Source organism: Arachis hypogaea, chromosome 2, assembly GCF_003086295.3.
Source record: "Arachis hypogaea cultivar Tifrunner chromosome 2, arahy.Tifrunner.gnm2.J5K5, whole genome shotgun sequence".
Lineage (NCBI taxonomy): Eukaryota > Viridiplantae > Streptophyta > Magnoliopsida > Fabales > Fabaceae > Arachis > Arachis hypogaea.
The window spans coordinates 35718608-35790696 of record NC_092037.1 but is presented as its reverse complement, the minus strand read 5'-3'; the positions used below and the strand labels follow the sequence as shown (position 1 = coordinate 35790696).

The window sequence follows — 72089 nt, the reverse complement described above, 5'->3', positions numbered from 1 at the left end:
AAGTTGAAGATTTTGTGCAATGGCTGAATCATTAGAGTAATTTGTGTAGAGTAATTTTCTGTAATAATAATGTCATATACATAACAAGGTATATATAAAAGAAAATTGGCTGGATAATACATTGCTTTATTTTTTATTTTAATTTTTTTCCTGGATGAAAAATAGAGACATTCATTGAATACATTGCTTGTGAAATAATAACTTGCCTTTTACTTGTTAGAATATGTTGTTTTTAAATCCAATGATACCTATTTTGGTGGACTGTTAGAGCTGTTAATGAATTTAAATTCTGTTGATTATGTGGCAGTTAGTGAGTATTAAATGATGCAAATAAACTAGCTAGTTATGGAATGTTATGAGCTGCTGTGGTTTTGTTCTGCATATATATGGCTGCATATAATTAAAAATGCTAATTTTTCATAAGATGCTTATGAGCTGTTGTGGTTTTGTTGCTGGAAACAACACTTTTGGTGCTGTTCATGAATTAAAAATGCTAATTTTTCATTGTTCTGTTTATATATATGCAGCCAACAAGCAATGAGGTCCTAGTGAGCGGACGCCTGAAGTTAGGGGTGAAATTGTTGAGTCTACGGTACGTTTTTCAACGGACAGCGGCGTGCTTACCAAACCCCCGCCCCATCTTAGATCAAAGAAGAGGAAGGTTCATTCAACTAATGTGGGTGCAACTCCGGAAGCAACTCCAAAAAATCCATCTCTAAGCACTGTGGAAACAAATGAAGAGGATAGCAAGGATGAAGCTAATGAAGGTAACAGAAAACCTTCTAAACCTAGATCTTGGACTTGGGAACACTTTACAAAGGATCCTAAGTCCAAGCCATCACATTCTAGGGCTAAATGTAATTGGTGTGGTGCATCATATCCATGTGACTCTCATAGAAATGGTACAGCTGATATGCGTTATCATTTGTTGAACCAATGTAAAAAATTTCCTAGGGAGTCGGGTGACCCTATTCAAACAATCCTTACCTTCCAACAAAAAAAGAGGGTGAAGGGGTATTTACTGCAGTTACTTTTGATGCTGAAATGTGTAGAAAAGCCCTTGCTAGGATAATAATTGTTGATGAGCTACCATTCAAGTTTGTTGAGGGGGATGGATTTAGATTCTATATGAGTATTGTGCAACTTAGATTTCCACTTCCGGGAAGGACTACTGTTGCTAAGGACTATTGGAATCTTTATATTAGTGAAAAGAATAGGTTGAAAACTGTGTTCAAGCAACCGAATCAATCTGTTTGTTTAACTACTGATTGTTGGACTTCTGTGCAAAATCTGAATTATATGTGTCTCACTACTCATTACATTGATCATGATTGGAAATTGCAAAAGAAGATTATCAATTTTTGTCTTATTAAAAACCACAAGGGAGAAACAATTGGTAGAAAAATTGGGAGATGTCTTTTGCGGTGGGGGATATCTAGAGTGTTCACAATTACTGTTGATAATGCTAGTTCTAATGATACTGCAATATCTTACCTAAGAACTAGAATGGAGGATTGGAATTTACATCCTTTGAAAGTAGAGCATTTGCATGTTAGGTGTTGTACACATATTCTTAATCTTGTTGTTAATGATGGGTTGAAAGAGATGCATGAATCTATTAGCAAGATAAGAAATGCTATTAGATATGTGCGTGATTCCCCTAGTCGTATGAATAGGTTCAAAAATTTCATTAAGGAAGCTGGGATACAAGACAAGTGTACTGTTCAACTCGATGTTCCCACTAGATGCAACTCTACATACACCATGCTTGAAAGTGGTTTGAAGTTTCAAAAGGCGTTCAAGAGGCTAGGGGAGAGAGATACAGAATATGCTCTAATGCAAGGTGGTATTCTGAGGAATATTGATTGGGACAATGCAAAACACTTTATGAAATTCTTGAAAATTTTTCATGATGTTACAAAGAGTGTGTCCGGTAGTTTGCTTGTGACTTCTTCTCAATATTTTCATGAGTTTTGTAAGATTTTGCGTGTGTTCAAGGCTTCTTGTGGTAGTCGAGATCCATTACTTGGGAGTATGGCTGAGAGGATGAAGCTTAAGTATGACAAGTACTGGGGTAACATTAAAAATATCAATATAATGATTTTTGTTGGTGTGATTCTTGATCCTAGATACAAGTTGAAGTTTGTGAACTTTAGCTTTGAAAAGCTATATGATAAGGATGATGCTGATTTTTTGGGTGCAAAAGTGAAAGAAACCTTCTCCAAGATGTTTGAATTCTATATGAATGCAAATAATGGGGGAAGATCTTTTACTTCAACAACAACAGATGGTGCATCAGATGTGGGAGTACCTGATGGCGACATGGCTGGTGATTTTTTTAAGGAGGTGCATTTTCATGAGATCATCAACAAGAATGAGGTGGATTTGTATTTGATGGATGGTTTAGAGAAGTCTCGTGATCAAAATACTTTTTACATATTGAATTGGTGGAAGGTAAATTCTAGCAAGTATCCTATCTTATCCCAAATAGCTAGAGATGTCTTAGCAATGCCGGTCTCAACTGTTGCTTCAGAATCAGCTTTTAGCACTGCTGGAAGAGTGCTTAACAACTATAGGAGTTCTTTAACTCCAAAGACAGTTGAGGCATTAATATGCACACAAAATTGGCTTCGTGCTTCTCCAATGACAACTGATTTTGAGAAACTTATTGAAGAGTTTGAGAAACTTGAATTAGGTATGCAAAAAAGAAATTTGTAGTTCCTTTCATGGTTTATGTTTATAATCTATAATCTATATTATATTTATAATCTATATTGATTTTCTTGTTTTATTTTTGTAAAAATTGCACCAACCGGAGAAGATGAGGTTGAGTCTGGTGTGGATTCAGATTAAGCATGGTGGTTGACTGGCTATTTGGTTTTTATTTGTTTTAAAGTGACTGTTGCGGTTTAAAGTGTGTTTATTTTTGTTGTTTTGCTAGACATTTTTAATTGCCTTTGTTTTATATTTAATTAAGTTGAATTTGTATTGGATTTGGATGTGATATACTCTTGTTATTCTAGTTTATTGAAGGCTTTAAACTTCATTTTATGATATTTTAAATTCTGTTTATTAGGTATAAAAAAAACCGAAAAAACTGACTGAACCAAACCGCTGTTGGTTCGGTTCGGTTCGGTTCGGTTGTCCAAAAAGTAGCCAACCGAATGGTTGGTATCAACGTACAACCGATCAGGTCGGTTTGGTTAGTTTTCGGTCCAAAACTGAACCAAACCGAACCGATTACACCCCTAGTGATGAGTGATAAGAGTTTCTCATCTGAGAATCGGTGCGTTTTGGGGGGAAGCTACGTGGGACATGGGGTTTTGAAAATTGGTTTTGGTCGTTTTAGCGCTAAATGGCAAACCAAAAACTAGTTAAGCAGTTACCGGTTCAAATCTCCTGAACTTTAATGACGTGATTTAAAAAGCGTAATAAAAATAATAAAAAAATCATATTTTTTATAAGTGATAAACAATTTTTTCTATGGTGAATAATTTTTTTATTGAATTATTTTTTAAAAATTAGATAAATATTTAAAATTTATATATAAAACATTGAACAAAATTCAATTTTAAAATTGTTTTATGTTTTCAAAAAAAATTCAATCATTCACGATAAAAAAAAATTAAAAGAAACTATTTGGTGTAAAAATTTAAAATGAAATTCTAAAGGTAAAGCTGTCCTTTTTTTTAAATAATGCTTTTAAAAAATTGTATTAAAATTTCTAGTGTAAAAGGAGAAATTTGGAAAATTCTTTTACATTCTTTTACGAATTTACATTTTACTAAAGTATTAAAAATAAAAATTTAAATAATATAATAAAATTTAAAATTTAAAAATATTAAATGTAATAAAAATTTATATACAGATATTTTTATATAAAATTAATAACTAAAATTATAATTTAATTAAATTTATTAAATTATTTAATAATTTTAATTATTAATTTTACATGAATATTCAAAATATAACAAATTTAAAAATTTTGTAGAACCAACAAATCCTCCAAAATTCTGATACTCTAACAATAAAACTAGTAAACAAAATGTAACTAATTGAAAGTAATGAGTAAAAAATTAATCAATTTTAAATATATACTAAAATTACTTATTAATATAAAATATATATTAAAATATAAAATTATATGGTTTACAGATACATATTTGTTTTTTTTTTTTAATAAGAAGCAGCAAAATGGATAACAGATAATGTAGAGTAGCCAGCATCGTTACTGGTAAGAAAGATGAGAGGTCTCTAGGGGTGTAATTTACCGAACCGGACCGAAAATTATCGCAGAACCGAACCGAATTTTACAACAACCGATTAGAAAATCAAAAAAATTGGTTTTTTTGTTTTTTTCGAAGTAAACCGATCGGTTCGGTTTGGTTTTCGGTTGGCTCGGCAGAAATCGAACCGAACTGGACCAAACCGAAGAATGAGGGTTCAATGGTGTGTTTTTACTAAGTTGCCCTTTAACCTAGGTATAAAAGGGCCACTTCACACACAACCCTAACTTTCTTCTTCTCTTTTACGAGAACGGAGAATCCAGAACCCTAGCTCACTTCTTCTCTTCCACGGTTCCACCTCCAATTCCTCCATGCTCAAGAGAAGGAGACCCTGAAGGAGCCAGAGAGTGTTGTCCAGTGTCCACCGTCAAGGAAGTCGCCAGTCGTTGCTCGAAGACGTTCAGTCATCGCCGTCGCAGGGTCGCCGTCGCCGAGTAGCAATCCATTCACCGAGCAGCAGTCCTGTCACCGAGCAGTAGTCCAGTCGCCAAGCAAGACTCCAGTGGCTGTCGCAGTCCAACTCGAGCGACGAGCAGCACTCCTGTCACCAAGCCATCTCCTGCAAAAAGCAACTCCACAATGTCTTCTTCGGAGGTTAGAAATTCTAAACAATTATTTTTAGAGATTCTGTTTAGTGATATTGTGCTTGATTTAACCTGAACAATTGTTTTTACAAATTCTTTTTGTGGTTATATTTTTTAGAAATTCTGTTTGTGCCTTTGTGCCATTGTGGTTATGTTTTTTAGAAATTCTGTTTTTAGAAATTCTATTTGTATTGGCTGCATCAAGAACTCACAGGATCATACATCGCTTTCTTTTTTTATTTTCATTTTTCTCCTGGATGAAAAATAAAGACATTCATTGAATACATTGCTTGTGAAATAATATGAAGTTTGATGTTTAATTCTTGAAGTAGATTCTAAACCCATGTGATCTCTGCTTCACAAGTTGTCAAGCTTTAGAATTCAGCTTTAGTAGTCGATATGGAGATTGGGTTTGCTTTCTATACGACCAAGAGATTAAATTAGTACCAAGATAAACACAATAATCTGAACACTTGTGTATAATTAAACCACGATCCTTGGTGCCCTGCAAATATCTTACAATACATTTTACAACTTTCCAATGAGCTAAAAGTGGACTATGCATGAACTGGCTAACTTTCGTTACTATTAAACTTCTCTGATCCAGTTGATAGTAATTTTAGGGATGAAATCATTAAGATAGGCATTGGACTAGCTTCACTCATTCCCGATTTTGATAGAAGGTCTATTATATATTTTGTTTGGGACAAACTGCACAGAATCTGTTCTATGAACTTCAATTCCAGAAAATATGATAAGGAACCAAGATCCTTTAATGTGAAGATTTTGTGCAATGGCTAAATCATTAGAGTAATTTTCTGTAATAATAATGTCATATACATAACAAGGTATATATAAAATAGAATTGGCTGGATAATGCATCGCTTTATTTTTTTATTTTAATTTTTTTCCTGGATGAAAAATAGAGACACTCATTGAATACATTGCTTGTGAAATAAAAAACTTGCCTTCTACTTGTTAGAATATGTTATTTTTAAATCCAATGATGCTTGTTTTGTTGGACTGTTAGAGCTGTTAATGAATTTAAATTATGTTGATTATATGGCAGTTAGTGAGTATTATATGATGCAAATAAACTAGCTAGTTGTGGAATGTTATGAGCTGCTGTGGTTTTGTTCTGCATATATATGGCTGCAATAATTAAAAATGCTAATTTTTCATAAGTTGCTTATGAGCTGTTGTGGTTTTGTTGCTGGAAACAACACTTTTGGTGCTGTTCATGAATTAAAAATGCTAATTTTTCATTGTTCTATTTATATATATGCAGCCAACAAGCAATGAGGTGCCCAGTGAGCGGACGCCTGAAGTTGGGGGTGAAATTATTGAGTCTGCGGTATATTTTTCAACGGACAGCGGCGTGCTTACCAAACCCCCGCCCATCCTAGATAAAAGAAGAGGAAGGTTCATTCAACTAATGTGGGTGCAACTCCGGGAGCAACTCCAACAAATCCGTCTCCAAGCACTGTGGAAACTGATGAAGAGGATAGCAAGGATAAAGCTAATGAAGGTAATAGAAAACCTTCTAGACCTAGACCTAGATCTTGGACTTGGGAACACTTTACAAAGGATCCTAAGTCCAAGCCATCACATCCTAGGGCTAAAGGTAATTGGTGTGGTGCATCATATGCATGTGACTCTCATAAAAATGGTATAACTAATATGCGTTATCATTTGTTGAACCAATGTAAAAAATTTTCTAGGGAGTTGGGTGACCCTAGTCAAACAATCCTTTCCTTCCAACAAAGAAAAGAGGGTGAAGGGGTATTTATTGTAGTTACTTTTGATGCTGAAATGTGTAGAAAAGCCCTTGCTAGGATGATAATTGTTGATGAGCTAACATTCAAGTTTGTTGAGTGGGAGGGATTTAGATTCTATATGAGTATTGTGCAACCTAGATTTCCACTTCCGGGAAGGATTACTGTTGCTAAGGACTGTTGGAATCTTTATATTAGTGAAAAGAATAGGTTGAAAACTGTGTTCAAGCAACCGAATCACTCTGTTTGTTTAACTACTGATTGTTGGACTTCTGTGCAAAATCTGAATTATATGTGTCTCACTGCTCATTACATTGATCATGATTGGAAATTGAAAAAGAGGATTATCAGTTTCTGTCTTATTAAAAACCACAAGGGAGAAACAATTGGTAGAAAAATTGAGAGATGTCTTTTGGGGTGGGGGATATCTAGAGTGTTCACAATTACTATTGATAACGCTAGTTCTAATGATACTGCTCTTACCTAAGAACTAGAATGGAGGATTGGAATTTACATCCTTTAAAAGGAGAGCATTTACATGTTAGGTGTTATGCACATATTCTTAATCTTGTTGTTAATGATGGATTGAAAGAGATGCATGAATCTATTAGCAAGATAAGAAATGCTATTAGATATGTGCGTGCTTCCCCTAGTCGTATGAATAGGTTCAAAAATTTTATTAAGGAAGCTAGGATACAAGACAAGTGTACTGTTCAACTCGATGTTCCCACTAGATGAAACTCTACATACACCATGCTTGAAAGTGGTTTAAAGTTTCAAAAGGCGTTCAAGAGGCTAGGGGAGAGAGATACAGAATATGCTCTAATGCAAGGTGGTATTCCAAGGAATATTGATTGGGACAATGCAAAACACTTTATGGAATTCTTGAAAATTTTTCATGATGCTACAAAGAGTGTGTCTGGTAGTTTGCTTGTGACTTCTTCTCAATATTTTCATGAGTTTTGTAAGATTTTGCGTGTGTTCTAAGCTTCTTGTGGTAGTCAAGATCCATTACTTGGGAGTATGGCTGAGAGGATGAAGCTTAAGTATGACAAGCTTCTTGAGCAGCTGGTAAGGTTTGTTCTGAACTTGTTACCTCAGCAAACTTTAATGTTGCTGTCACTCCAGCATCTACCACCGCCTCTTCCAGAATTTCAAGCTGTGAAATAGTTGGTTGAGAGGGCTGACTTGGTTGAGATGTTAGTGGACTTATCCCAAGGTTAAAGGAAGGCCTTTCATCTTCCCTTTCCCTAGGTTGAGCAGCACTGCAAATGATAGATGTTTAACAAAGGTATAAAACAAAAATTATATTTAATCATTATAGTGAACCAAAATCCAAACAAATAGTGAACCTAAATCCAAAGTTACAGTGAACCGAAATGATATTAAAGAAAAGCAAGTAACATACCTATCAAATGATGACAAGATTAGAGTTTCTTGTTCTGATTGCCGTGCCACCGGAGGTTCTTGGGATTGTTGCTGTTGTTCTTCATCAGAAACTTCATAAACATAGTCATCTTCGAAAAACTCTTCAATAATAGAACTTGTAAGAGACACCGTAACATCCTGCTTTTTGGGTTCTGAGGGCAGCTATAAGAAACAAAAGACAGTCCAAAGACAACAACACATTGAATTAATTTCTGGTTTCAACTGAACCATAATTAAACCATGTATAAGCATTAAACATTATCGGTATTTATATAAGCAGTAAAACTTACACATTAACAGGTGCTTCTTGTTCGGATTGCTGTGCTGTTGGTTCTTCGCAGGGCTATTATTGTTGTTCCAGAGGTCTACTGCATTGAACAGTAAACATTTCTATAATTATCCCAAACCATTATCATATTTAACAATGATATTAAAGAAAAATGATATTAATCATTATAGTGAACCAAAATCCAAACTAATGGTGAACCTAAATTCAAACATATAGTGAACCAAAATCATATTAAACAAAAGTGATATTAAAGAATTTTATGCTTACACATTAACAGGTGCTTCTTGTTCTGGTTGCTATGTCACTGGAGTTTCTTGGGATAGTTGCTGTTGTTCTTTGGCATGGCTGTTGCATTAAACAGAAAATAGTTCAATAACAATCCAAAATTATTATCCTATAACATTAAAATTAATAAAAAGAATTTTTATGTGAAACTTACTCTTCATCAGAAACTTCATAGACATAGTCATGTTTGATTAATTCTTCAATTACAGAACTCGTAAGAGACACTGTAACACCCTGTTTTTCGGGTTCTGAAGGGCAGCTGTAATAAACAGAAGAGAGTCCAAAGACAAGAACACATTGAATTCATTTTTGGTTTCAACTGAACCATAATTAAACCATGTATAAGCAATAAACATTGAACAATATTCATGTGGTGAATAAATATTTATTAACTTACTCATTATTAGAAGTTTGTTGTGTTTCATTTTGTGGAGGGACATAGATGAAGTCATCTCTGATCAACTCTTCTTGAACAAAACTTGGAAGAGACAATGCAAGAGGATGTTTAAGAAATGTAAACAAGGATAAAGTTAATGTTGAATAATTAGAATTTGTTTTGATAAATAGGAATTTACAAATTGAAAAACTCACACTTCCAAAGGTTGAGAAGGAGTTTCTTGTCGAAACTCAACAATTTGTAGCTCAGAATCAGATGTAGCTCTAATGACATTTAAACATATTTTCCTTGTGATTAATTAAACAAAAATTATTACCTAAATCTATAAGAGTAACATAAATATTTTTAACTTACACTGGTGGAGTTTTAAAAGTCTTTCTAGGGAAGATTTTTCTTTTTCTAAAATATTTTACCGTGCTTTCCGGGATTTTTTCCTAAAGAAAGATAACAAATTAAAATTAGAAACCAAGATTAAAAGTAGAGGTCGAAAAACACACTAAATTCATTTTTGGACAACCACCGAACCGAAAGTACAATATGCAGTGAACCAATTTACCTGGTATTGCTCGCTATCCAGATTTACAGTTGGCGCTCTAAGCAAGATAAATAAATATTAGTAATTGAATCTAGAGGAATTAGAAAAGGTTGTAGCAAAAGTAAGGAAAGAGAGAAAAAGAACTCGGGAATAATAAACTGAATCTTACGTCTGAGAGAATTCATTTTGTTCCTGAGAGTCATACTGATCCGGAGCAATGTTTGCTGACTGAGCTCCATCATTTCTTTTCTTTGATCTCTTTTCTCTTATCATCTCCAATGCTCGTTTTCTTCTTTCCGCAGCATTGTCTTTTGCTTGTTCAGTTTTGAAAGTTCATAAAATAAGTATCAAGGAATCTAGAGCGTAAGTATCAATAAAGAAAATATGATTCGAGAAACTTACTCCTTGTCAGGTTGGGTTTGTGTTTTTGCCACCCTTTCCGGTTGTTTTCTTTTTATTACGGGTGTTTTCTCGATTTCATTTTCTCTAGAAAACATATAAAGACATCAAATTTATACCAGAGACAAGACACTAACAATGAAGTCAACCAAACTGACAGACACCACCGAACCGAACTAAATTAAAGTGCTAAAACAAAAATTAGAAGCTCACCCAACCGAAAATAAATCATTTGCTGAACAAAACATGATACATATGCAATCAACAAAACGTCTCACAAAAATTACGCAATACTTACTGGCTCTCAGATTCGCTTGTGCTCTCTGAATCTATCGGCACAGGCTTTGTTTTTTTGGTTTGTTTTTTAACCACCGATTCTTTGTTCCGGATTTTTTTTATTTCTTCTTCTTTGCAGTACATAAGAACAAGCGCATAATAACAAATTTAAGCAAATACAAGTTAAATGAAATCAGTATAAAAATTAAACTTACTGGCTTTCGGATTCAGATTCGGAAAATTGTTTTTCTTCCGAAGAAGAATCCATCTTGACATTTTTCTTTTTTATTTTCTTTTCTTTTTCTTTCTTGTCCAAGATACTTGTTTTTGTTTTTTCTTTCTTTGTTTCTTTCTGTAGAGAAGTCCCTACAACAGAAACAAGGACTCAATTATTTAATCATCAAGAAAACACATTAACAATCCGATGAACCAAGTGAAGCATTCCCACTGAACCAAAAAAAATTCATATGGTGAATAGTACATGACAACTATTTAATCATCAAGAAAAATGTTTCTTAATGCAGAAACATTCAAATGAACAAACTAACAATTTCAAATAGGACAAATAAATAAATTATAGCCTAAAACAGAAGTTTAATTAGTTAGTAGAGTATTTTAAAAGCATTTAAAAGCAAATTATTGGGGGAATTTTAGTAGAGTATTTACCAATGGTTCTGTTGCTTTAGATGAAATCTGTTCAAGCATCATTTTCCTTGTCCAATGGGCCACCCACGGTGCAGGGGGAGAATCAGGTGCAAACGGCGGGGGAACTTGGTTTCGTGGAAGTATATCAACATTAATACAAAAACACAGCCATCAACAGACTATTTCTTCCCCCTTTCTTTTGTTTTCAACTCCTTTCATCAAGAAGTTGAGCACATGTTTTGCCCAATCCCATTCCTTAATGTTGTCCACGTGAAAGATCGATGGCTTATGGATTGAGGAGGCCACACTTACTTTTGTAGGGAGCAAGAAGCACTTTTGTATGAAGACAACAAAATTCTTCTTGAATTTTTTCCAGTTCTCCTCCCCTTCTACACTCATATCCAGCCCATTCCTTGTCTGCTGGATTCAGGTTGTTATAATCAACCTTATCAGGAAAATGATTTTCTTCAATATTTTAATAGCAAAAATTAGTCAAAAACGGTCAGTTTAACTTTTTGGACACCAATAAACTGAAAATAAGCAGTAACTGCAAAGTGTATTACCTACATTGGTTATGCCCAGGGCAGCTGCTACTTTCCAAGGAGTTATGTATATTTTTCCCTAGAGAGTTTTCAGGCATCCTCTCTCTTCATCAAAGCGATCAAGCAATTCTTTCAACAGTGTTGAGAAACCACTATTTTATGGTTTATCTTGTGTTTAATTGAGTGGTTTTTATCAAGTCCTTGCATACTTACTCATATGATTTGCATGGTTTTACAATTCCTTCTTAGTCTTGATCTATGGTTGAAAACTTGCTTCCTAGAGTCTTTAATTTATGTATTTTAATTCTCCTTTTTACCATTCGATACCGTGATCCGTGTGTTAAGTGTTTCAGGCTTTATAGGGCAGGAATGGCTTAGAGAATGGAGAGGAAGCTTACAAAAATGGAAGGAACACAAGAATCTAAGGAGATAACAAGCGAGAATCGACGCGCACGCATGGCTCATGCATGCATGCGAGATGGAGAAATTTGCAACGACGCGTGCGGGTGCCTGACGCGTACGCGTGGATTGAAGTTTGCACGAAGACGCGTGCACGTGCCTGACGCGTACGCGTGATATGCCAAAGCGACCAGCGACGCATACGCGTGACATGCGTGATATGTAGAATTAACAAAAAAATGCTGGGGGCAATTTCGGGCCGAGTTTTGACCCAGTATTCGGCCCAGAAACACAGACTAGAGCCAGGGAACATGCAGAGACTCAACAGACATTCTCATTCTACATAGTTTTAGTTTAGTTTTTGAATCTGGAGAAAGATTTCCACTTCTTCCTATAGGTTTTCTTCACATTCATAGTTCTTAGAACATTATTGTTTTTTGCTATTGATTGGGATATTGAGAAGAGTTGCTACCTCCGTTGAAGTTTCATTTATTCCAGTTTGTTTCTTTGGTCCCTTACTCTTCCATATTCTTAATCCTTATTCAGAGTTACAATTGGATTGTTTTTGGAATTTATTAATGCAAGGAACTATTTTTACTTTTAATTGATTTTCAGTTATTGTTCATCATGTCTCACTTTTATTCCTCTCTTAATTCTGTGAAAGTTATATTCATGTCAATGGAGTAGAACTCCCATTTGACTTTGGGGGTGATTAAGAGGAGACCCTTGAGTTGGAATGCTCAAGCGATTAGTTAATTTTGGAAGTTATTGGATAATTCTCTATTTAGTAACGCTAATTCTTTCCAAGGGAGAGGATTAGGACTTGCAAATAAGAACAAGAATTAGCTCAATCACTTGACTTTCCTTTATTTAGTAAAGGTTAACTAATTGAAAAAAACAACCCCTTGAAGCTACACTCGAGAAATTCCAACAAGGATAGAACTTCCAATTAATCTACCCCCGGTCACGGCTTTTTATTTAATTATATAAATTCTCAACCATTTATCTCTCTGTTCTTCAACTCTTAAAAATCCTTGGAAAACCTCTTATCAATAAAATAGCACTCTTTTTTCAGCTCGTTGGGAGACGACCTGGGATTCATATTCCCAGTATTTTATTTCTAAAATCATGTGACAACCCTTCTAAATTGATACGCGGAATCAACATTAGTTAAGAGCTATACTTGCAACGTTGTTTTCTCTATAAACTTCTGATCGGGGATTTTTCCGCGAGTCAAGTGTATTAGAGACATTCATTTCTGAGACATTTGCCAAGGCACCAAATCCCATTTCTTCTACTATGTATTTCTTTTCTTGACTCATTTTCCTGTACACTGTTGCTATTGCCTTTGTTTGGCATCTGCAATAACGAGTTTTCTACAAGTTTTGAAACAAAATGTGAGGATATATTTATAATACAAAATAGATATTATTCGAATGAAAACGGATAAATATATTTAATCTACTTAAGTTATAGTGCGGCTTATCCTTCATTGTTGCCATTGTCTTGTTTTGTTTTGCTATAATGAAAAAATTTGGTCAATACTTCACTGAATACATCAACAAGCACAAGCATGTTGACAAAGACCAAATTGCATAGGTTTGAATTTTCACACTAAAAATAGAATTGACGTTGCAAGTATAGTCTAAACCTAACAATTGATCATCAATCAAATGTTATCACAATTCAAACCATATATAAACCAAGAGTAATTAAACCTCGGGTCGTCTTCCCTAGGAGTTGCAATGAAATGTGATCATCATTGGCTATGGAGGGAGCATGGGGAATTGGGAATGCAAGAGTTCAAGAATTGTAAATAGCAAGAAATTAAATGAACATGCAAGAAGACTCTTGGTGAGAATTGGGGAATTAAGGATTCCTATCCTAGTTGTGGACCACAAACATGGAAATTGTGTGGAATTAATCCCAGTTAGTAAATCTTACTTGAGAATTAGTCAAAAGGGCATAATTGATTCCAATCCATAAGTCCTAAGTCAACAATAGTGGGTCACTTAGAGTCAAGGGAAACCAAATCAATTAACAATCCTCACACAATGCGGAATGGACATCCACAACTCAATTCCATCCAAACACCCAATTTCTCAACCAAGAGTGTGAAAACTAAACATGCAAGGAATTAAAAATCAAAACAATGAAAGTAAAAGCAATTAAATGCTAGAAAAGGAAACTTTAAATGCAAGAAAACCTCTTGGCAAGTAATTGAGAGCTAAGGTTACCTATCCTAGACATTGACTACAAACACATGATGATTACGAAGAGTTAATCCTATTTAGTCAACCTTACATCAAAGATAAGTCAAGTAAGCATAGTTGATTTCAATCCATAAGTCCTATGTCAACACTTAGGGTCACATAAAGTCAATGGAGACCAAATCAACTAACTACTCTAATATATCAAACAAAAATGGACATCAATGACTCAAGGATCACCAAAGTCATCAATTTCAAGCCAAGAGTGGAGAAAAACTAAGTAAAAGCTAAGCCAAGCATTTTATCAAACACTTGGTGTGCATGAAAATAAAATAATAATAAATTGCATTAAAAATAAAATCTAAAATAACAAAAGCGAGAAAATCATAACAACGACTAAAGAAAGCAATAAATGAACATAAAACATAAATTTCATTAATTGAAAATTAAAATAGCAAAGTGTCGTAAACATAAAAGAATAAAAGAAATGAAATAACAAAATAGAAGGAAAGAACAAAGATTCAATAACAATAAATGACAAGGAAAAGTAAATAAAAACAAGAATTAAAAGTAGAAATTATAAGAAATTAAACTAAGAAACCCTAATTCTAGAGAGAGAAATGAGCGTCTCTCTCTAGAAACTAAGAGAAAACATCATAAAAGCTAAACCTAATTGCCCCCCTCCCCCCTTGTTTCCACTTGAATTGGGGTTGAAATAGCTTCAGAAATGAGTTGGACTGGATTTTGGAGGCCCAGAATTCGCCCCCAGCGATTTGCATTAATGAGGTCACGTGATTCTGGTCACGCGTACGTGTCACCTGAAAAAAATCCATCCACGCGTATGCGTGGGTCACACGTACGCGTCGCTCGCAAATCTTCCTTGTGCGTATGCACGCATACTTGTGCATGCGCACACATGCTAGAATTTCCAAACTCCATTTCTTCATGGTTTCTTCCCTTTTCCATGCTCTTTTTCTCACTTCTTCAACCCATATTTGCCTTGGAAACCTGAAATAACTTAACAAATACATCAAGGCACCAAATGGGATTAAAGTAAGTAAAATTGACTAAAATTAAGAACAAAAGAGCATGTTTTCACTTTTAAGCACAATTTAGGAAGAAATCATGAAACTATGCTATTTCATTGAATAAGTGTAGGAAAAGTTGATAAAATATACCTAATTAGAGCAAATAAATACCATGAAACGTGGATTTATCACATGTATATCTTAATCAAGTCAATTAAAATGCAACAAGCCACCGAACCGAAACTAATTCATGCACAGAAATCTATCCAAGGTTTTCCAAAAGAAAAGTTTTTCAAATTTCATGAATTAGGTTTTCTTTCAAAATGACATTTGCAAATTGGCTTCTTTAAAAACTTACTGAAATTTGATATCTTTCTTTAAGTATCAAGGTCAACTACCATTCATGCTGAAATCTATCTAATATAATGAGACAATTTTACAGTACTATGGTTTATCAAAGTGAAAGAGTTGTCTCTAATGTCAATTGTCCTAAACAAAACTCATTCAATACATCAACAAGCACAAGCATGTATATCTTAATCAAGTTAATTAAAATGGCACAACCCACCGAACCAAAAATCATTCATGCACAGAACCAAAATTACAAAGGCCACTGAACCGAAAAATATTCATGTGGTTAATAAATGATGATCAATTTTCAATCAACAAGAATAGTATTCTTCCATGCAAAAGAAGTACTGAAGATAGTAACAAAGCTCTAGTTAAACTATCCACACCAATAAGAACAAGCACGTATATCTTAAAACCCTAGTTACATTGAATTGAATGAAAATAACAACAAATTTCATTCCAAGGCCTAGTTATACTGTAAAAATCATTCACAATAGTTCAATCTACTAAACGAAGCAAAATTTTAAATGAGACGTTGCAAGATTTTAAATGAACAGTAGTTTTCTCATACCTTTGGTAGTCTTTGTTGCTGTTTTCGTTTGTTTCTGGTTGTTGCTTGCGAAATTTTCTTCTGATTCCTTTCCAGTGGTGGTTTCCACAGAGAATGTGATTGAAGTTTGAGTGATATTCAGAGAGATTCGAAGCAAATGAATGTTTTTGTGTATTGGTTTCGTGTTGAAAATATAACTTTTTTTCATAATGAACCGTGAATGAAAAATGAGGAGTTTCTTTCGTCTCCGGCACGTGTTTTTCACTCTCTATTTAATGCGCTTAATTCAATTTAAACTTGGACCAACTTAATTATATAGTTATATGAATGTGTAGCAATCCTATTATACACATTGTAAGGGAGTTTTGAAGGGCCACGTCTAGCATATCTACAACTATAAACAATGACAACTATTATATCACAATTACAGGTTTGAGTTGCCCGACTTTTTGAAAATTTATCCAAAAAGAAAAAGAACACAATTATATAATAAACAAAAATACATGATCAATATATATTATTATTTTTTAATTTATATTTAACTAATAATAATTTACACATTTTATATATAAAAAAATATAATATATATATATTTATTAAAATTTTACACAAATCAATACAATTTACATTGATACTTTTTAAAATTTACATATATAAATTAATAAAATTTATTTGTTAAAAATAATTTAAAATTTGTATTAGTTAAATAATAACTAAAAATATTAAAAATTAGTAACTCCCAAAAATCTTGTATAGTTGATAAAATATTTTACACTATTAACGAATAAATATTAAACTCAAATTTTGCACAAATATTAAACTCAAATTTTGCACGGCTGCCTAAAACGGTTAAGCTTTTTGCTTTCGAAATGCACTTCGCATGCCCCCGTCCCCGATATAGCTCCATACGCGTCTCATGATTTCAACACCGTGTGATGTCAGATACATAGATCGTGTAGCTACACCAGGAAATAATAATACATCTTACACTAATAAATGTAGAGAGGTTAATAATCTACATTGAAGATTCATCATTGTCTGTCAAAATTTGACGAAATAAATACTGCCTCGTCGTACGCAAACACCAAGATACCATCCTATGAACAACAATACGACTAGCATGCTAATGCAAAATACCCCCGGCTGACCTTTATCACTACAGAATCCAAAACCTCATTTGCTATTTAATAATCTAATACAGCTTATCAATGGCAATGATTTATCTCGGCAAAGGAATTCCCCACAACCGAAGGATTTGCACTGATCAGAAAAAGATGCTAAGTCTAGTGCTCTTTCAAATACCATGTGGCACCTCTAAAACCTGGATCCTCATCTTTATGGCTCCAATGGTGCTGAGCTCCCATTTTGAACACTAGCACTGCCATCAACCATTGTAATATCATCCGTGTTGCTTTTGGGTGACATGCTTTGGGCCGCATGTCCATCAGCCATTGTAGCATCCTCAACAACACAAGATTCGGGGATGCTCATGTTGCTTTCAGGTGGCACTTCTTGGGCCACATGGCCATCGACCATTGTTTCTTCCTCACTTTGGCATGGTTCAGGTGCATCCATATTGCTTTCAGGCTGCACATCTTCAGCCACATGCCCATCAACCATCGTGACCTCGTCACTTTCATTCTGTTCATGCATATCAGTGGGAGATGTCTGCTGGCTGCTTGGCACTTGATTTGTGCCTACTGTTGGTTCTATGTGACCAAAGTAAGGTCTGTTTTGCTCAAACTGATGTCTCAACCGTTCCTGGAGATGAAGAAAATGTGAATTCAGCAATTTCAGAAATTGTCTTTAAGTTGAGGGAAAACAGCAGAGAGCAGAATCTGTTAATAAAACAAAAGATTATATGGGAAGAACAATATGCACAGAGAACAAAAAGGAAAATGCGCTAGCCCAAATGAAACTTCCAAATAGGGCAAACACAGACAAATACGCTACGGATAAAGCTCCATTTAAGAGTTCGCCACTAGCCAATAGGTTGCTGCATACACTAGGTGGGATTTGAATCCCAACACTTGCTTAGGCAGACGAATGAGTTAATTACTCGACCAACTCAAGTTGGTTAAACACAAGTCTTTAATGCAGATTATTTAAACATCACTTCCATCAAATTTGGCAATAAATATAGAGGAAGGGTATATCACATTAATCGTGTAAGTTTGTAACACAACTACAAGAATGAACTTTAGACTTAGCACGCATGGTTCTATACTCCTAGCCACAACTACAAGAATGGGACGGGAAAAGAAAAAATAAACCCTGCATTGGGACAACACTTGATTACTAATAGATAAAAGAGCATTGAAAATGTAACAAGGACAACATACAATAAGAAAATAGAGAGTATGTTTCACACGTAGGCAATGTCTAAAGCACCAGGACCAACAGAGGAACAGTCAATTTTTCAGTGGTAAGGAAGGGAGGAAGGTATTGAAATATAAAGCTTCCTCCATTTTACATTTCAAACCCTTCCCCTTCCCTTTCCTGCCTTTCTGTCCAAAAATCAAAACACAAAATCATACACTAGCCATTTGTCTCTATCTAGTGTAAACCATGCCTTCAATGAGGTTTACCTAAATGTTGAGGGCATGGGTAGCTTTGTGTTCTGTTTTTATGTTAACGAAGGAATATTCTAAATCCCTTATCTCTTGAACTTTCAAATTGGCTTGACAAATTTATTTTATCAGAAATAAATGACGGAATAAGGTCAGAGTAACTTAAATAACCATATTGTGGTGTTCAGCAATCGGTCTTTTCATTTGAAGAGAATGGTTGTCTTGTTAGATGGCCCAATCTCTTGTAATCTTTTTTTGTGAAATTACCTTATCCTCTCTCTCTCTTTCAAATCTTTTCTACCGAACTAAGAATTTTGTTTCCTATCTAAAAGAAATAATAATGTGTTACATACCCTGAGGAAAATGCTGAGTCAGCAGTGCAGGCAGCTAAAAAGGGGAAGATAATAATCTCTTTACCTTATCATTATTCTAGACGAAATAATAAAGGAAAGGGAGGAGTAACTGATTTAAATAACTGATTTATTTTAGGAAGCAATAACTGATTGAATCAGTTAGAGGAGAATCAGGGACTGCATGATTTTAGGAGGCAATAACTGATTGAATCAATCAGAGGAGAATCAGGGAACTGCATGATTGTGAAGATTTCAATTAGAGAGAGAGTGAGGCAATAAAAGAAGGAACCGAATAGGTATTGAGGCAGGAAAAGACTTGGAAAGGCCTAGGCTAGGAGAGAAGAGGACTCTCAATATTCCTCTGCTATCATTTTTCTATTCTATTGTAATTTCTGCATTTCCATTCAATAAATTCCAGCTGAGAGTATTTTGCCTAAAGGGTAACCTGTTCAATTTGTTTTTGTTTTATCGAGTGCTGTGGGAGCATTCTGTTGGTACCAGTTTTAACATAATGATAATAAAATCACTGACATATATACATATAAACAACTTTCTTATATAGTGAGATGTTGGACATACCTGATAAAGCCTTTCTATGATACTACCCATCTCCTCAATGCTATTTACAAGATGAATATGATGTTTAGGCCCGGGATCTTCAACATTTCGTTCGGTATATGATGTAATTTCACTCAAATTAAGGGCAAGGTGGTCTGGTCTCTGGAGAAGCAGCTGAAACGTAGGCTGCAGCTCATAACACTGCTCAAAAAGGGAACGACGGCAGAACACATATAACCCAAGACGAGCACGTGACATGGCAACCACCAATCTTCTTACATCACGAAGATGACCAACGAATCGAGTTCGCACAAGGGATAGCAATATAAAATCATTTTGCTGACCTTGAAATTTATCGACTGTAGTAACCTGAAAGTAGTCAAGAATAGAACAATGAAACCTGGTTGATGCCAAAACTTTCAAAAATTACAATATCACAGACTCCTTGTTTACTTAAATGTTATAGAAAATTAAATTTGTCTACGTGACTTGTTAGAAAAGTCATCTTATTTTGTGTCCTCCATACAATATTTTTTTTTTAAACCTATTTTTATAAAATTATTTGTAAACATTATATTTTGCAAGGAAGATTTCTTCTTGTTGTGAATCTTTGTGAGTGCATCTTTATAAAAAAATTTTCAACCAGAGTGAAAAGGAAGAATCTTCACAAATCAGATCAAATAAATCCCTGGGAAATTCTGTCCACTATATGATATGAAATTAATGAGCAACCACTGAGCAGCATACCTTGCTTGGTGGACCAATGAAGTCATATGGAACGCATCTTCTATTTATCACATCACGGATGAGAAGTTTCTGGCCATTATAAGTAGTCAAAATTGATATCTTATTTGCAGGGTACCCTAAGAGACGCATGTATATATAGACACTGACCACATATTCTGCTTCTCCCTCATTTTGGTAAAACCAAGGGGACGGAGTTGTCTCTCCCTTACCAAGGTAATCTGGAACATCCACTAACTGATAATCATAAGCAAATCCTGCATTTGCCCTATGGAATATGTCTGCCTCCTTTACATAAGGAAGGTCTCCCAAATCTCTGTATCTCCAGTTGTAAAGTTGAGCTATACTTGGCCTGGCTCTTCCCTGGGCATTTAGCTCTATGTAAGGAATACCCAAACGAACAAACCTAGTAAATAGACTCTGATCCATGTGGCTGTACTTTTGGAAGGCCATATTCTTCACAACAGGAGGCAACTGGTGATGATCACCAATTAAGATGCAGCGTTTAAGCCGTGCATGACCATCTTCCTGCCTCTGAAGTAACATTGGAATGAAAGTCTCAATTTCCAAAATTTGGGCACTTTCTTCCATTAACAAGTTGTCATACTTAAAACCTAACTGAAGGAAATCCTTCCTCTTTAGTGCTGCATGAGTACAAGTCATGGCCACAATTTTAGCTTGTTTGGTCATTAAGTAATTAGCTCTATCAGCTGTTGACTTCAGTAATTCAAATGCTCGACACTCTTCAAGTTCTTGAAACATCGTCTTCAGATGACGAAAGCACCCCATAGCAGCCCTCATATCTTTCTCAAAAGATTCCCCAGTAAATACTGGATGTGGTGCATCAGAGAAGAACTCCTTGAAGGGAAAACGATCTCTAACAAAGCTTTGCTTATCTTTATTCTCAGCACAAGCAGCAAGAAATTGCTCCCAGCGTGAATAGACATGAAGCAACCAAAAGTATCCAGCAGTTTCACATGTGTAACCCACATCCTCCGGAAGTTGAAGAGACCTTGCTAGCCTCTCGACTTCACTCAGCAATTCTAACCGTCTAACAAGCATTGCATTAACACGTCCTTGACGACTAAAATCAAGATCAGTTGCCAGCTCTTGTTCTCCTTGACCAAGTCGAAGGAGATACCGTGCAGGAACATCTCTCTAAATCAAAAATAAGTAAAATGGAATACATCAAACTTCTATACAGAAGGCAAGAATATATAGAAAACTTGATGGCATTAAGCTAGAGTAACCACAAAGACCATCGTAAACATCAATCAGCCTTGCCCCAGTGGGTATGATCGACTACATGAATCAAACGATCTAAAAATAAAAAAAATGTGTTCACTCTCCAAAATTTTTAAAATTGGTTGAAACATTATATTGCTTGTGATTTATGGAATTATGTCAGGTTTCTAATACCACAAAATAATGCTATAACATGCATCATGACATGACAAGTGGAGCAAAACAAAATTCAATTATAAACCAAAAGTTATGCCACACAAGTATGACCAAATGTTGTACAAAGACAATGTTCTTCAGAAAATTCTAGCAGTCTTTTTCAGCCAAAGACTAATAAATAGCAAATAACTATGGATTTTACTAAGACATATCGCACTAATAAAATATTTAACATAAATAAGGGAATAGACATGTGACATCCTACCAGCATTATCTTCTCAAACAGATCATTTAGAGCCTGATTTGAATGAGTAATTATTAAGGTTCTCTGAGAAGGACAATTATGATATAAAACATTCAGAATTTGCACAGCTGTATCAGTTTTTCCTGTACCAGGCGGCCCTACAACCATAGTCAGGCCAGGTTGAATGCCAGAGATAATTGCTTCAACCTGTTTAAGAATATTCCACATCATTATCATCAGTATCTACAAATTCCAATAATAATAATAATAATAATAATAATAATAATAATAATAACAACAACAACAACAACAATTACATCTAAGGAATGGCCCAAGAGTACAACAAAGCTATCCTGTAGGAAACTCCTTACAATGATCAACAGATCATCAACAAGAAATTACAAGCATAATGTCATCCCATAACAAATTTAGTATAAAGGCCTAGTAAACATGTCATAGGAAATTGTGTGTGTGGGGGTGGGTGGGTGGGTGTAAATCTCTTATGCTATTTGCTTGCTTACTCCATTAACATGGGCATTCCTCTACAACCAACTACATCAAAATATTGGAAGAGCTGAGAGCACCTGTGTGGGTGTAAATCTAACTGAATTCTGTTTTGGCTGATCTTGAGGATAAGGACCAGGGTCCGGGGGTGTATAAGTCTCAACAATAAGTCTTTCTTTCAGATGATTATCATCATCCACATTGATACTGTTTGGTCCACCAACAGATGTTGCACTCCTGTGAAGAGAACTGGCAGTTGCTTTGAGTGTTCGGGGAAGCATGATCTTAAAAGGAGGCCTTGGATTCGTGCTTTCTGTCCCATTGGGATTAGTGAATGAAACCTGAAAGACCCAAGAAAAAGTTAAGACAAAAGTCACATCAACATCTTAATCCCATACTATCACTCCTAATGACAGATATCAGTCATATCCATACACAATAATCTCTACAAATCTAAAAATGAAATAATACCAACCTCATAATCCACAAAACATTCTTTCAAGTGATCAGCATCTAAAAAAGTATCTTTGAAATCTACTGTTTCCAGCAGATCAGGCATCTTAGTCCACTGTGCAGCCGAAGGATCACCGTAACCAAGAAATATATTCTCCAACCACTTAGGAACAATGCAGTATTCATTCATTAAATCCCTTATTGATTCTAAGATGGCTTTAAAATTGTTTTCTTTTGGCTTTCTTCTCATTAACACATTAAATGTACCATAAACATCTTCTGCCCCTTTCTCTGCAATATTACTGACATCCATGTGGTATTGAGCAGTATCCAAAGCCACAGTAACTGTTCTGAGCTCCCCCTTTGGTGGCTTCCATTCATCCCTTTTAATCCTTCCAGAAAAATCATTCATAAGGGTTCCTTCTTCATCACGAATCTCGATAATTTCACATCCTCGAACACATTGTAGACCAAGTTTTTGGGGCACACTAGCTTTGGCTGCTTCTTCTGTACTAAGCGGTTCAAACGAGGGGCGAATACATAGTAAAAACAATACATCATGTTCTTTCAATGAATCCCATTCTGATCTAACCTGTGATCTGTAGCTTGAAATGCTATACGTAACTTCCGCTGTCACAGACGAAGGCTTGACCTCACCTATGTTTGGTTGTTTCACTTCAGTTATCTTGAATTCCTTAATTGGCACCCCCATTCTTGACCAACCACGAAAAGCAGTTTCTCCTTCACTGTTAATATATGCAAGAAGGTGTGGAATGGCTTCCTGAATATCCTCACGTATCTCATATGTTGATTCAAGTCGGAAGAGATTAAAATTTCGAAGAAGATAATCATGAAGTGTTAAGAACTGTAAGTTAAGTTTTGGCAATGCCAAACAACCTTCTCCAGAATAATTTATGCTTGGTACAACACTTTCATCCCACATAATCTGCTCATTTGGGTATAGAGGAAGAGCATTGATGGCTTCCTTTTGAGATTGTTGCTTCTCAAAAAAGGACACCATTACTTCTATAAGAAAATCAACCCGCTCTGACCAGGGATCTTCCTTAGAAACCAGTTTGAGCTGCATAAGGAAATAATGCCACAAGTTGAAGGTTGTGGTGTTAATCCATGGTTTGGTTCACAGTTACATGAATTATTACAGAGGATATTTCAGAAACTAATTAACAGAAGGAATAAGCCACTATTATATCGTATAAGACTTAAAAGCTACAGAGTAACACCTCATTGACAAAGCATCACTTCTCCCTCATATTATAGTGCAGAGAACAATTTAAATTCTAAGACTAGAGAAATGAGTAGAAAAATCTTGTGTATTAATCATACCTTGCAGCAAACCAAATCCCTTAATTCCTCAGGAAGAAGGACAGACAATTTCTTGGATAGATCTGCACGCTTGTGGATTGAACCGATGTTACTCAAAGCAAGTTCCCGCAGCTACAACCACGTAAGAGAAAGAAATTAGGTGTTAAATCTGCTAATGCCAACAAACAAGTATTAGGTGGAGAGGAAGAATGAAGAGTCATATCATATCACAAAAAATGCAACAAGGAAAATTTTAATTAGATTTTGTTCATATAGACAAAGTTACATTTAAACATACCTTCTCAATCTTTTTAAATGCGAGTAACTGGAATGATTGCATACAACTATAATGAGATTCAAGAACTTCATGATCTGTTAACTGTGTGCCAGTGTGATCGTTGATTTCGAACCCTTCATAGAATTGTAATAAATCGACTAACTGTGCAAAAAGTTTCCCCTTCTCATGCCTATAGAGTGCACTCAAATGGCATTTGGCAACTACGGCTACATCAGCCACAAGCGGCCTCAGGTACCTACAATTTAAATGAGAAGAGGGTAATTGATTTATTGGCCTATTGAGAACGCAGAAGACGTTCTGCAAGGGTACATATGAAAATGACGCTGCTGTGAAGCATTTCCTCACTTCATGTCTATCAAAATCAAATCCTTTCAGAATTCAACCAAACTCGCCAGACAAAATTTAAGTTGTACACGTAATATAATGACCCCGCTATAGCAAGTAAAACAAAAATCTAAGTTTGGAAAATGAAAAGTTGAAATAAATAACTGATGCTTGAATGAGAGAGCATCCAGATAATCATAGCCACACACCTCCGTGTAGGCAATTGACTCAAGAGGTCAATAAGAAATTCCATAAACCTCTCACAATACAGTACACAAGCATCATTAGCAAGCCCCAAACCACCATCATCAATAAGCTCATCTTCACCAGATAAATGTCTCTGGGAAAAGACCTGTGAATCCAATATCTGAAGAAAAAAAAACGGGGGCGGGGGGAGTTAGCTTAACAATTTTGGCTAAAAAATTACTCTTTTTGTAAGGGAGAACATTATAAATGTAGTTGGGACTTGATGTGGCTCAAAAATTTTGCAAACCTCCAGAAATTCTTCTATTAGGTTTCTCAAGAACATCACTTCAACTGTAGATGATGGATCTCCCTTCACAGGTTCCCTCCTTATCATCCTTTTCCATTTCTTGATCAAACCCGGATTAAGACAAAGCTCCATCTACATGGGTAAAGACCAAGGCCCAAAATGCATTTAGCATGTAAAAAATATTATTTAACATTAACCAAAGGGAAGAAATATTAATGAATATGAGTAACAAAAGTAAGAGTAAATCAACAAATATACTGATCATTTGTTTTGATCTTACCTGAAACCGACCATAAGACAAACTGTACCAGGATTTCAAACTTGCTAGTCTCAAGACTATCTTGCTAACAACCTCATCTTCTAAACTCTGCAATAAACAGTCATGAAGTCAACAACAATGTTTGTCCTAGGTATAGGGGAATCATTCATATACATAACAGCTACCTAAGGCCCTATTTGTATAAAATGAACATCCCTAAAGTCTTGTTGGCTACCTTCAATTCATTAATGGAATTTGAAGTACATTATATTCCTACGTTGTACTTGCCTAGTCAAATCTTTATAGTACCAACTGACAATCATAAAAAAGAGGCCAAATTCTAAATGCACTATAAGAATGATATAATACATGTTCTGTTGTAGGAATCGGTGACTTTACATTTACAAATTAGTTATTTGCTTTGGTGGTACATTTGGGGTTATTTTCAACGGACCAAGAAAAAAAAAACTAACATTCACTATTTGAAACAAGCACAGTAAAGCATCTTTTGTGATGATAGTTTTCACCATCACCACCCATGGTAAAGCAAACCCACCTGCCACCTCCCACCAAAACACCCCCACAAAGTAAAACCCAAAGAAAAAGCTTTTAAAAGCTAAATTGCAAAAGGGGAATAAGACAATAATAGTTCAACAACAACAGGGAAGCCTTTGATGATAAAATAGATTTTGGTACCAACTATGTAAGCAAGGATATTATTTTTGAGGCAGAAATACAGAGATAGGGACGGAGACGGGTACAAGGATATTCTGTCCTCACTTTCAAAAAGTACAGAAAATACAAGAATTTTCTCAGAGACAATTTGTCACTGTCCCTTCAACCAAACAAGTCTCTATGCCCTCCTATCTCAATATTTTTGTCTCAAATACAGTATCCAAACGTAGCCTATGTAAATGATGAAGTGCTCTGCCAATATACCTGAAAGGCATTTATCATGAAAACCAAGTAATTTGTCTTCTCTGCTATACTAAGATCTCTTCCCTGCAGTCAAATAGGGATACATATAAGATTAAATAAAACGGCACAACATATATAGAAATAGGATTGTTTACTCAAATGCTACCCTCCCACTAATCTGTTTTTAAGAAAGGTAGCCCAGTGCACAAGCATCCCGCGTTAACACAAGGTCTGTGAAAGAGCCGCAGAGTGTAATGTAGACAGTCTAACCTAATAATTAGATATCAATGACTGCCTCCACGACCTTGGAGTCACACGAGGACGACTCAGCCGGTTCAAGGCTCTCCTTCCCTCCCACTAATTTGTTCCCTTAAATAAAATTTCCAACCCTATATTAAATGCCAAACAGAAAGTCTAACATATTTTAAACATCATGATAATGGCCAACTAAAACGATGTTCTCAGTTTATGTAGTAATAATATATCATCCATTCACAAGAACAGAACTGAATCACTCCCTCCCTCTCAAACCCAAATAAATAGTAACAAGGGCATAAAATTAGAAGTAAAAAGGCCAGTATAAGTCTATAAATAGTGCACACAAGATATAGTACCTCCTTTAGGTGAAGAACCCTCTCAAGAAAGCCTTCGAAAACATCCTTCCTTTCATAGAAACAAACCCAAGCCGCCACGTTTTCTCGGAACTGTAAGCCACACATGTTCCAATGGTTAAGAGTGACATGAAAATATACTGCTTCGGAGCATAATTGGATGCTGATTATTCTCATGAAGCAGCTTAGAACTAAAAGGTAGGTCAAATCTAAAGTAATCAGGTGAGATAGTAATACCTTTTCGTTGACCATGAGGATGATGGACATGACGTGCTCAAAGGAGGCGTTTTGAGGGTCGAAATTAGGCCAGAGGTAGTTCTCGAGGTACTGGCTAACCTCGAGAATCATTACCCTCTGCAGAGGAACGGGCTTGTGCCCATCTCCCACCAACAGCTCCGTCTCGTATATATTGCGAACCAGCTCAGGGTCGAAGGGCTTTTTCTTGGGTTCGCCCGTCTTCAACCAATTCGCCTCCGCAATCTTCGTGAGCCTGTCGCGCTGGATCTCTGACAGCGTAATTGTGCTTGGCACGCCACCGCCTCCGGACTTCTGGTTCGAGTCCACTGCCTTCGATTCCACAGGGTACTCTGCCACCCTGTGCCGCCGGAAATCATATATGCCGGTTCCGTAGACCCTCGTCATCAGTACCACTAGGGTTATGTGTGTCTTGTTGATGGGATTTAAAGAAAATGGTAATGCTGTGGTAAAAAAAGGTGCGAAAGGGAGCAAAGGGAAGCAGAAAAGAGCTACAAGGTCGGTTATTGTTGGCTCCCTCGAGTGAGAGTGAGAGAAGGGACACGGAGCAGCGAAGCTGCGATGAAGGCTGGAGCTGAGAAGGGTGGAAGGTTGAAGGGTGTCCGACTCTGTCACCGGCGAAGGGAGGCTGGGAAGAGGCCGAAAGCAGATTATGAGTTAGAGGGTTTAGGCTGAGCAAATCCGCAAAACCTATGAAGTATCAAGTATGAAGAAGGAAGCAATTAAGCAAACCCCAAATCCCCAAGTCAGAGACTCACACTGAACCGGGAGTTACTCGAACTATTCCTCTAGTCCTGCTAACTAATGGTCCGGGTAATAATAGCTTTTAATTTCGAGTCTGTCCTTCTCGAGGTTTTAAAAATCAAACCAATTATTAAATGGTTTTAATTACTAATTTATTAATTGGGTGATTCTAGAGAAGGTAGTTTTTATAGTTCATAAAATTTTCAATTAGGTCTTTATATTTTTTTTTTTAATTGGGTCATTGTACTAATTTTTTCTTTCAATTAAGTCCCTACCGTAACAAAACTGTTTGATTTAACAGAATATTTCATTCCTAAATTAAATATTTTCTCAATTTTTTCTAAATTTATAAATTATCTCCCTTTTTATTTTGAGAAAGATAAAATTAACCCTTTACTCTTTTTCCACCTTTCCGTCTCCCTCCTCTACTCTTGTCTCTCTCTCTCACCTTCATTCCTCCCACCTCCATCGCACCCCTCCTTCCACTCCAATTCCACCCTCGACCACCTCTCCTTCCACCTCCCAAACTCGATTCAATGACCAGAAACACAAGGGGTTGAAGGGAAGAAGGAGATGGAGAAACTACGCGCGAAAGAGAACATTCGATGAAAATTCATCGCTTTGGAAAAATTCATAGATGTCGATGCGGCTGAATGGCAGTGATGCTGGCGATGAAGAAGGTCCAAACCCATGCCTTTTCCACTGAAGAAAAGCTCTCGAAACTATGCTGAGATGTCCACTGAATAAAAGCTCCCAAATCTGTTGCGTTGACCTTTGAGACGGTCTCCAACACTGTCACATTCGCCTTCTCCACCTTTCCAGATATGTTGCGTCAATCAAACAGGAGCATCGTCGAATCCTTATTCCACCACCCTTCACGCCTCAAGAGAGAGAAAGACAATACGACAGAGAGACCACAAAAGAGATATCACATTGCAAAGAGCAAGAAATGGGTTGAGAAAGAGTGAGGCGACGAAGGGTGACACGGCTGCTGCCATCGTTGTTGGAAGATGTTATCGACGAGTTGCTTCCTTCGTGTCCGTTATCATTGTTTGTCGTCTCAGATTCAGCCTCCATTCTGCTTCATTTTGCTTTTACCTTTTCTTCTACTTCATTTTACTTTTGTTTCATTCTGCTTCAGCTTCATTTTAGTTTTTCTTCTTTATACTTCTGTTTTTTAATTGGTTCTACTTCTGCCCAATGATTATGTTAAACAAAATTACAACAACAACAACAAAGCCTTGTCCCACTAAGTGGGGTCGGCTACATGAATCAAACGACGCCATTGTGCTCTGTCATGTATCATGTCTACAGAGAGACCGTTTACATGTAGATCTCGTTTGACCACCTCATGGATGGTCTTCTTAGGTCTTCCTTTGCCTTTCGCCCTTTGTCCATCTTCCATCTCATCCACCCTCCTGACTGGATGTTCTATCGGTCTTCTTCTCACATGTCCAAACCACCTGAGACGCGATTCAACCATCTTTTCCACAATAGGTGCTACTCCAACTCTCTCCCTTATATCTTCATTCCTTATTTTATCCAATCGCGTATGACCACTCATCCATCTCAACATCTTCATCTCTGCCACACTCAGCTTATGTTCGTGCTCCCCTTTAGCCGCCCAACACTCCGTACTATACAGCATAGCCGGTCTTATAGCGGTGCGATAGAATTTACCTTTAAGTTTTAAAGGCACTTTTTTGTCGCATATAAAACCAGATGCACTCCGCCATTTTGACCAACCTGCTTGGATCCTATGATTTACATCATGTTCAATCTCTCCATTATCCTGTATGATGCACCCAAAATACTTAAAACTTTTAACTTTTCGTAGGGTGTTCTCTCCAATTTTCACCTCTATATTGGAGTTTTCCCTTCTCAGACTGAACTTACATTCCATATATTCCGTCTTGCTACGGCTTATGCGCAGACCATACACTTCTAGAGCTTCTCTCCATAACTCCAACTTCTTATTTAGGTCTTCCCTTGACTCTCCCATAAGGACGATATCATCGGCAAAAAGCATGCACCATGGCACAGGCTCTTGGATGTGCTCTGTGAGTACTTCTAAGACTAATGTGAAAAGGTATGGACTTAAGGATGATCCCTGGTGTCATCCTATACCAATAGGAAATTCCTCTGTCACACCACCTTGAGTCTTCACACTAGTTGTGGCCCCATCATACATGTCTTTAATTGCCCGAATATATGCGATCCTTACTCTCCTCTTTTCTAAAACCTTCCATAAGACCTCCCTTGGTACCCTATCATACGCTTTTTCCAAATCAATAAACACCATGTGTAGATCCCTTTTATTACTACGATACCTTTCCATCATCCTTCTTAATAGGTATATCGCTTCAGTGGTAGATCTGTCTGGCATAAATCCAAATTGGTTCTCTGTTACTTGTGTCTCTTTTCTCAACCTCCGTTCTATCACCCTTTCCCATAACTTCATAGTATGACTCATAAGTTTAATCCCTCTATAATTTCTGCAACTTTGTATATCCCCCTTATTCTTGTAGATAGGTACCAAGGTGCTCTTTCTCCACTCATCAGGCATCTTCTTTGACCTTAAAATCTCATTAAAAAGCTTGGTTAACCAGTTGATGCCTTTTCCTCCAAGACCCTTCCAAACCTCAATCGGGATATTATCAGGTCCTACTGCCCTGCCATTTTTCATCTGCTTTAGAGCCTCTTTTACCTCGAAGTCTCGAATCCTTCGATAGTAGTCAAAGTTTTGATCTTCTTCTCTTGTGCATAATCGACCAAGGCTCGGAAGAGTCTTCTGTCCCTCATTAAATAACTCGTAGAAGTAGCTCTTCCACCTTTCATTAATCTTCTCCTTTTGAGCCAACACCTCTCCATCCTTATCCTTTATGCACTTAACCTGATCCAAATCTCTCGTTCTTCTTTCCCGGCTCTTTGCAATTCTATATATACCTTTTTCTCCTTCTTTCGTGCCCAAAGACTGGTAGAGACCCTCATATACTCTTGTTCTTGCTTCACTTACAGCCACTTTTGTCTCTTTCTTAGCCGCCTTATATTTTTCCCAGTTATCTGCATTGCGGCATAAAGACCACTCTTTAAAGCATTCTCTTTTTATCTTTATCTTTTCTTGTATACTCGCATTCCACCACCAGGACTCCTTGTCTCTTGGTCCTATTCCTTTAGATTCACCAAAACTTTCTTTTGCTGTTCTTCTAATAACTTCTGCCATCTCCCTCCACATCTCTTCCGCGCTTCCATTCCCATCCCACTTTGCCTCTTCTCCTACCCGTCTTAGGAAGCTTCTTTGTTCCTCACCTTTCATCCGCCACCACCTCGTCCTTGGGTTCTTCGTATGAGTTCTGATTATGTGTTTTGATTATGTGTTTTGTTTGTAATTAAATGATTATGTCATGATAAAAATTCTATTTTTGATCATGCTAAAAATTAATTATGGCAAAAATTTTAGTTTTGAATTTGTGTTGTATGACCATTTCTGCCATGAAAGAAGGGAGCTTGTTGGTAGAAGAAGGGTAGAGACAGAAAAAGAAGGCGAGAAGATGATGGAGGTGAGGGTGAAAGAAAGAAGAGGAGGGGTGAGGGTAAATTAGTAAATTTCTATTTTATAAACGTTTTTTTTCTTTTACCGTTAATAAGGATTTAATTAAAAAATTTAATATGGTATAGGGACCTAATTGAAAATTTCGCAAAACTATAGGGATCAATAGAGTAATTAAACCTCTAGAGAATGCATCCTCTCATTTTTTTAAACAATTGAGAAAATAAAATGTAATTTTTTATTAATAATTTTATAATTGGGATCAAGAATAAATATAAAAGAGAAAGTAATTAAGGATTAGGGATTACACTTTACACTTTTAATTTTTTTTTTAATGATGGAGAGGATCTATTCCCGTGATTCGACTAGTTTAACTATATTCAATTGAAATAAATCAATTATAATAAATAAAATATCCTCTTTATTTCCAACATTTGAAATAAGATTTAAAATTATCCTGACATTTAAATTATTTTATTTAACTCTAATAATAGAACAATATTGAAACGATTTTTTTAAATAAGACAAAAATGATAGAGACAAAAATGATATATTATACTTAAAAGAATTATAAAATCAAAGTGAATTTCAACGGAATAAATTGTATTGAGAGTTCAAGATTTTTACTCATCATTGAATGTTTGTATTATATATGATTAATAGATAAACTTTTAGAAGAAAAAAAATATGATACATATATAATAAAGTATAAATTATATATTTTTATTTCTAATGTACCGATCTTCTTTAAATTTTAATCAAATAAACTTTATTTTTAACTTTGAAATAAATTTTAATTTTATCCTTTAATACTATAATTTTTTATTATACATATTCAATTAGTTTTTTAATGACAATTAAGTAAATTATTCTTAATTATATACTACAAGAAAAAAATAATATTTATAACAAAAAAATTATTACAAAAAATATTAATTTTGTTACCAAAATATTTTGTAGCAAAAAAAATATTATAGAGTTGTTGTTATATGTTCCGTTACAAAAAAAATTTGTAACAAAAAATAAAATTAATACAATACAAAATAATATTTTATAACAAATTTTTTTAATACAAAAATTTAAATTTATTACAAAAACGGTAACAAATTTTGACTTGTGAAATATTTTTCGTAATAATATAATTTTTCTTATCATAAAATTTTATAATAAAATATAACTTGATTTTATAATATTTTTTACTTCCTTAGTTACAAAACACGACATTTATTTTGTAACAAGTTTTTAATATAAAGAGTAAAATATTCTTTTTGTCCCTAATATTTTTGAAATTTTTTAAAATTACCTTTAACGTTTAATTTGATTCAATTTTATTCTTAATGTTTCAATAAGTTTAATTCAATTTTATCTCGCCGTCAATTTTTTAAACAACTAATAATTAATCAATTATTTTTTTCTAATTTTATCCTTAAACAAAATCCTAATTTTAATCCCAATTCACTCAAAAATTCTAATTTAACACCAAATCCGTTCAATTTCATCCTCCATCATCTCATCCTTCTCTTCTCTCACCATCATCACCTCCCCTCTACTATCATTCGCAACACCACAACAACAACTAGGTTACCACAATAACCATTGGTCTGCATCCTCACAATGGCGATGTTGCCCTCCATCAATCTTACCTGAAAGAGGAATAGTGGTGGGGCTACTGAGAATAGGGAAGTTAAAGGGACGAACCACTTCTGCTTGAGGAGGTTATAGAGTAGAGTCCCACACGAGTGGTAGACTAGAGTGGCTAACAGAGGACGGTGGTGGAAACACCAGAAAAAAGAGTGTTGAGGCCTTCCTACTGGACGAGTTTGATGCCAACGGTTACAAATCCGATGTGAGGAGGTTGGGTGATTTGTGGAGGTAGTGAGATGTGGATGGATTAGGATCCAGTTTGGAAGGTGAGTGCGAGTCAGAGGGAAGGTACAGAGGTTGGATTGGACTTGCCTTAAAGTTGCATGCGAACCTTGGGCTGCGTTTGTTTATAGAGACAAGACACTGAGACAGGGACACAGAGACACAAAATCATGTTTGACAGAAGAGACATAGATAGAGACAATATGTCCAAAGACACTGAATTAGTGTATTTTGTGTCCATCCTGACAGGAAGGACACGGAGACACTAACAAGGGACACAACTTATTTTTCATTTTTTCTTTCATTATTCTTGTTAATTTTTCATAATTATATTTTTTATTATTATATTTTTCATCTCAAATTTTTTGAATGAAAAAAAATGAGAATAAATTAGGTTTTCATAATTTGTTCTAGTTTATCACCAAACAGAATACAAGAACACAAATTTTGTGTCTCTGTCCATCAGTGTCTTGTCCTATCCTGTTCTCAATACCTTGTCCTATCCTGTTCTCAGAAACAAACGCAGCCTTGATGAGGTTGAGTGGGTGGGTTAAACAACTTGCAACAATTGAAGCTATGCCTCCTTCTACAAAACCCTTAACACCCATGATGATGTTGTTGTTATTGTGGTTGTGGTGCGAAATTGCTGAATTGGGATTAGTGTATGTTAGAATGAAAAGATTGGATTAGAGAGTAATTGGGATTATTGAGACCAATTGGATATATCACTAGAGACCATAAGATGGAAATGGAGGCCACAGGCTATTGAACTGGTGGCCGCTTGGTCTGGAATTGGGAGCTGAGGTAGGCGGGAGTGGTAGAAGCATGACAAGGTTGGTGTCTAGTTGTGTAAGTGGTCAGGTGAGGTCCTTGCAGTGCCAGGGTCCTGTTGTTGTGGCACCGCCAATGATGGTAGAAGGGAGGTGATTATGGTTGTAACGACCTAATTCACAGTATGTCATGATCATGTTGGGAACCGAGTGTCACCAACCTGCTTACCCAAAACTTTAACTATTTACTATTAAGCCTGTAATCAAATTAGTGTACTATCGAATATTTGGGAAAAACTTTTACTTTATAAAAAAGATTTGCGAGGACAGCTAATTAAATATACATAAACCACAATCAGGAATCAAATAAAACATACACAACGCTAACATTATATATAAACAAAACATATAGCATAGATTATACATACACATAAAGGTGTTGTCATATATATCATAAGTTAGTGTACAACCCTTCACATCTTGCTATGTACAAAATTAACACTCTCGGCCTTGGTCCATATAGGAAACCCCTAAGCTTGCGCCCGAAACTAACCTAGTCGACTATGTACACCCTAATCTCTCAATGAATCTAATCAAAAGTGAGAGACTTAACACAAAAGCTAGGTTAATACAAAAACTATCAAAAGGCACAACCTCGGCTCCCGGGCATCAGCTATCATCATCAGAGAAGATCACAATCACATCAGAATATCCATAGGATCCTCGTCCTCATCATTAGATATCTCGATAATCTCTAAAGGGGCACTGGCACTCGTACTACTGGTCTGACTAACACTTGTCAGTCCACTAATAGAGGCGGTGAGCGGCTCCTCAGAAGATGGCTCGGATGAATATACTAAGATCTACTCTACAAGGATATCCTCCTTCGGTACAGGCTCTGATATATGCTCCTCCATGGTCTCAGGTATTGTTGTCAATTAAGCCCAAAATTTTAGGGCTGGCTCTAACCCTCCAAAATAATTCTAGCCCATAGTCCCAAAATTACAAAATCATATTTTGTAAGCCCTAATCCTCATTACGCGCTCCCAACAAAAATTAAAATAGGGCAGGCCCTACCAGCCATAAAAGCCCCAAAATAGAAGCTTGGAGATGAATCCAAAAGGGTTGTTTTGGTCAAAAACCTTTTCTTGGCTGCTGATCCTCACCTTAGACCCTTGATGCAAAAAGATGATAAATTTAGTGTTTCGCAGTCCTTCACCCCTGGCTCAGTAAGTTTATGCTCATTTATTTATTTATTTTATAAGTTGTTCAGTTTCTGAGAAAATGAAAAGATATAATAAATGGTGCTAAAAAAAATTTTGTTGGTTCGATAATTTCAATTTTGTCATTAATTGAATGCAACAAATTTGTTTTGATAGATGAAAAATATTAGATGATTAATATTTTTCTTTTTATTTTTATCTTATATTTAAATTAATATTAGTTAATTATCTTTTTTTAGACTAAAAGTGTTAATCCGTTTGTATTCTCCTTAGTGCTAAATATGACTGACACAAAAAAAATTAAAAAAAAAACCATATTATATGATTATCAAATAATTTACATTCTTATTTACAAGGATTTTACATCCAAATTACTCATTCAACAATATTTTTTTAGGCTATATTTAAACAGAGGTTTAGGTGAGATTGATAACATGTTTAAAAGCCCCAAATCATATTTTTCTCTTATTAATTTTTTTATATTTAAAAGCCCCAACAATATTTTTTGATTGATTGATAACATGAAAGAATACAAGCAGCATACACCCCAAAGGTGCAAGAATCCACATCTTTAGAAATAAGATGGCCCATGAACGATATAATTATTAATAAACGTGGTCCAAAAGATATAAATATTATTGGAGTATTGCTATTGATGATTATATACACCTTTCTCTATATATAATAGGAGAACAATAGATGATTAGATTTTTGACAAGTGTCCAGTCTATTTGCTGGACAAGTATCTAATCTGTTTGTACAACAAGTGGCAAAAAAAAATTAGATAAAATAAGTATACAAAGAGAAGTGGTTTTAGGCGGATCTTTTCCCAAAAAGGATCAGGGTTTAAACACAAGATATGAGCGTTTGAAATCAATAATCGAGTGAACAAATTTTGATTTTACTATATCGCTCTCTTTCTCTTCTTTCTTTCTCTCTCCCCCTCTCTACATCTCATTTTTCAAAATACAGAGATATTATGGCCGACAAGAAAGAAAGAGCTTGTGGTGATGGAATGAGTAGCTGGAAGAGAACAAAAAATGGTGGTGGTGGTGGTCGGTGCTGCGGTTGGGAGAGCGTTTGCCAAAGAAAATATAAGACGACGGCAGAGGCTCCGGGTCTATTTCCAGCGAGCAGTAGAGATGAAGAACAATTAGTCAGAGGTTACGGTGATTGTTGATGCAGCATCGAGTAGAAAGAATAGTGGTTGCAGTGAGTGGTGTTGCAACCGTTAGTGAAGAAGGAGCAGCTGGGAGCAAGTTGACGATACCGATACAGAGAACGAAGAGAGCTGAGATCCTACCGTCGGTGGTGTTACAGAGGTAATTTCTTTAAACAAAGCAGAAATTTATTTTAGTTATTTTTTTAAAAAAATGAAAAGATTATTTATTTATATTTAATTTACTTCTGTTTTGGCTGAAGGTTGAAGTTGGACTAGGTTTAGTTGGCAGAGGAGCTAATGGTAGTATGGCTGATTTGTAGTGATTACGGCTACACTCCTTCCAGCAGCTTCGAATCATCTTCAACTGGTGCGTATAAGGTATCTATTTTAGAAGGTATCTGTTTTTATTTGCTAGGGTTTTATTACTGCTTTCTAATTGTAAATCATGTTTATGTTATGCCCATATGAAGAGAAAGAAACTCATGCTTTTGAAATTAATCCTTCTCAGGTAACTCAGTTATGAGCTTTTGAAAGAGAGTGTCTAATTTTCACTAATCACTATGAAGCAAATCCTTTTGTTTTCAATTTTGCATTATGATACCTAGAATTACAACACAAATTCGAATCAGAGTTATGTTATTTCTCATGAAAAAATGATGCTGGATTTGGTAATTTAGGTCCCAAATGAATGGCTGAATTAATTGACTCAAATCCAAGGGGTAAATTTTTACTATATATACAGTAATTAGAAGCAGTAGATAATATTAGCAGCATATTTTTTATAACTAGGTTCTTTTTTTTCTATGATGTGGCTCTGATATTGTTCTCTATGTTGTATTGCTGTTTCGATTGCCATAATGATAAGTGTAAATACATTAAGTGAATTTTACTCTAAATCCTTATTTTACACATTTGATCGTCACCCAAATTATGTAGTTCATCTTTCTATCTTTTTGGTAGTCAATTTTATGTTACTTCAGTTTGCGTGAGTTTCTATTTGGAATTTGCCAATAAATAATGTGATGTCAAAATGTTTAAAATAAAAGTAAAATAAAGATTTTATCTGTTAGAAATCAAAATAGTGATTATTACGACGTTATTGTAAGTAGGGGATTTGGACCCTGAAGTTGATGATAGTGGTTCCAATTTAACTAGGCATGAAGTACTTAAAATCCTTCATGTTCCCTTCCTATCCTTTCCTTTTTAGTTTCCTGGAATTTTTGTTTGTGCTGCAAAAGGTTTGCAACTCCTCCAATCATAATTTAAATTATAAGTGTGTAATGAATTTTTGTGCAATTTTTTGTCTCTCTAGCAAAAAGGAACAACAGGAGAAAGAATGAATTTGTGTGGTATGAACACCTTTTGTGGGGTTGAAGCCTAATATCAGGGTCTCTCTTATTTGCCTCTGAGTTTTTTTTATTGTCTCTAATTTTGTTGTGAACATTAGCTTATAAGGGTTGTTTATTTCATAATAAAATTAAAACTATTAATTATCATCTTCTATACATCAGTGACCTCAATTTCTTAAAGAAGTAATTTTTGTTTTTACTCCATTGTTGTAATATATAGTCTACTGTGATGGAATTGATGGCAAAGTAACATGCTCAAATACCTGCTGGAAGATTGGAAAAGCTGCTTGGGAGATGATAAAGAAGACTGCTACATATCAAGACAGTGTCAAGCTTTAGAAGGATGAATTTGGAAAAAATAAAAAAGCTTACTTAAAGATATTGTGCAACAGCTAAAAGGTATCACACTATACTAATATATATTGAGTATTCTTTTTGGTTTCTTACCTATGGTAAATGGATTTAATTTCCCTTTTCTCCTTATGGAATGTTCATTGGCATAAAGAAAGAAAGAAAAAGTAGGATGAAAAAAAACCATAAAGAAATTACTAAGGCTGTACAGCTTCAAGATTGTGATCAGATTTATCTTACATATGCTAGCATGTTGGAATCTGAATTAAATATGATTTACTCATACCCAGCATTGGATTTAGTATGCATCACTATGGAATGCAGCTCATGAGTTGTGTTAGTTTTTTCTTATTTCATTTTATTAGCTTAATATGTTTTTCTTGAATTCTATTGTTCGGTTTTTGGAAAATATAAAGTGCTAAGGAGATAGGTTCTTTCATATGCATTGATGCAGTATGCATTTGTTTGTGTAAAGAAGAATCAGTATATGAGTTCATAATAACACTATTGCTTCAAAAAAAAATCATAATTTCTAAACTAGATATTTCATTTGGCCTTTTACTAAAAATAGAGGAGAAACAGGTTTTGGGAGATGCAACTTTTATGATCCTAATTGCTTTTTCTTGACCCTGTAGGCTTAAAAATAATACTTGAATCCCATTGAATATACCAGTTAATTCAACATGGTGTTTTAACTATACCATATATCGTTTCCTTCTACCTTTATTTTTAGAATTTGAATGAATTGAATATTTTATCTTATTTTTATGGCTTTCCTATATGTCTTTAGATTATTGTTGTATATTTTTTGAAACTTTTCTCGTTTTGATCAGTATCGAAATTTTACAACTTTGCTTAGCCGTCATTGCAGTGTTTAAAGGAGGCACCAAAAGGTACAAAATTTTCCTGTTATCACATATATGTTGGGTAAAAGTATTATTTTTTATGAAATGCTTTCATAGTAGTGTGTTGTAATTCTAGGTGGGAATGTTTAAGTGGGATATAATATATAGCTTTAGTGCATATTATCTAGGATGCGGTTACTTTTGTTTTGACATTAGCTTATAACTGCTCTCTGCTTCATAAAATAGATCAAACTATTAATTATTGTCTTTTGATAAATTGGTGGCCTCTGCTTTTGAAGAAAGTAATTTTTGTTTTTATTCTACTGACATAATGTACAGACTGCTTTTGAAGAGAAATCTACTCTGGCTAAGGACGAGGCTGAACTTTCAATATTGGAAAAAAAAAGAAAGTGCAGTTGAAGATGTGCAATAGCTAAAAGGTATCACTTTTATGACTTATTATTTCCTATGCATTGGGTATAGCTAGGGGAAGCATTTAGTTGCTTTGCATTTTCAGTCGGTTGGAGGATTCATAGGGACAAGAGGGAAGTGTGGCTGTCATTGTTTTATAAGTAATTTGGTGTATATAGCAGGAGTGAAAAATCAAATCTATAGTAAAAAAGAAAGGAGTCTAGAGGAGTGGTACATAGTGGTAATTCAAATGAGCAATAAATGAATGGAGGATAGAAATTGTTTTTGTCTACTGTAGTTTTGGTGTTTGTTGTTACCTTGGTCTGATCTTCATGTTTTTGTTTTTTGTTTTGGCAAAAAAACTCTTTGGCTACTGCAATATGAAAAGTTCCAATAATTCTAGATGATTTATATGTGAACTGATTTATGTGTTTGATTTCAGAAAAAACAAGTCAAAAGCAATTTTTTCTCATTGGGATTGTACATGGTTCCTTTGAAAGATGTTAGCTTAGTAATTTCATCTATTAATAATAATTAGTGCAATATAAGATAAGATTATAACAAAATTTGAGTCATTCTCAATGTTGCATAATTTTCAATTGCTTGGATTAAAGGTGTGAAAATTGAATAATAAACCATTTTTGTAAAGATGAAAATTGTGTGAATTAAAGGTATGTTCGTTGCATTGTGTTATTTTATTTTTTCTTATTATTATTAGTAATTAGTAACCAATTAGTTTCTAGCTGTTTAGTTTTAATTTGTTGTGGTATCATAGATAGTGTAATTTGATTTTTGAGTCATCTTAATTTATATTGGTAAAAATTCATGACATTTATTGGATTTTTTTCTTTTTTAATATCAATTTTTTAGTGCCTCAAATTAATCAGGGCTTAATATTCTCTCTCTGGCAGTTACCAGAACATTTTTTTGGAATTTTTTCGTGGCCTTCGAGTTCTTGGGAAATTGATTCGCAACAGTAAATCCAAGAAGGACATGTTTGTTGTCATCTCCGATGAAGTCTTTGATTGCCTGCAACCTCCCCCAGGTAACACTATCCTTTATAATTTCCTTTCATTGCATTTTGCATTTATCTTGTTATTAAAGGAAGGAAAATATTGCTGCCCAGGATGGTTGAAATTGATGCTAGAAATTGAAATTTTGACATTAAATTTCTGCACTTTATGCCTCATTTGACGAGTGATAACATTTTTATCAAGTCCAAAGATATATTTCATGTTAGAGTTTAATTTAACGTTATTTAGACCACCTCAATTATACTGGAACTTTAATCATAGGTTGAAAGCAATCTTTTTTCTCATTCAGGATTTTGATGGTTCCTTTGAAAGAAGTGGTTAGTTTAGGAATTTCATCTATTAGCAACAATCTAGAAGAATTGATTTTCAATAATTGGAATATGTAAAATAAATCTGTTATTTTGGTTTCTAATTGAAATCAATGGCTGTGTTCTTAATCCAATATAAGATAAAAGGTATCTACTGCATTTATGTGCATTCAATATAATAGTTTTTTGTGATTTCTACAAAATTTTCTATTACTGGACATGCTTTGGGCCTAAGATAAAGAAGATTTTTTATAGCTGCAAGAGCAATCTGAATTGTTCTGCAATTGCAAGTAAAATTTTTAGTCTCTATAATTCTTTGTTGTGGTCCCCGATGGAGTCTTTGATTATGCCAACAATGTCCTCCAGGTAATACTATCCTTTATAATTTCCTTTTGTTGCCATTTGCATTTATGTTGTTATTAGAGGAATGAAAAGATTGCTGCCTAGGATGGTGGATATTGACTTTATATAATGAAATTGACATTAAATTTCTACATTTTATGCCTCATTTAACATGATTGATAACATTTTTATCCAGTTCAATAATATATTTAATGTTATATAGACCTTTTCAGAGGTGTACGCATATATTAAGTTGAGTTGTTTCATAAAATGCTGGAGTAAAACAGCATCACACTTAAAAAAAGCAGAGAAGTACAAAGAAGTAAATGTTATGCCCTTGATGTTATGAACTTGGATGTAGATGCTCGATTGCGGGTTAGAAGTACGGAGAAGAAGGCAGAGATAATAAGAGATGTATTCATCATAATTTTGTGTTATTGCTGAAAGTTTTAAATTGCTCTCTTTTGCCTTTTGTGTTGTTCCTCGCTCCCCCTCTGATTTGCACTTCTATGTATTCAATTTTAAAGATTTTATTTTCATCTTAGATGATAACAACTTGAGCTGTTCACTATTCAATTTGCGCCATTGATCCTTGGAGATGATGTAGTTATTGTGCTACTAATAATCTCATTTTTAATTATTATAATCGTGAGTATGAAAATGACTATAAGATTAGTAAATATATAATTATTTGTTGCACATTAAGGAGACACAGTTGTTGTCTTAACATAGATGTCAACGTAGATGAAAGAACTTCTTAATCTAAGGTTTAATCACTGCATTATTATTCAACTTTGTTGGCCAATGATAAATAATTTTACTTCATTAAAATTGTCATTGCAGTTTTTTTTAGTGAGCACAAAAACCAAGTTCATGGTATATAATTATATCACTGGCTTTGTTGCATGCTTGGTTCTTCTTAAACTATGTTTTGTTAGTATTATTGCTGTTATTGTTTGTGTTGAAGCTTGATATGTTTTGTTTTATATTCCTGGTGGGTTAAGTATGAGATTACAAAGAGAGATATTATATTTGCCATGTGATTAGATGAAAATTATAGTCTTTTTTGTTGCTCCTTCAAGACATATTTAGAAAATAAATGATCACTTTTAACGACATCACTCTACATTAAGGGTTTTATGTATAATGATTAGTGTTTCAGTGTAAAAAGAAAAAATCTTCCATAGAATGTAGAGAAATGGGGAAAGAGTTGCAAGGATAATTGCCCTTTCTTTTGGTTTGGATGCTAAGAGCTTTGATCAAACGTTATTGCTTCGAGAGCCAATAGCATTTCTGTCTTTGCTGCACTATGAAGGTTTTGAATCATTACTATTGTGTCCTATACTCATGCTTTTTGTTTAATTACTCATGTTGCAAATAAAGCAAATTTTTTTGTTTTAAATTGAAATGATTGGCTGTGTTAGTCCAATATAAATTATCTATACCAGCAACCATAGTTTCACCAATTTTTTTCATAAATTTTAATTTTTGGTATTCTTGAATCCTTGAATTAAATCTGAAATTCGGATATTTCAAGAAATTACAATACGAGGGAACCAAAAGTATGAGAGAAATGAGTATTATTAATTAACATATGATGATCGAAAATAAAGTATGATCATCTATCTATATGTATCTCTTTTTTATTATTATTACTGATACTATCCTTAAAGATAAAGAAAAATGAAGGATATTTGATTGAAATGTTCTTCATTTCGAATTTCACTATTTAAATATCCTCATGCCAACTTAACATTCCTTATTATATATGGTTTATAATGATTTGAATTGATCCATGATCTAGCTATTTACCTTTTTTTGTGATGTAATGTAATTGTCTTTCCTTGAATACTTATATTGGGATCTGTCAAAAACGGTGATGAAAGAACTTAAAGAAATGGTTGCTGTAACGACCCAACTTCCAAAACATCATGATCGTGTCGAAAGTAAGGCGTTACCAACCTGCTTTCCTTTATTAACTATTTACTATTGAGCCTTTAGTTCGATATCGCGATTAGTTTTATAGAAAATTTCAGAGAAATTTTGTTTCTATTAATTAAGATCATATAGCAAACATCACCTAGTAATAATAATCACATAATTATTAATAATAATAAATATTATACAAAAGAATTTAAATAAAATTCAAGTACAACTCTTATCCCTCTGCATAAAATAAAAAGTAAAGCTACAAAGGCGAGGAAATTCTATGAAAAAAACTCAAGTCATAAACTTAATTCGTAAATAAGTTCTATAATCGCCCGCAGCTTCAAACGGAGTCTTCGAACTTGTGTCACTAAAAGGGTGGAAGATTTTGGGGTGAAAACAAACCACAAGTTCTCAGTAAGGAATGGAAATGCCGTAAAAATATTGATTAATATGCAAAAAATTAACATACTCAAGGAAACTATATTTTTATCAAATTTTTTTGGAAATACTTTTGGTTTTACTTTAACTAATTAATTACCTCCTTCAAAATCTCTAAACTCAAAACTAGTCACATTAACCATCTATCAGTCACATAATTAGTTCTCAATCAAAACGTCAATTCTCAATCACCTTCATATATTCATCAACCAATAGCACTAACAAGAGATTCAATTCAACATACAAACAAGTCACAGCAAGGCAAACAGCACAATCACAGCACAATCACAGGGAAGTACAACGAGCAAGCCCAATCAAATGCAAATGCACAAACAAGGATGATGCATGTCTAGCCTTAGTGCAGGTAATGAGCTCATCTGTCGGTTTCTACCCGCTCCCGACATAACCCAGCATTACTAGCCGGATATGGCTTTCTTGTTGGCTATACCCCTGTGTACAGGAAATAATTCCTCTGCTATCACAGGGACCACTGTACGCAGAAAATAACACATCTGCCACTGCAAGATTGTATGCCGACACACCTTCTGCATACAGGAAATAACCCCTCTGCCACTACAAAAATGAAACAGGTGGTCACGATACTTCTATAGCAGGAAATAACCCCTCTGTCTTACAGAAATAAAATATGGATCTATACCGTAAGAAAGCGTTCTCAAGGGTCGCATCACTATCTATCTGACTGCCTCAATGCAGCAGATGATCACACAAATATCTCAGGAGTTGCCATAACGCAACAAATGAATAAACACATCTCTTGGGTTGCCTCAAGCAACAAATAAATATCTCTTGGATTGCCTCAAGCAACAAATCATCACATAATCATTCTCATTATCATCATTCATTATCATTCTCATTATTCATCATCACTTTGACATTCTTATGCAATACCTCTATCTTTCTCTGTTCAATCATACTATACAAACTTTACATCTTTCACTTTTACAATATCTTGGCTCAAACCATTTCTCTTTACCATTCGGATTCAAATATTATAAAATTCACCAAACTCCTGAAAAGTAATCCTTTATTTCAAGCCCAAAGCATAACTTTTTTCATATTAAATTGAATTCAAAACATAATTCCTTTCTTAAATAATTCAAACTTGAAACATAAACTTTTCCTTGATAATTCCAAATTTAAAATAGTATAATTCTTCTCTTATTTAGATAAAATGCAAATAATACAATTTTTCAAGTTCAAATCTTTTAAAATGACTTTTCAAATAAAACCTCAGATTTTTATAAAATTTTGACAACACCTCCCCTAAAACTCGGACTTAACCACCCTTACGGATTCCCTCTTTCTCAACATCTCATCAAACCTTTCTCAACAATTGCCACAACAATATATTCTTAAAAACATTTGATAATAGTATAGAAAATCTATTTCTCAAATTCCATATCCAAGTAATCACCAAAACAACATCGGCAGTCTAATTTCAGTTTTATTTTTAAAATATCAAACCAATTCGGAATTACGCAAACCTCGTATCCATGTGACCGTCTCGGAATAATCTTTCTATTAAACCAAAAATCACAATTTTTCGCTGGCTCTAGCTTCGGGAATATAAGCAAAACCGTGACTGCTCTGTAGTGCCTTAAAACCAGAAGACAGCAGCAGTGTACAACATTCGAAATTTCATATAAAATCCAAATTAAATCCAACCACCTTCAAAATTAATGTGGTTAAACATAACTTATCCAAATTTCTTTCTCAATTGGTTATAGGGTCATACCATTTTTAATGAAGGAGTTACGTAGCTTGGAAGTTAGGTAATTTTCTACTGAAGTCTGTTTTACAAATCATTGAGCACGATTTCTTCCAAGTTCCATAACTCACTTGGTAAAACATGGAAAACCCTGAAATTTAAATCATATATACTAAACATACTCAACTTTCACCTCCAACTGATTGCATCTCAATATCATTCCTGAATTAAAAATTATGAAGTCTCAAAGTTACTGACTTAGAAAACAAAACCTGATTTTTACTGCATAATACATCTTACTTTAAAAATCCATATCTTTAAAACCACAACTCTAACAATTCTAAATTTTTATGAAATTAAAGTACTAGGACCAGAGTTTCATTTAAAATTGGTTCCATTTCAAAATTCAAACCGGAGAATTTCTAATAGAGGAAACAAATTGCTGCCGTGTTAAGTGTTCTGCAGGAAAACCAGATTTGACATTCATAATTCAAAAATTCACCATAAACCATAAACTTAATGAAAAAGTCTCAAATTCACCAGTCCAGCTTCCTATATTCCCAAGCTTAATCCAGACTTAGTCCCACGCAATTACGATCATCACAGAATTAATTATAGATTTTCAAAGTCTCCGGCTTCATTTAAAAGTAATGCAGAAAATTAAGTTTTAGATTTTGGAAAATCATAACTAGTTCTATAGTTAATTCAAACTTCTCAAAATTGAATCCCAACAACTTTTATTATAGTTTACTCAGCCTTTACTCTCATATCATTTCGATTATCGTTAAATAACTGATTTACTTCCAAAGTCATCTTTTAATTTCAAAATCAGATTTTCAGCAATTAGTTCAACATTTCAAGATTCAGTCTTCCAATTATTCCTTAAGCCCAACTTCAATTAATCACTAACTAAGTCCATTACAATAAACCAACTCAACAGCAACAATTTCAATTTGATCCATCAAAATACATAAATCACAATAATCTCTCATCAACACTTTATAATTCAATTTCACCAAAACAACGAATTCAACCAAAGTTCCAATAAAAAAAAATCTCAATCATTGCAATCATAATTTCAGCCACAACTCAACATTTATATAATCAATCAAGTACAGCTTCAAACACTCACAACAAAGCCCAAAAACATTCACAGACATAGACTGAATTCAATACTCCAATTGAAACACTAAAACGTCATCAAACTTAATCCAAATTTCACAACCTCAAACCAGGCTTATTTCTATCAATTAGGCTCTCACAACAACAAAACCAATTACATTCACAGCAACAATCCAAACTCAATTCATCAATTATCCATACGACAGCTTTTCAATAATTAACTCGGCATATTTCAATTTAATAAATTATACTAAATTAATCAATAATCACAACAGCATCTAAATTCAGTCACAGCTCAGAATAATCACAACTAACTAACTAATTTCAAATGCATTTCAAGTCATTCATGTCAATTAAGAAATTCTTAACCATTGTTAACCATTTGCACTTATCCAAATAATTTTGTCGGCATTCTAAATTAAAAACGTTTAACTTTAAAAATAAATCCCCTACCTCAAAGTCGAAACTCGCGGAAATCATCACACACAATAGCTCTGTTAGCAATTTCCAGCACCAGTTTCCATGGCAGCAAAAGCGACAAGGGAAAATGGCCTCCTCTCCTTTTCGGTTCGTGATTCCAGTGGCAGCAGCAACATTCCCAAAACAGGGCAGAATCAGAACGAGTAACGGAAACCTCCGAGCAGTTCCAGCGAGCTCCATCGGTGGTTCTCCAACGGCCAGAACCACCGATAGCTCAATGGCGGCAGTGCATTCTCGTCAGATTCCATAAACCCGAAGCAGAGGCAGAACTTGCGAGCCCTCCTCCTCCAGCAGCGGCTTGGTGAGACGCGGCAGCAGCAGAGTGCGACAACAGCAGCGCTGCAGCTCAGTAACGGCGACGCGGTGGCAGCTCGCGAGGATGGCGACGGCAGCGACTTCCATCAACGGCGGCGGCGGCGAACAGAAACACCCACCAATGCGTCCGTTTACTCCCCCTCTCTCTTGGCCGGTCACGTCTCTTCCCTTTGCTCTCCCTTCTGCGTGTGGCAGCAATGGCTACGAAGATGGTGACAAGACCTAGCAGCGGCTACGATGAAGCACGATGGCGACTTGGTAGCGGTGGCGGCAGAGCTTCGATGGCAGCAAGGCAGTGAGCTAGACGGCAGCTGGGTAGCAACTCCATGGCGGTAGGGCAGCGACGCGACGGCGGCTGGTCAGCGAGTTCGGTGGCGGATCAGCAGCAGGACGCAGCTCCCTCTCTCCCTGTGCTCTCTATTTTGTCACTGAATATTACGCTGAAGGAAGGTTGGAAGGGGGGTGGGGTGCGGCTATGGTGAGGGAAGCTAGGGTTAGGGTTTCTCAATTAATTTGGAAAGTAAGGTTTTTGAGTTTGATTTGGAAATTTAGAGTTAGAAATTAGAATTTTATAAAGTAATAGGGATAGATATAAATAGATATTTTGATAAAATTAGAGGGTAAAATAATTTTAAAATCTAATATATTTTATTAAAAGTATTTAAAAATATTATTTATCATTATAGTGTTAAGTTCACTTAATTATTTTTAATTTAAAATATAAAATAAGCATGTTGATCACATTTTTATAAAATATAGTTTAAACTCAAAATATTAATTATTTAAATAAAATAATATAATCTTTCATTATTTTTCTATCATCGGAATTTTAATTTCAATTTATAAAATAATTAATTATGATAAAAAATATATATAAATATTAATTAACTTAAACTTAAAGTATTTATGAATATTAATATAATCATTTCTAATAAAATAATTTCTGAGAATACAAATTGATAAAATAGAACATAATTCATTCATATTAAAAATTATTTAAATTGAACCGTATAATTCTTTTTTATTTTTCAATTATCAAAATTATAATTTCAATTATATCAAATATCCAATAAAAATTATATAAAAATTTTAATTAATTTAAACTCTAGTTATGATAAAACTCCATTTAATTACCTTTAGTAAAATAATTTTTTTAAAATAAAATTATCAACAAATAAAATAGATCACAAATAATTATTTATTTGATTTTTCAAAAACTAGGGTTGTTACAGTTGCCAAACTTCTATTCTTAATATATAAAAGTAGATATATAAGTTTATCCATATTACTTTTAAGACGTCTTTCTTTTCTGGCAAAATTTTAGAATCAACCACTCAATTTTTTTCAAATCATTTATTATTTCTAAATTAACAAAAAAAAAACAAAATATACAAAAAACAATACAATAATTATCAACGACAATGATTAGAAATTAATAGCGTCTAACCAAATTTGTAACCTACAAAGACATTAAATCCATATTTCTATATTTATTATATCTTATGATGTAAACAATACAATAAATTTATAATTCTAATAATTAATTTATTAATTTTTATAAATATCTCATTCAATGTAATAAACATCCATATTATAAATGTCATAATAATATTATTATGAACAACCAATAAAAAAAAAGAGGACGAGCGCCACATAAGAAAACTAAGTTCTTCAACTAAAATAAATACAAAAATCAAATTACTAAATAAAAATGTCATTTTGTACATACAACTCTAATATCTAAATCTTTTGTACTACAAATTATTTTAAATAAAATACCTTTTAAATTTAATTTTAGTATACACATTTAATTTAATTCTACAAAATATAATAAATTTTAATATTTATTATATATTATCATTAATTTATCGTCCCACGCACGCACGGATCTTATTCTAGTTAATTTTAAGTTCAACATCGTCCTTTAACGATATTGTATATCTTTTCGTTCTATCTTTGTTTTAGAAGTTTGAAAAGTTTTCTTTCAAATCTTACTATTTTTTTATGAGATTTTTATTGTTACAAATTACTACATTTGAATGTAAATTATTTTTGGGATTTAATACTATATTAGTATATTATTGAAATTATCAACCAATGCTTTAAAGGTAAGTGAAAATCATGTGAGAGTGACCTTGGTATATAATAATATGTTGATTGATTCATGGCTCAGTTTTTAACATATTTGTTTAACCAAGATGTAGAACATATTTGTTTGAACTTCAAAAAGTGATATTGGATAGTTTTTAATTCAAGTTATTATGTATTTATGCTCACTTTTAGGCTGCAGGAATTACAATGTAAATGTCAGAAGTAAATCCCTCTTTTATTGAGGAGGCACTACAAGAACTCACGAACAAGATAGCCAATCTAAAAATCAAACGAGAAGATTTAAAGTTGAAAGTAAAGTGCAGTATAAAAATAGTAAAAAATGATGTTTTTCGACCAAATCATTCGTTCTAAGAAAGGGTTTATGTAAAGTGTTAAAGTTGGAAACAAGAGAACTTAAGTGATAAAGTGTGGATTATGCGAAACTCTAAATGTGGTTAAGTTAGTGTTACATAAAATATTAAAAAGAAACATATATAGTAAAAGCAAATTATTTTTACATTTAAAAATAATATTTTGCTTTTACATGTTTTTTTATACTATTTGCATGAATTTGTGAGAAATATAATATCACCATTTTTAGCATAAATTTAGTATCTTAATTGATGAAAATTTCAAAACAATTCTTAGTTTTAGTTTATAATTAGCATTTTAAAAAATTGTGAAAGGAGTTGCAATAACTTTTAATTTTATCGCATACTAAGTTTCATTTAAAAATGGAGTTAAAACAACTAAACAAAATATTTTCGAATGATTAGTTTAGTATATCTTAAACATAATTCAATATTTCTAAAGCATATGTATTTATTATTTGAAAAAATTTCACTCTCCTTCCCTTCGAGATACTAAAAAGATACTCCCATCCCTTCTATTTATAAAATGTACATTTTCCTTCTTTATACTTTTAAAAAAATCTCTTCTTTAATCCATTTTAATTTTTTTTGTTAACTAATGTTAATTTTATCTATTTTTCAAAAAAAATTATTTTTAACAAAAATATCTTTTAGCAAAAATTTTATTTTTTTATCATTAAATTTTACTTACCAAAATACCATTTAATAAATTATTTTTTATTGATTAACTTGTATTTTTATCAAAATATTTTTTAAAAAATTTAATAATTAAATTATTTTTTTCTAAAATACTCTTCAATAATTTTTTAATTATTAAATTATAATTTTACTAAAATTTTTGTTAATAATTTTTTTATATTTTACTATTAATTTTTCGATATTAATGTATGTTATTTTAACATTAAATAAAAAATCTTACCATTATTAATATGTATAACAATTAATATATATTGATATTAAAAAATAATCTTACTAAGATTTTTTAATATTAAAATAATATATATTAATATCAGAAAATTAATATTAAAGTATAAAAAAATTATTAACAAAAATTTTGGTAAAATTATAATTTAATTATTAAAAAATTATTGAAGGGTATCTTAGAAAAAAATAATTTAATTATTAAATTTTTTAAAAAATATTTTGGTAAAAATACAATTTAGTCAATAAAAAAGTAATTTATTAAAGGGTATTTTGGTAAGTAAAATTTTAAGATAAAAGAATAAATTTTTTATTAAAAGGTATTTTTGTAAAAAATAATTTATGCTAACTTGAAAAATAGATAAAATTAACATTAGTTAACACAAAAAAATTAACATGGATTAAAGAGGAGGTTTTTTAAAAAATTATAAAGGAGGAGAATTTACATTTTATAAATAGAGGAGAGGAGACTGTCATTTTAGCATCTCGCAGGGGAGGGGAGTAAAAAATTTTTTTTATTATTTTGTGTAGTCATGCTATAATAGAAAATTGTCATAGAGGAATTATCAAAAAAACTGTGGGAACATAATTACAACTTTTATTAGCATATATATGAAAAATCAAATTTGTTGATCTATATGTGATGAAGAAACAATTTTTATTATAGAAAAAAAAGGTTTGGATTCTAAGGACCTGAGAACATAAACTGAAACATAATTTTTTTTTGTATTTTGTCTGATTGAAAGTGCAATTGGAATAAAAAAAACAATGATTATGAGATTAATATGGTAATTATAAGATAAAGAAAAAGATTAATACATGTATAAACTTTTATATCTATGCATTATGTATTTAAATTTGTCATGAGATTAGTTGTATTTTTAGAAAGGAAGAACTTTTTCTGTATCTATGTAAGAAGATGTGGTTATTTTTGAAAACGGAGATGGTTAAAGAAGTAAATATCTTTTAATTTTTTTTGTTAAAAATTAAATGCACAATGCAACAATATATTCCTTAACTTGCACACTGATATTGAATATCTATACGAAAATTTATTTATGTTTTTGATATGAAAAACAATAACCCAACACATATAAACAAGATAACATAGTTGATATATATATGGGAGAGCCGTACATAACTGATTGGCCGACAAGTGTTAAATTTCATTATGCGACAAGTGGCATTTGACTTTGATATCAAAGTGTTTAGATAAATTGATTGGGCGGGACATTTGAATTTTAAATCTATCATATAATATATAACAAGTGTTGATATTTTGTGTTCTCTCTTTTTCCTCTCTCTTACTCACACTCTCTTGCTTTCTGATTGAGTAAGTAAACACAGCAAAGATAAAGAATAATATCGGTGACTGTTGATGCAGCATTAAAGAGGAAGAATAGCGACAGTGATAAGTGGTGTTGCTATCGTCAGTGAAACAACAGCAGCTAGCAGCAAGTTGACGACACCGGTAAATAGAATGAAGATCTCCTGCCATCGGTGCTGTCGCGGAGGTAATTTTTTAAAATATTCTTTTAAAATTGCAAAAAATCTATTTGAGTTCAATATGCTGCTTCTTTTCTTTTTGGCGATTGCGACGAAGATCTTAGAGCTGATTTCGAAGTTTTGTGGTCCAATACACCGGTGCCGGAGCTTAATCGGGTTTCGAGAGTGAGTGATGGCGCCGGATAGGAGGCTTTTGGCAGAGAAAGTGAACGAGATAGAGACATGTGGTGGTGCAGGACGGAAGCGGGGATTACACCCCCACTATGCCGGAAGTGTGAAGCCGTGAAGGCTTCGGAGAAGAAGAGCTTGAAGAGGACATAATTGAAAAGATTGGAACAAATTATGGGATTGTACCTTCAGCAGTGAAACCTGCACAACTTAAACATTTATAGAAGGCACTTCACAACTCAAAGTATGGCAAATATTTTTATTGATTTTTTGACATTATATTAGGGATGATAATTTTAATGTTATTTTTTAAAAGTTTGATTAGTTTAAAGTCATATGCATCTTTTTAAACCTTAAAATCATATGTCTATCTGATTGCCCATTATATATTAAATTGCGGTGATATTTTGAAAAGGAACTATTTTACAATAGTTTTACAATTTTGCTTGCATTTTCTAATAAATGTTGCATAAAAGGCACTGTTTGGGGATTTATAATCTGAATACAGTTATGTTAGTATGAAGCTTAAGCCGTTACCTAAATTTTAACCTACAATCTAAAGTAGAAATAAATTCAATTAAGGGGATTTGAATTTATGTAGACACGAACCAGTATTAGTTGTTATATTGTTATTATTAACTGATTTAGAATTTTCACCAGCATTAAAGTGAGAAGTGTAGAGTAAGTAATTTTAAATATTTGAGACTTGAGAAAAGTTGAAACTGTTGAAGTTTAAAATTTTTGTTAAGTATAGTCATTATTATCTATAAAAAGTCAAAAATTATGATTTTTGTATTAAAGTCGTGAATCATTTTAAATTGAATCCTTATTTTGTAAAAATAGTATTCAAATAATAATAAGAGTTAAAATGTGTTGTTCTTTTAGTAAGAAATTATCAATTCAGCAAATATTATCTATTTGAAATTAGACATAACTAAAAAAAATTTAATTAATGTGTTGGGTTTTTATTTAGCCAATCCTAATAATAGTTTTATAATTAATTTTTTTTATTGTGATTCAATTGTATTATATTATATTATTTTATCCTCTATATATAATCAATTCTTTAGATTTTGGAAGCATAATTATTAAATTAAATTTTATTCGAATTGATTAAAAGAAACTCGCGCGTAGCGTGGGTTTTACATTAGTTAAGTACAATAGGATGAACATTGTCCACATTATATATACCATATAATTTATATATATTATACCAGATATTTCTTTCGATATTTAATTGATGGTGTGTATTTTTGTGGTTATTTTTCATTGTGCTTTTTTAAATATACCCTACTTATCATAGATAGACATTTTTCGAGACAACTCCCATGTGCATGTATATAACTCCATATGTAATTTTAATTTATTGTTGCAAAAGTAAAGAAAAATTAATTCCTACTATTATTGTTACTTTTTGTTTTAAGATCCGTTTTGTAATAAAATTGAAATAATAAGAGAAAATAATGGCCATGAAAAAAAAAAAAGAGAATTAGGTGGTCTATGAGTTAGTTCTAAGATTTTTGTCTCATAAAGACTTTTGGCCCTGAAAGCTTTATAAAAATTTGACCCTATTAAATTATAGGACTTTTTATTCTTCTGGCTCTATAAAATAGGGCCAAACATATTGACACCATTAGCCTCAGGCTTAGGGTCCACTTGATTCGTATGTTGATTGGGATGCTGATGAGGTACCGGTCTGTCATGGAATGGGTGAAATAGAGTATCCGGGTGAAGCCACTAAAACGGAAACTCATAAGGCATATATCGGAGTTAAATTGTGGAGTGTTAATCAGATGATGGAAGGGATAGTCATGCAAAACGTACATACGGGTCCTAATCTCTGCAGCTGCTACATAAAACCTATGCTGTAAAATATCCTCATATATATAAGGAAGGTCCATCTCGAAAAATAGAACTCTGGTCTCCATCTGAAGGGGAAGAAGAAAAGGAATAAGAATTGGCGGGATTCTTAGTAGGGTCAGGGCAGTTAGTCAAGTCAGAATTATTACAATTCAATTAATTCGCAACCAAATACACAAGTACCACAGAGAAATATCTAGTCACCACAATTCAGAATAATCGTAAGAAATGCATAAACACAAGAAGACAATCACAAACAATTTCATCGAGTCAAGTAAAATGTAAATGCGCAAAAAGGTTGATGCATGTCTAGTCCTATCGCAGGTAATGATCTCATTTGTTGGTCTTGACCCGCACCCGATGCAATCCGACTCGCAAGCCAGATAAGACATTTCAGCGGCATAACCTCTGTAAGGTTTCAACCTCTTGCAGGCGGTGATTCTCCGGCTAAAGCATGTGACCCTCTCTCCTGGAAGCCATTCCATATACACGGGCATCCCCACATAACCATTCACATATAAAGCCCATGGCTTAACATTTCCACTTTAGCACTATAACTATTACTTTCTATTACCCTCTCGTGACTTTTTAATCACTTCATTGTCATACGCGCCAATTTATCTTCTGTTTTTCTTTTAAAACCAAAATCAATCCCCCTTTCATCCTTAAAGCTAATTCTTTAACTTTTTCCAAGACGTCGCAAAACAAAATTATTCAACACAAATTCCATTACTTTAAGAGTTCACTGAAACTTCTCCGAATAAAATCTTTAAGTTAAATTCAAAACATCAGCCCTTTCATATTTGAATCAAACTTAAAACATAATGCTTTTCTTAAATAATTTAAATTCGTAAAATAATTATTTTCTAAATAAATCGAACTCAAAATATATACTTTCCTTAAATGAATTAAATCCGACATATAACTATTTTCTTAATTAATCGAAAATCAAATAATATAATTTCTCAAATCCAATCTTTTTTTCTAAATAAAATTTCAAATAAAGTCTTTAGTCTTATAACAAAATTTCGGCGGCATTTCTCCTAAAATCCAGACTCTGCCACCCTTCTCGAGTTCCATCTAAACCACTTTGTACACTCTTTTCAAATCATTTTTAATAAATCAAGCAGACAAATTCCAACATTCTCAAATTATCCTATCGTAACCCAGAAATCAAATTTATCAAAATAACTCAGTTTCTGGCATGCACTTAAACCCTCCGAACCTCAAACTTATCATAAATATCAATATATCGCAAAAATAATATAAATTCAACCAAATTCAATCAACAAGTAATCATGACATCAATTCACTTGTCTAATACCAATTTAACCGGTGAGAATTTACCAAAATCTTACCTTCGTACAAAATAAAAATAGTCGAAGTTCCAGAGAAGTCTTCTCACCGAACTGTCGAAGGAAAAAATGTCAAAAATTATTTGTGCCTTCTAGAATTTTAATTGGCCGAATTCGAAGGAAAAAGGAGCTACGTTACCATCAATTTTTATCGGACAAAAATAATGCCAATGTGTAAAGAAAAAAATACAAACACTTTTATTAGATAAGATTTTTTATTAGAATTATGAATCGCAGAAATCGAAGAAGGAAGTTTAATGGGGTCACGATTCTTCAATGGGATCTTTTGGTCTCTCTTTCTTTTCTTTCTTGCATGCAATTCGGTTACGAGGGATGAAAGATAGGAGAACACATTTTTGCTTTAGTGGGGTATGATTTGGCAAATAAAAAGGGTTATGTGTCATTACCTAGCGTTATTTGGTTAATGATATTATCAAATGGCTAAGGAAGATTTTGAATTAGGGAAAGGTGATTTAGCAAGGGTGAAACGGCAACTGTCAAGTTTTGGTGTAACTGAGTGAGTGAACGCTTCATGTTATAAATATTTTAAATAAATAATTACTTATTACACAAGTAATATATATATATATATATATATATATATATATATATATATATATATATATATAAAATTATATATGAGTTACTAATATAAATGACATTAGTAACTTAGAAATTAAAAGATATTTGATGAAGTATTAGCAATTCTAAGCTCATCAAGAAATACTAATAATTAATTTTATTGGTAAAAGTCGGACTTGATAATAATATTAATATTATTATCTAGGCTTTATTATAATTAGAACAAGTAAAATAAATAAATAACATAATAATAAAATTATATTATCATTTATTTTACTTCGGGGTTCAAAGTCGACTCGTCAAAATAAAACTAATCGCTTTAAAATATTATGTTAAGAAAACTCGCATTAGTGCAAAAATTAAAGTTGTTACATTCTACTCCTCAAAATTTTCTTTACCTATAAACAGATGCGAGTAATTGGTCTTTATCTTATTTTCTAGTTCTCAGGTGTGTTTTGTTTCCTTATCTCTTCTCAAATTATGTATAGCAGTTAAAGAAATAAAAGATTGCAACACACCAGAATCGTAAAGTCACTACCATAAATATGGGCTTTACCAACTGTTGTCTTAGATAGTTTTAGAGAACGACTTTTTAAATTGTTGTTGAAGTTCAATTTTTTACTACGTTATAGCAACAAAATAAAACCATTCTCTCTGACTATTTAAAAGAATGGTTTTATAACCGTTGCAATTATTTATTTTTAGGCAACAGTTTTTTATTGTTATTTAAATATTTGTACAAAAGATACGCATAAAAATCGTTGCCAATATTGTAACACTTTAAAACCATTCTATTAGATGATCTTAGAGAATGATTTTTATAATGTTGCTGCTGAAATTCAATTTTTCACTACGCTATAGCAATAAAATAAAACCATTCTCTTTGACTATTTTAAAGAACGGTTTTATAACCATTACATCAATTGTTTTATTAAGAAATAATTTTCTAATGTTGTTTAAATAATTTAACAAATATTATTTATGGAAAAAATAAATTTAAAACAAATATTAATTTTAGTTCCATTCAATTCCCGCTCTAAAATTTAACATATAATATTTTTTGTACACTTAAAGAAAACCCAAAAAAATAATCAAAATCCTAACGCAGACTTCTCGCTCGTTCCTTTTCCCTCCCTGTAGCGAGCCCTAACCCACCACCATAACCCACCATTCATCATCTTCCCTCTCTCTACTAGGGAGCCCAAACCCACCACCATAACCCACCATTCATCATCGTACGTTAGCCATCATCGCATAACTTCACATAGTCCTCACCGTACCATCAAGCCCCAACCCACCGTAATATGAACTCTTCATTTTTAGAAATCAATCAATTAAGAGTAATTAAATTAATTTTATTAATATTTAGAGTTAAGTTAATTAATATTTTTGTGTAATTTTTATAATTGATTATTTCACATAATTTGAAATTAAAAATTCAGTAATGGAAGAACTATATATAATTTAATTTAAGTAATTTCTATTATGAATAAATTATGATTCATTTTATTAATTTGAATTCTCAGAAAATTAATTTATTAGGAATGATTAAATTGATTTTTATAAATACTTCAAGTTTAAGTGAATTAATATTTATATACAAATTTTATTATAATTATTTATTTTATATAAACTGAAATTAAAGGTTTGGTAATAGAAAAATAATAAAAAATTATATCATTTAATTTGAATAATTGATATTTTTATTTTAAACTGTATTTGATGACTTACATCATCTACCCTTTTTCTTGCATAAAAAGGACCATAAAAGAGGCATAATCTCATTTGATCATTGCAATTCATGCCTTAATTGATGAATATCATAGTACATTGCTTTGAATTAAGTTTGTGCTAAATTTCAAGTGGAAAAGATATCAAAAATGGGAAAGAAAAAAACAAAACAAGTGGGGGCGTGTAAAGCAGGCGTGCCACTTGGAACAAACACCACAAAAATGTATTGGTGTGGCACGCTGGTACAACATTCCAGAGAGCAATAATAAAGACCATCAAAGGGGCGTGACACGCCGGAAGCTGGACATGGCACGCCAATTCATTACCTAGAAGAATCATCACTAGGGCGTGCCACTTTGTATCGAAGGCGTGGCACGCCAGCCCTAGAGTTCACTTGGGCATGCCACTTGAGGATCAAGGCGTGGCACGCCAGGCCCAAAAGACCCACAATTGAATGGGTGTGCCACTTGAGCAACATGGCATGGCACGCTGGTACAAAAGTCCAGAGAAGTGGCTGAAGGCAAATGAAGTCTGGGCGTGTCACATGAACAACCAGGCATGGCCCGCCAATGAACAAGAATATAATGCAAAAGGCAGGGCGTGCCACTTGGTATCAAAGGCGTGGCATGCCAGCTCAAGAAGTCCCACTAAGGCGTGCCACTTGAGTGATGAGGCGTGGCACGCCAGCACTTAAGGAGGCCAAACAAAGCTGGACGTGCCACTTGGTATCGAAAGCGTGGCACGCCAGCTCAATCATCCCACTTTGGTGTGGCACTTGAAAATCGAGGCGTGGAACGCCAACAAGAAGATGATGCATTTAGAAGGGCGTGGCACGCTAGACCCCGGGCGTCCCACGCTGGTACAAACTTCTAGAAGCATGGAGATGAGGAAGATGACCTTGGACGTGCCACTTGGTGTCGAAGGCGTGGCACGCCAGGTTACTTGGGCCATTTAAAATGTCCTGGGCATGCCACTTTAGCTCGAAGGCGTGGCATGCTAGGGGTGAAACAGAGGACAGCGTGCCACTTGAATGGTGAGGCGTGGAACGCCAAGTCAGAAACAGAGGGAGCGTGACACGCCAGAGAAGCGCCAGTCACACGCCAGCTGGAAGATCACGTTTGTTGAGTTTCTTTTCCCTCCAAATTGTAATTTTCTTTTCACTTTTGTAATTTTCTTTACTTTTTAGATCTAGGAGTAGTATAAATACCCTTGGAAGTATTGGAAAAAGGGGGTTAACAAGTCACAGAGATCACTATCTCAAGAGATTGTAGAGTCTTAGTTTTCAATTCACTTTTCACTTTTCACACTTCATCTCTTCCATCTTTTGTACTTTCTCTCTGAGCTATGAGTAGCTAAATTCCCTCTCATTGAGAGAAGGAGCTCTATTGTACTTGATGGATTAATGATAGTAAATTTTTTCTTCTCTTCATCTTCTCTTTGATTTGCTAGAAGGAATTTCGATTTTCATGCGTAGTGTTCAATTAACTTGGAAAAGAGATTGAATGCAAAATGGGTTTCATGGGAACCTTGGAAAAGAAAACATGAAACCATGCTAGAAATTCCTTCTCACACTTGAGTAGAATCTGGGTTTTGGTGTTTGGATATGGTGACATACAATCCTCCCTCTACTTGGATCTATGATGATGTGTTATAATCAGGGACCAAGCATATCTCTCTTCATGAGCAATTAGACCAAGGAATTGGCTATTGATCAAGATCTGAGAGATTGAGTCACCAAGAGATTGGGGCTCAATCAATCATGATTGCCAAAAGGTCAATGAGTTTCATGATTGAAAACGATATAAGCTAGATTTGATCCAAAGAGACAACATCTCCCAATCTCAATGAATTTCCCCATTCTTACCTCTCCCATTCTTTTATAGCTTTTATTTACATTCTGCAAATTCCCATTCCCTTTTACATTCCTGCTATTTCTATTTCTGCGCTTTATTGCTTTCCTTTATTCTTTTACCATTTATGTTTTTGCCATTTATAATTCTGCACTTACAACTTACTCTTTTAGATCATTTTTTCATTGTTTATACTTTTACTCTTCTAACTGTTTTATTAATTGCATCAGTCAAGCTAACCACTAATCTTAACTGAGGTGATTCTTTCACTTGCTCTTTTCTTTCTATGTGTTGACTGTATGACAGGTAGAAGAGGAGAAACTTCATCCTCTTTTGATAATGAACCTGAGAGAACCTTCCTTAGATTGAGGAGGGAGGCTAGAGGCAAAGGCATAGTTGGAGAAGAACCAGTGGAAGAAGATCTAACAACCACCATGGAAGACGAAGTGCATGACAATGTTGGAGGAGGTGCTGAAAATCAAGCTGGGCAAGAGAGGAGAGTTTTAGGCTCCTACATCAACCCAAATCCAGGAAACTGTGGCAGCAGCATCCTCAAGCCAACAATCCATGCTAACAATTTTGAGTTGAAACCCCAACTCATCACAGTAGTCCAGAATAACTGTTCATATGGAGGACGTGCTCAAGAAGATCCAAATCAACATCTCAACACATTCTTGAGGATATGTGATATTGTAAAGTCCAATGGTGTATACCCTGACACATACAAACTACTTCTGTTCCCTTTCTCACTCAGAGATAAGGCAACAAAGTGGTTAAAATCATTCTCCAAGGAGAGCCTAACCACATGGAAGGATGTTGTGAACAAATTTCTAGCAAGATTTTACCCTCCGCAGAGGATCAACAGGCTAAGAGCTGAGGTGCAAACCTTCAGACAGCTAGATGGTGAAATACTCTATAAGGCCTCGGAGAGGTTCAAAGATCTAACAAGAAAATGCCCACCAGATATGTTTAATGAGTGGGTGCAGCTCCACATTTTCTATGAAGGACTAACCTATGAATCGAAGAAGGCTGTGGACCACTCTTCAGGGGGTTCACTCAACAAGAAGAAGACTATTGAGAAAGCCATAGATGTCATTGAAACTGTAGCTGAGAATGACTACTTCTATGCTTCAGAAAAAGGCCAAAAGAAGGGGTGCTGGAACTCAATTCTATGGATGCCTTGTTGGCACAAAACAAGGCAATTGCAGCACAATTGGCAACCTTAACCAAGAGGATGGAGAACAATCAAGTTGCAGTTGTCCAAGCTCAAGCACCACCCCAAGAAGGAGATGCACCAGAAGTTGAATGTGAGCAAGCAAACTATGTGCATAACCCCTCTCGACCACCATATGACCCTAACTCCAAGACATATAACTAAAGATGGAAGAACCACCCAAATTTTGGGTGGGAAAACCAACAAAATCATAACGAAGATCATAATAAACCATACCAAACCAATCAATACCAAAATCACAACCCCAACCATCAATCAAACAACAACAGACCTTACCACAATCCACCTCACACATCATATCCTTCCAACTAGTAAACACACCACCATCAAGACAGATTAACCCCAACCTCCCAACCATGCAAAATCAGACGCAACTTTGAGAGAGTAGAAGCTGCAATAGAACAGCTATCATCACAGCTCACAGGGGCTATCTCCACCCTTTTGGAAAGGCAAGCACAAGCTGAAAAGAAGATAGATGCCAACCAAAAAGAATACAGGTCAAATTTGAAGAACCAAGGTGCAATAATTTCAAAACTGGAAGCACAAGTGGGGTTCCTATCCAAGCAAATCCCAATGCCTACACACACATTTCCAGGCGATACCATGGCCAATCCAAGATGGGAGTGCAAGGCCATCACACTTAGAAGTGGAAAAGTGGTAGAAGAGGCCACCCAAAACCAGGAGAACCACGAAGAAAAAGTTGCAGAAAAGCCTGAAAACAAGAAGAAAGAAGAGGCCCCTAGCCCATCTTCACCAAAGCCAATCTTGAAGTTTTATGTGCCAAAGGCATCATACCCACAAAGGCTAAGGAAGGATGGGAAGGATGGCCAGTTTTTCAGATTCTTGGAAATCTTCAAAAAGCTCCAAATCAACATACTATTTGTTGAAGCAGTGGAGCAAATGCCCCTTTACGCAAAGTTCTTGAAGGAGCTCATGACAAGTAAAAGAAACTGGGGAGAAAAGGAGACTATAGTCCTAACTGAGGAGTGTAGTGCCATTATACAAAAGAAACTCCCCCAGAAAATGAAAGACCTAGGGAGTTTCCAAATCCCTTGCATCATAGGGGATATCACTATTGAAAAAGGCTTATGTGACTTGGGGGCTATCATCAATCTCATGTCCTTGAACATGATGAGAAGGATGAGAGTTGAGGAAGCCAAGCCAACAAGAATGACACTCTAACTAGCTGACAGAACATTCAAGTTTTCACATGGAGTAGTGGAAGATTTATTGGTGAAAGTGGGAGAATTCATCTTCCCAGATGACTTTGTTGTGTTGGTTATAGAAGAAGAGGCAAACACTTCAATTATCCTAGGAAGGCCATTCCAAGCTACTGCTGGAGCCATCATTGATGTGCAAAAAGGGGAACAAGTCTTGAGATTACATGAGGAAAAGATGGTCTTTAATGTCTTCAAGACAATGAGTTATCCCAAGGAATCAATAGGAGAATGCATGATGGTGGACACCATAGAACAGATAGTCCAAGGAGTTTTGGAAGAAGAGTGATAAACCCCGATTTTGTGGTTTATTTTGTGCTTATTTGGGGGATTTTATCACCTTTTCCCACATTTATTCAATAAAATAGCATAGTTTTATAATTCTCCCTTGAATTGTACTTAAATGTAAAAATATGCTTTTTAGGCCCTTAAATAGGTGATTTTGATTCAGTTTAATTCCATTCGATGCCTTGATGTGTTTGTTGAGTGATTTTAAGTTTAGAAGGCAAGTATTGGATGGAAGAAATGAGCAGAAAAGCATACAAAGGGGAGAATGCATGAAGAAACCAAGATTGGGAATGCATCAATGGACGCGCACGCGTACAAGGAGCGCGCACGCAAAAGTGAGTTTGCCTAAAGACATGCATGCGTATATGCCGCGTCTACGCGGATGAAGAAATAGCCAATCGACGTGCACGCGCACATGGTGCGTACGCGCCGATACTCGCACGTGACTCACTTAAAGGCAAAACGTTGGGGGTAATTTCTGAGCAGCCCAGGCCCAATTCCAACCTGTTTCTGAGTGTATTTCATGCAGAATTGAAGCCCAAACAAAGGGGAAAGCAATTGTTTGAAGTGTTAGCATCATGTAGTGTAGTTTTTAGATTGAGAAGCTCCCTCTTCTCTCTAGAATTAGGTTAGATTAGGTTAATTTCATCTTAGATCTAGTTCCAATTTTATGTTCTCATCTTGTTTCTTTTATGATTTCTTGTTCTTACTACTTGATTCTCTTAGTTTTCATGTTAATTTCTCTTTTATGTTCATGGATGCTCTTGTTGAATTTGATTTACATTTAATGTAATTTGATGTTTGGTGTTTCCTTTATTGATGATTGAGTTGTGAAATTATCTTTCCTTGTAATTGGTAGTTGGTAGATTTATATTCTTGCAATTTATTATGCTTTTCTTTTATGCCTTCCAAGTGTTTGACAAAATGCTTGGAAGGATTTTAGAGTAGAATTTTATGCTCTTGGCTTGGGAAGGTAACTTAGGAACTATTGAGTTGCTAATGTCCAAGTGATTGGTGATTGGGAGCCATTGACCTTAGATCTCACTAATTAAATTGGTGGAGACCTAGGACTTATGGACTTGGATTGACATAACTCATTTGACTCTCCTTTATTAGTTAGAGGATGACTTAATATGGTTGATCCTTGCCAATTCTCATGTTGTGGTTAGTGATAAGGATAGAGATCCTTGACCACCAACCCTTGCCAAGGCCTTTTTGTTATTTAAATTTCTTTATCATTTACTTTTCATGTCTTTTATTCCAAAAAAAAAATCCCAAAATATTCCTTCATAGCCAATAATTGACCACTTTATTGCAATCCTCGTGAGACGACCCAGAGTCCAAATACTCCGATTAATTCTTATTTGGGTTTGTTCTTTGTGACAACCAAAATTTTTGATTGGGAGGATTATTTGTTTGTGTAGAACTATACTTGCAACGAGATTTCAATTTGTGTGAAATTCTATACCGACACAACAATTTTCTTAAATCAAAACAGCGCCGTTGCCGGGCATTGCAATGTTGTTATGTTATTGGCTATTGTATATATTGTGAATAGTTGATTTTTGGTTCGTTTGTTAGTTTTTGCTAGTTGTAGGATTTTGTTCTCTTTGTTTCTTGTTAGCTTTTTTTTTTATTTTCTTTTTTACTATGAATTCTCAACCTTTTGGCTATGAGCATGGTTACAACTATGTTGTAGGAAATGGAAGCTTCAATGGGGATGTGCATAAAGGATTTGGAGATCAAAGGTGGGAGGAGCCCCAAGCTTATGGACAACCTTCTTGGCAACAACCCCCTCCGGCTTCTTATGGGTACAATTCAAATCTTGATGCATACCAATCTAATGTATGTGATGACCCTCATTGTGGTTGTCAACCACAATTATCATATGCATATGAACCCCCTCCTCAATATAGCCCTTCACCATACTCACAAGCCTCATACCACTATTCACCTCCGTATGATCCTAACCCATATCCACCATACCAACCACCATATGAACCATTTCTTGAGCCACCACCATTCCAATACCAATATTCCCATGAACCACAAAGTCCATACACACCACCTCAAGAATTTCACCAATATGAACTACCTTCTAACTACAATACTCTTCCCTCAAATAATGAACCCTCTCTTCCACCATCGCCTCCTGATGAAGCCCCTATGCTAGAATTGAGAGATCTTGAATCTCATCTCTTAAGGCGACAAGAGGAGAATGAAAAGAAATTTGTGGAGTTAAGAGCAAAAATGGCTATCATAGTAGAAGCCATTGGTAACATAGTCTCATCTCACCTAAGGTTATGCGATCAAGGCACTCCCATTGTTGAATGTGGAGAAGCACCCAAGGAGCTTAGTGAGGGAATGGACTTGAAGCTCCAAGGCGAAGAAGAGGAGTTAAAGCAAGAAATACAACAAGAGGAGGAGGTAGATGTTATTGAACCAAAGGAAGTAGTGGTTGGCACCTTAGGATATGTTGAGTACATAAAGGAATCACAAGTTGAAGAGCCTTCTTCCATGGAATTTGAAGTTGATGTTGAGGAGGAGAGTGCACAACCTCCAAGGCACAATGTGATTGAAGAATTGGAAGAAGTAACCCAAGAAATAGGTCCTCCTATTTATGATGATTCATACCAACATATGATTCTTTTGAGCTTGAAGAATCATTCCCCACTATGCTTGGAATTGATGAGGAGGTAGACTTCACTCAACCTCCTATTTATGATTTGAGTGATGGGGAAGAGCTTGAAAAAATTGGTGAAGAAGAGCTTGAACTTGAGGAGGCTTGGCAAGAGAAGAAACTTGAAAAAGCTTGCCAAGTGGTGGAAGCCTCTAAGAGAGGATAGACGGGAGTAAAGTGCGCCTTGTCAAAATCATTGGGAACTCCTCCACCTAGGTTGTCATCTAATCCTTCATTTGAGTGAGTAAAAATTCTAACTCTTAGCTTTATTATCCCACTTGAATTTGGTTTGCTTGAGACGGATGGCCAACTTAGGGCACTTTGTGAAATTAAGCGTAAGAGGAGGATGTTTAGTGGTTGGCGTTGTAAGTCTAGGCTCATTATGGTTGGAAGCTCAAAATTGAGGAGCATGGATTGGACTAGTGCTCAATTGGATGGGTCTAGGAGGGTAGTTTGGTGCTTCTATGAGAATTCATCTCTCTTGCCACCCGGAAGAAATCACCATGATCAACTCAAGGACGGGTGTGAAAACAAAGTGTGGGATCCCGGATCGCACAAAGAAGATCAACTTTGGGAGCCTATGGTTTGTGAAGAACTCCATCAAAGCTTGGAGATAGTAACTTTGAATGATGAAGCATAATGGAAGTCCAAGCATTGGTGGATGTTCAAGGATGGATTCAAGCACAAGCCACCTTGATAAGAGCTCCCCATAAGTCCAACTTAAGGACAATAAACAAAAGTGCTAGGTGGGAGACACCCCACCATGGTAACATCTTTCCTTTTTCCTTTTTGAAAATATTGCTAATAATTAGTTTAATTTTATGTTTTGTTTGGTTAGATATGTTTATTTGGGAGTTTAGTATGTTAAATAAGGTTTTATGATGTTTTGGTAGTTGTTTGGAGGTTTGGAATGCTTGGTTTGGTGCAAAAACATAGAAAAATTTTGAAAAACAGAGCACCATCCACGCGCACGCGCGCTCCACGCGTACGCGTGACCCAAGTAATTTCAACCATCTATGCACACGCATCATGCACGCGCACGCGTGGATTGAAGTTTTTCACTTCCCATACATTCACCCGAGAGTTGTGCCTGAAGTGTGCCAACTTTGTGCCCAAGGCACGCGCACGCGTACCTCACGCGTACGTGTCGTTTGTGAAATAACCCATCGACGCGCACGCATACCATGTGCGTACGCGTCGTTTCCATTTCACCGTTCCACGCTTATGCGCACATGACGCGCACGCGTGGATTGCCCCTATTTCACCCACCTTCTTTTCTTCTTTTCTTTCCATTTCTTCCCTTCTTCTCTCTTCTCTTCTTTTCTTTCCACCCTTCAAACATCATCCAACACTACCAAATATCATGTAACACCACTTCTTTTAGTTAGTTAGTTTAATTTTTGTCTTCCATTATAAGTGTTAGATTACTAATCTTGTCTACTGTTTATTGCTGCTCATTATTAATAGGATGTTATCTTAACATCATTGTTGTTAATTGTCATTGTTGGATTTCTTTATTGAAGTTATATTTGGTTACTTAGTTTAGAACTTTCCATGCTTAACATTTGTGAACACCAAGTACACGTTACATTGCCTTCATACATCTTAACTCTTTTGAATTGCATGTTTTGGCCACCATGCATTCATCATCCATTGCTAGGCAATTATATATTATCATTGCATTTTTTAGGTGATGCTTGTTTGTGGTTTACCCTTATGAACATCACTTGTTTCATGCATTGAGATTGTAGAGTTGTGAAATTAGATCGAAAGCTTACCTAGTGACATATTTTTGAGCTTTGTAAAGCTTTGTGGACCATGCTTGCTATGTGATTGATTTTCACTTCTATCCTCTTTTTTCTAAGTTCCATAGCATCCATGTGTTTCACCTGTATGTCACTTAGGTGTTGCAACAACTTTAATATGTGTCATTGATTGTTGTGTGAGTTTCATATACCATTTTGTTCACTAAGTCTACTTACACATCAATCAATGTCCATGCATTATCCAATTTCACAATTGCTAGATTTTTGCTTGAATGCTTTTATGCTTCTTCACTACTTGTTTGGTTGCCTTAGCCTATAAGTCTTTTAAAGTATCTCAAGCACACTAGAATGAGTGAAGTGCATGTTTTCTTTTGTGTAATTGTGACATAACTTTTTGTACTAGGGTGTGAGTTCTAAACCGCATGCAAGTTAGGACCCACACACCTATTTTTCATCAATGTCACACTAATTCACTCACTCAATTCTAGTGATTTACCTCATTCCAACAATTTTTGCTTCCTTGCTTGCACATTCACTTTTTTTGCTATCCTGTTTTCTATTGTTCAGGATGAATCATCACAAGCAAAAATGGAAGTGGGAGGAAGAACACGCAACACCGGTTGACCTACCAGATGAAGGTAGCAACTAGGAAAGTCACCGTACCCCCTTGCTCATCTTTGGATGCACCGAGGATGGTGCAAACTTTTAAGTGTGGGGAGGTCGTCCGACCACTCGGCGTTTTTGAGTAACAAGTTTCTAGTCCCAACACTTTTGCATTTCATTTTAGGATTTTTAGTTGCATTTTCTTATTTTGCATATGTATATATTAAGCTTAGTCAAAATCATCATATTTTCCAAGGATTTCATCTATAGGGCACCCCAATTGATTGAAAAATTTTTTTTAGAACTTGCTTGAATTATATATTTTGTGGATCATGTTCTTGAGCTAAGAACACAAGCATGTGAGATTTGAGCCTAATTGTGTGGTTACATCATGCATAACCACTTATTTTCATTCTTGTGTGCATTATTCTCTTCTCTATAATTGTGATCTTTGATTTGTCTGATCCTATATGTCCATTATTTTATGTATACATGCACTTATATGATTGAGGCCATTATTTCAAATTTCTCACTTACCCATATAGCCTACCTTTTATCTTCCGTTGTTAGCCAATTTTGAGCCTATGCTTAACCCAATTATTCTTTATTGTAGCACATTACAAGCCTAAAGTGAAAAATAATGAAAGTCCCTTGTTTAGATCTTTGATTAACTTAGACTAGTGAGAGTGTTTATTATTCAAGTTTGGGAAGAATTTGAAACATTGGTAGAGATAAAAGTGTTTTCTTGTATTTTTGTTGAAAAAATTTGGGAATTGGGTACATACTCATGTATTAATCATGTGTATACCATATGCATTGATGTTCTTGTATATATTTTAGCTTGAAAAAAAAGAAAAAATATATATACAAAATAAAAAATATATAGAAAAGAAAGAAAAAGAAAAGCAATAAAAAGGGGACAAAATGCCCCAAGTAAAGCTCAAGAAAAATCAATGCATATGTGTAGTGATCAAAAGAGAATGCATGAGTGTGTGAAAAAGTGAAGAATGGGTAGTTAGGTTAGCTTTGAATTGTATAGGTTGTTATATAGGTTAGGTGGGAAGCTTAGGTTAATCAAAGATTCAAATTCTAGTCCACTTGACCATATGCATCCTTACCTTGACCCTAACCCCATTACAACCTATAGGAAAGACCTCATGATATTTGTATGCATGCATGAAATAATCGTTGATTGTTAGATAAAAAATAAATCTTGGAAAGCATGATTAGGAGAGAATTGAGTGAATCAACCCATACACTTGAGTGCCTAGAACGGATACACATCCGGTGAGGGTTCGATCGCTCAATTACATGTTTCCACCTATGATCATCTTTTCTTGCAAGTTTGTAAAATCTTTTAATGATTCAATTCAATTGTGGGTTAATTTGATTGCTATTACCTTAGCCCTTGTGCTTGTATATGTATTCTTGGAAATTGACTTGTTTTGACCAAGTGGATGCATTCATTTAGATAGATTGCATATAAATAGGTTGCATTTAGTTAGTTTGCATTAAATAAATGTTGATACCCTTTTGCTTCTTTCTTGATTTTAGCATGAGGACATGCTTAGTTTAAGTGTGGGGAGATTTGATAAACCCCGATTTCGTGGTTTATTTTGTGCTTAATTTGGGGGATTTTATCACCTTTTCCCACATTTATTCAATAAAATAGCATGGTTTTATAATTCTCCCTTGAATTGTACTTAAATGTAAAAACATGCTTTTTAGGCCCTTAAATTGGTGATTTTGATTCACTTTAATTCCATTCGATGCCTTGATGTGTTTATTGAGTGATTTCAGGTTTAGAAGGCAAGTATTGGATGGAAGAAATGAGTAGAAAAGCATACAAAAGGGAGAATGCATGAAGAAACCAAGATTGGGAATGCATCAATGGATGCACACGCGTACAAGGCAAGTGCGCACAAAAGTGAATTCGCCTAAGGACACGCATGCGTATATGCCGCGTCCGCACGGATAAAGAAATAGCCAATCGACGCGCACGCGCACATGGCGCGTACGCGCCGATACTCGCACGTGACTCACTTAAAGGCAAAATGGTGGGGGCAATTTCTGAGCAGCCCAGGCCGAATTCCAACCAGTTTCTGAGTGTATTTCATGCAGAATTGATGCCCAAGCAAAGGGGGAAGCAATTATTTGAAGTGTTAGCATCATGTAGTGTAATTTTTAGAGAGAGAAGCTCCCTCTTCTCTCTAGAATTAGGTTAGATTAGGTTAATTTCATCTTAGATCTAGTTCCAATTTTATGTTCTCATCTTGTTTCTTTTATGATTTCTTGTTCCTACTACTTGATTCTCTTAGTTTTCATGTTAATTTCTCTTTTATGTTCATGGATACTCTTGTTGAATTTGATTTACATTTAATGTAATTTGATGTTTGGTGTTTCCTTTATTGATGATTGATTTGTGAAATTATCTTTCCTTATAATTGGTAGTTGGTAGATTTATTTTCTTGCAATTTATTATGCTTTCCTTTTATGCCTTCCAAGTGTTTGACAAAATGCTTGGAAGGATTATAGAGTAGAATTTTATGCTCTTGGCTTGGGAAGGTAACTTAGGAACTCTTGAGTTGCTAATGTCCAAGTGACTGATGATTGGGAGCCATTGACCTTAGATCTCACTAATTGAATTGGTGGAGACCTAGGACTTATGGACTTGGATTGACATAACTCATTTGACTCTCCTTTATTAATTAGAGGATGACTTAATGGGGTCGATCCTTGCCAATTCTCATGTTGTGGTTAGTGATAAGGATAGAGATCCTTGACCACAACCCTTGCCAAGGCCTTTTTGTTATTTGAATTTTCTTATCATTTACTTTTCATGTCTCTTATTCCAAAAAAACCCCCCAAAATATTCCTTCATAGCCAATAATTGACCACTTCATTACAATTCTCGTGAGACGACCTGGAGTCCAAATACTCCGATTAATTCTTATTTGGGGTTTGTTCTTTGTGATAACCAAAATTTTTGATTGGGAGGATTGTTTGTTGGTGTAGAAATATACTTGCAACGAGATTTCAATTTGTGTGAAATTCTATACCGACACGACAATTTTCTTAAATCAAAGAGCAATGTGAAGGAACTATGGAATTGGAGCAACAAGCACTACATGAAGAACCACCACAAGGGACCATGGAAAGTTCAATAATGACAAACCACAAAGACAACGATAAAGAAGAGGTACCAAAACTAGAGCTGAAAACCTTACCCCCCAAGTTTGAAATATGCATATCTGGGTGACAACAGCACCTACCCAGTAATCATCAACTCAAGCATGAGTAAGGAGCAAGAAGAGGAACTCATCCAAGTGCTGAAACAACACAAGGATGCTATAGGTTGGACACTCACAAACTTAAAAGGGATTAGCCCCCCAATGTGTATGCACAAGATCCTACTTGAGGAGGGTGCTAAACCCTCAAGGCAACAATAAAGAAGACTGAATCCAATTATGAATGAAGTAGTCCAGAAGGAAGTGTTGAAGTTGTAGCAAGTTGGGGTGATCTACCCCATCTCAGACAGCCTTTGGGTGAGCCCGGTACAAGTAGTTCCAAAGAAAGAAGGAGTCACTATTGTACCAAATGAGAAGAATAAGCTGATACCAACAAGAACAGTGACTGGTTGGTGTATGTGCATCGATTACAAGAAGCTCAATGAAGCCACCAGGAAGGACCACTTCTCCTTACCATTCATGGACCAAATGCTTGAGAAGATGGCTGGACATGGATACTACTACTTTCTTGACCAAATAGTTGTAGACCCAAAGGACCAGGAGAAAACTTTATTTACTTGTCCATATGGTGTCTTTGCTTATAGGAGGATGCCCTTTGGATTGTGCAATGCACTTGCAACATTCTAAAGGTGCATGCTCTCCATATTTTCAGACATGATTGAAAGATTCATTGAGGTGTTTATGGATGACTTCTCTGTATTTGGTAACACATATTCTGATTGCTTACATCACTTAGCCTTGGTGCTAAAGAGATGCCAAGAGACCAACCTTGTTTTAAATTGGAAAAAATTCCATTTCATGGTCACAGAAGGGGTGGTCCTTGGTCATAAAATCTCAAAAAAGGGCATAGAGGTGGATAGAGCAAAAGTGGAGGTGATTGAAAAGTTACCCCCACCTTGCAATGTCAAAGCAATTAGAAGCTTTTTGGAACATGCTGGCTTCTATAGGAGGTCTATTAGAGACTTCTCTAAGGTTGCCAAACCATTGAGCAACCTACTTGTCTCTAATGTGCCTTTTGTTTTTGATAATGAATGCATGTTATCTTTTAAGAAACTTAAGAACAAACTTTCCTCTGCACCTATCATAGCACCACCATGTTAGGATCTACCCTTTGAGTTGATGTGTGATTCATCAGATTTTGCTGTGGGTGCTATTTGACAAACCCCATTTGTAGGGTTTATCTTGTATTAATTTTAGGGGATTTTATCACCTTTCACCCACATTTATTCAATGAAATAGCATGGTTTTGTATATTCTCCTTTAATTGTGCTTAAGAGTGAAAACATGCATTTTAGGCCTTAAAATAGCTAAATCTAATTCACCTTGATTCCATTAGATGCCTTGATATGTTTGTTAAGTGATT

At 34.5% G+C, this 72089-nt stretch overlaps 1 protein-coding gene and 2 long non-coding RNA genes across 7 annotated transcripts; 1 reads left to right on the top strand and 2 right to left on the bottom strand.

Moving 5' to 3' along the window:
• Positions 1-16951: 16951 nt before the first annotated feature.
• On the bottom strand, positions 16952-28365 carry LOC112742863 (uncharacterized). The gene is made up of 14 exons (XM_025792106.3): positions 27270-28365; positions 27036-27125; positions 26443-26505; positions 25525-25611; positions 25245-25376; positions 24961-25118; positions 24428-24662; positions 24151-24261; positions 22829-23887; positions 22434-22694; positions 21871-22056; positions 20208-21362; positions 19482-19829; positions 16952-17740 (listed from the first exon to the last, which is right to left on the bottom strand). Exons 1-14 carry the CDS (start codon positions 27672-27674, stop codon positions 17315-17317), a joined length of 4716 nt encoding a protein of 1571 aa, XP_025647891.1. The 5' UTR covers positions 27675-28365; the 3' UTR covers positions 16952-17314.
• A 7765-nt stretch (positions 28366-36130) lies between these two features.
• LOC112742851 (uncharacterized) lies at positions 36131-41885 on the top strand. 5 transcript variants are annotated; one of them, XR_011872345.1, is made up of 7 exons: positions 36131-36762; positions 36863-36969; positions 38172-38350; positions 39136-39195; positions 39487-39587; positions 40470-40603; positions 41604-41885. It is a non-coding gene; the product is annotated as an uncharacterized lncRNA (long non-coding RNA). The 5 variants fall into 5 exon arrangements; XR_003171915.3 differs by having other exon boundaries at positions 36147-36762; positions 36863-36980; XR_003171914.3 differs by lacking the exon at positions 41604-41885 and having other exon boundaries at positions 40470-41546.
• Positions 41886-43323: 1438 nt separating this feature from the next.
• LOC112742844 (uncharacterized) lies at positions 43324-47812 on the bottom strand. The gene is made up of 2 exons (XR_011872350.1): positions 46914-47812; positions 43324-44182 (listed from the first exon to the last, which is right to left on the bottom strand). It is a non-coding gene; the product is annotated as an uncharacterized lncRNA (long non-coding RNA).
• Positions 47813-72089: the final 24277 nt, after the last annotated feature.

Coding starts and splice junctions, on each gene's coding strand:
- LOC112742863 (XM_025792106.3), bottom strand. CDS start 27,674: ATGACGAGGGTCTACGGAACCGGCATATATGATTTCCGGCGGCACAGG. Junction 25,612..26,442: donor TCATGATAAATGCCTTTCAG/GTATATTGGCAG, acceptor TGTTTATTGCAG/AGTTTAGAAGATGAGGTTGT. Junction 17,741..19,481: donor TCATAGAAAGGCTTTATCAG/GTATGTCCAACA, acceptor CTTCATCTCCAG/GAACGGTTGAGACATCAGTT.